The 67083-nt window shown below is 33.9% G+C and overlaps 8 protein-coding genes across 11 annotated transcripts in view; 5 read left to right on the plus strand and 3 right to left on the minus strand.

Moving 5' to 3' along the window:
* The first annotated feature begins 5298 nt into the window (after window positions 1-5298).
* LOC116007347 (abscisic acid receptor PYL2-like) lies at window positions 5299-6192 on the plus strand. The gene has a single exon (XM_031248006.1). The coding sequence runs from the start codon at window positions 5443-5445 to the stop codon at window positions 6073-6075; it is 633 nt and encodes a 210-aa protein (XP_031103866.1). The 5' UTR covers window positions 5299-5442; the 3' UTR covers window positions 6076-6192.
* Window positions 6193-22693: 16501 nt separating this feature from the next.
* Window positions 22694-23227, plus strand: LOC116005900 (uncharacterized mitochondrial protein AtMg00310-like). Its single transcript, XM_031246133.1, has one exon. It carries the CDS (start codon window positions 22694-22696, stop codon window positions 23225-23227), a length of 534 nt encoding a protein of 177 aa, XP_031101993.1.
* Window positions 23228-25573: 2346 nt separating this feature from the next.
* Window positions 25574-30751, plus strand: LOC116005569 (far upstream element-binding protein 2-like). Its single transcript, XM_031245799.1, has 6 exons — window positions 25574-25989; window positions 26443-26723; window positions 26881-26973; window positions 27053-27124; window positions 27226-27342; window positions 29379-30751. The coding sequence occupies exons 1-6, from the start codon at window positions 25683-25685 to the stop codon at window positions 30543-30545; spliced, it is 2037 nt and encodes a 678-aa protein (XP_031101659.1). The 5' UTR covers window positions 25574-25682; the 3' UTR covers window positions 30546-30751.
* A 4129-nt stretch (window positions 30752-34880) lies between these two features.
* LOC116007346 (transport inhibitor response 1-like protein) lies at window positions 34881-37287 on the plus strand. The gene is made up of 3 exons (XM_031248005.1): window positions 34881-35523; window positions 35942-36368; window positions 36458-37287. Exons 1-2 carry the CDS (start codon window positions 35396-35398, stop codon window positions 36363-36365), a joined length of 552 nt encoding a protein of 183 aa, XP_031103865.1. The 5' UTR covers window positions 34881-35395; the 3' UTR covers window positions 36366-36368; window positions 36458-37287.
* Window positions 37288-42500: 5213 nt separating this feature from the next.
* Window positions 42501-46447, minus strand: LOC116006760 (acetolactate synthase 2, chloroplastic-like). 3 transcript variants are annotated; one of them, XM_031247249.1, is made up of 2 exons: window positions 44621-46447; window positions 42501-42953 (listed from the first exon to the last, which is right to left on the minus strand). In XM_031247249.1, exons 1-2 carry the CDS (start codon window positions 46394-46396, stop codon window positions 42729-42731), a joined length of 2001 nt encoding a protein of 666 aa, XP_031103109.1. In that variant the 5' UTR covers window positions 46397-46447; the 3' UTR covers window positions 42501-42728. The 3 variants fall into 3 exon arrangements, with proteins under 3 accessions (XP_031103109.1, XP_031103108.1, XP_031103107.1); XM_031247248.1 differs by having other exon boundaries at window positions 42501-42941; window positions 44609-46447; XM_031247247.1 differs by lacking the exon at window positions 42501-42953 and having other exon boundaries at window positions 44178-46447.
* A 941-nt stretch (window positions 46448-47388) lies between these two features.
* LOC116007010 (ferrochelatase-2, chloroplastic) lies at window positions 47389-51905 on the minus strand. Its single transcript, XM_031247563.1, has 9 exons — window positions 51495-51905; window positions 50310-50649; window positions 50055-50198; window positions 49834-49935; window positions 49118-49221; window positions 48892-49018; window positions 48559-48711; window positions 48324-48424; window positions 47389-47953 (listed from the first exon to the last, which is right to left on the minus strand). The coding sequence occupies exons 1-9, from the start codon at window positions 51572-51574 to the stop codon at window positions 47629-47631; spliced, it is 1476 nt and encodes a 491-aa protein (XP_031103423.1). The 5' UTR covers window positions 51575-51905; the 3' UTR covers window positions 47389-47628.
* A 3347-nt stretch (window positions 51906-55252) lies between these two features.
* LOC116006961 (serine hydroxymethyltransferase 3, chloroplastic) lies at window positions 55253-60312 on the minus strand. 2 transcript variants are annotated; one of them, XM_031247502.1, is made up of 13 exons: window positions 60093-60312; window positions 59219-59271; window positions 58714-58957; window positions 58161-58356; window positions 57860-58034; window positions 57660-57777; window positions 57454-57566; window positions 57200-57322; window positions 56515-56619; window positions 56307-56393; window positions 56122-56229; window positions 55806-55878; window positions 55253-55718 (listed from the first exon to the last, which is right to left on the minus strand). In XM_031247502.1, exons 3-13 carry the CDS (start codon window positions 58922-58924, stop codon window positions 55444-55446), a joined length of 1584 nt encoding a protein of 527 aa, XP_031103362.1. In that variant the 5' UTR covers window positions 58925-58957; window positions 59219-59271; window positions 60093-60312; the 3' UTR covers window positions 55253-55443. The 2 variants fall into 2 exon arrangements, with proteins under 2 accessions (XP_031103362.1, XP_031103361.1); XM_031247501.1 differs by lacking the exon at window positions 59219-59271.
* A 5296-nt stretch (window positions 60313-65608) lies between these two features.
* The window catches only part of LOC116006008, a 4854-nt gene continuing 3379 nt past the window's right edge, over window positions 65609-67083 (plus strand). The window contains exons 1-2 of the mRNA XM_031246251.1: window positions 65609-65932; window positions 66213-66371. Of these exons, the coding sequence (XP_031102111.1) occupies window positions 65660-65932; window positions 66213-66371 (432 nt within the window). The 5' untranslated portion in view covers window positions 65609-65659. The remainder of the gene's footprint in view (window positions 65933-66212; window positions 66372-67083) is intronic.

The following is a 67083-nucleotide window of genomic DNA, read 5'->3' on the forward strand; positions in this document are numbered from 1 at the left end:
TGGTTAGGTTTTTTTTTTTTTTTTTTTTTTGGGGGGGGGGGGGGGGGGGGTCATGTACATTATAAATATAAAATTTGGGGAAAGAAATTTGAAATTTTGGATTCATAGATAATGAAAATTTGAAAAATACAAAAGTCAAAGTAAACACAATGTTCACAATATTTATTGATCAAATCATATTATTTATTCTTTGTTTATTTTCTTTAATATTTTCTTACAATTTTTAAATTCGATTTTCTATGTTTAATAGTATTTTTTTAATGTAATTTTCAAATATATATAAATTTGATTTACTTACAACAAAAATATAATAATAAGTTAAATCTTGTTAATTAAACTCCACATATAATATGGGACAAAAATTTCAAAAATAAAAGTATTCTTTTTTTTTTTTTTACTCTTTCTTTTTCTGTAGGCATTTTAAAATAATTTTTTAATTTATTAATTAAGAGAACTCTAGAATTAGAAGATCGTAGACTTAAATATAAAATTATCAAAAATGGAGGGACCATTCACTCAATATTTATACACGTATCCCTCTAACGATATTATTATATATTAATTGGGGGAAGATAATATTATATTAAAATTATAATGCACACTTATCAAGTATCTTTGTGTATATAATATAATTAAACTAATAATTTTTAAATTTGTTATTAAATTATCATATCTCCACCAAACAACTTGTGCTCAAATGACACATTTGTGTTCTTTTTTGAGACAAGGTCACAGGATCACACCCTGAATTGCAATAGGTAAAGAACATATATTACTTTGTAATAGAGACAATATTACTCAAAAAAATTATTATATCTCGCATAACATTTTTTTAAACTCAAAGCTCATATATTATTAATTATATTTAGTCTTTATTATTGTATTTAATTATTACGGAGTATAATTTAATTTTAGATGGGTAATATTATTTTATTTTAATGCATTTATTGAAGTTATAATAATTATTAATTTTAAATTCTCAAGAACTTATATAAGTGCTAAGAATAATGAGACTAAAATTGTTCTATTTTGAATTCAAAATCATCAAAAGTTATGTACAATAGTCCTTTGTAGAGCTATTGATCGCGTTTGTTTAGGGATTTTATAATTTAAATTATTATAAATGATATATATGTCAATCGTAACAACAATATTTATTGACTATTCGATTCCGTTGTGTAATATATTGCAATACTCATTTTTTTAAAAAAAAAAATTATTAGCATTAAGAAAATACAAAAAGAGTTAGGTTTGAATTTTATAATTTAAATTTTTCTTATATGTATTTAAATATACTCCCTATTAGAAAAAAATAATAATGAAAAAAATGGAAAATGGATGTAAGTGGGGCCCAGGCTGCAAGGTGATGTTTGGATCACGCAGCTAGTTTGTTAAGCCCCTCACATGATCCACGAATCTACCAGCTTGCCTCTTGTCAACGATAGCGACAACTTCTCATTTCCCGTTTTGCCCTTTTAGCTGCTTTATAAAACTCTTTTCATTCCCAAAACTTATTACTTTTACAAACAACAACAATATAACAACAACAATATCAACACCTTGTGTTCTAGTGGCACCAAGTTACACTCCCATATAGGAGGTTGTTGGTTTGAGTCTCAGTGGATGTGGTATTAACAAAACTCAACTGGATTAGTTTTTTTGTTGTGATGTGAATGCCAATGCAGTATTACTGTAAACATCTAAAAAATTATTATATATGTGTGCGTATGTATATATGTATGTATGTATTTTATAAATTGATAACAAAAAAAATGTATCAGTCGATAGAAATTCACAGTTAGTCTAAAGAAACAAAAAAAAAAATTGAAGGAAAAAAACATTATTACTGTAACAAAAAATGAAAAATACAAATTAAAATATTGAAGATTTTTAAAGTCTAAAAAAAACTCTAACGAACATATACGTTGTGATTATAGACTATATTATATAATGATACATTTAAAATGATTGGATGATTGTGATAAAATGATATAATATATCACAGTAGATAAAATCCTTTACTTGATATGGTAAGCGACGAAAGGCATCATTCTTACTTTTTAGATTGAGGTTACGTTGTGTATCATATGTATGTATGCTTTGTCATTTTTCAAGAATTAAGAAACCACCAAAAACTATATAATATAATTTAATGGAAAATTTATATTGTGTTTCTAATTATAGTACTCAAAAAAGTTATGACATGGCCCATGACTCATTTTTTAATCCCTTAATTAGAAAGTGGGCAGCCCTTGGTACTAACAAAAGTGAGTTTTTTAAAAAACGAAATCTACTGTCATGTATGTCCAATAATTTGCATGATTAAATAAAGAAACAAGCCCACCAAACATGATAATGTTCACTATGCCATCATGGACCAACCATTATTGTTTATCCACATTTTAAGGGAATATTATGTGCCAACATTTCACAATACTCAAAAGATACCATCTCTATTAAAAATGGGTTTATTCGGGGCAAAATGATGATCGAATGAATGAAACATGACTCTTGTATTTTTTTTACTGACTCTATTACAATGTAGTATTTGTTCATAGCTACTTTCTCAATCTACTGAAGCACAAAGAGTCAACAGTTGCATTCACTGAGGCTCGAACCCACTCCCATCATCCATGTGAGAGTGTTTTCTGGGACACCGGGTGACTTGTATTTAAATATAGCAAATTTAATTGTTATTAATATTTTTTTGGTCGAGTCGATCACACATGATCTTCCTAGTGCTATTTACCTATCACGTGTAGTTTGCGAGCTATTATATAATAGCAACGTTTACTCAATGCACACTTTCAATTAGTGATAATATGTTTCTCTCGATATCAAAAAGAATATATATGTGTGTGTGTTCATTCGAATGAAAGATACCTGAATCATTTAAATATATAAGATTGGTAATTGATTATGAAAGGGCAAATTAAAACACAAAAAAAGTTGATGACTTGTTGTAAATAATTTTTTTGAAACAATGATTATTTAAAAGGTAGTATTTGTTCTATACTTTTTCAATTTTTTTCTGCCCAAAAAATCAATGTCCCAACTCCCACCACAAGGGTAAAAAAGTTGATGACTTATTGTAAATAATATATTAATGAAATTTTATGACATTTTGTAAAGTATTTTGATCCTGTAAAATTTTATAAAATAATAACTATAAAATATCATTACTCATTTTTATTTGTAGTGAAAAGTACGCTATATTTTTGTTATTTTAATTTTTTATTATTATGCATTTATGCAGTATGGCATTAACTCAACTTAACAAAAAGAAAAAGAAGAAGAAGAAGATATTTTCGCTTTTACCATGTGAACATTTCTTAACATTGAAGAAATTTAATGATAACGTATTTAATATTAAATTTATTTTTAAATATTTTTAAGGCAGAATTTCAACGTCTAAAAGAGAAAATAAGAATGGTATATACTCAAAATATTCCACTCAAGTAGGCAAGGAAAATAATTATAAAGAAAAATTCATATTACAAATTTGTATTTTAATAATATTCTATATTTGGTGAAATTAGATTTTCTTTTATAATATTGTTGAAAAAAAAAAGAAATATATAATAATCTCGTTAAATATAAGATGTGATGTTGCAAAATATTATAAAAGTTAGGTCTCTAATCTTGTTTAATACTCTTATTTTTGCCTCTAATTTTGTTGTTTTTATCTCTAGTGGCCAAGTAATATGGAAGCTTTTTTTTTTTTTTGAATACTATTAGCTTTGTTACAATGTAGTACATGTTCATAATTATTTTTTCAATCTACAAAAACACAGATAGTCAATACTATCTTAATGGAACTCGAACCCATGACCTCCGAACGAAACATTTAGTTTAAATTATATTACATTCACCATAAATTTTAGAATTTAGATAATGAGATGTGACAATAAGAAAATACATTTCTTAAGACAAATGCAGCACCTCTAAACATATGCAATATGTCTGATTTGATGTTTAATTAATATCTATTGTAAATTGTTTTTCAAATTTTTATTATGATCAAAATATTTTTTATTTTTCTAACATAAATATCATAAATAATTTTACTTTATAATTTTTTTTTTTTTATCTAAAGGAGGGTCAAGTCCGTTGCCTTACAACAAACACCTTTCTGAAATAGTCATCACACACGATAAAGCTCTCAAGTCCACTAGCAATGCATCCTCGACGCGGGAAGGGGGCTCTTCTCAATGCACCCACATGATGTTGGAGTTTGTTTCGCGTTTGTTTTGCCTGCCACCGCATTTTGTTCGTGATAGATTAATTTACACACACCGAAAGAAAAAGTACAAAGTGAGGATTTAATCATTGGCAATTAATCAAAGGCATCTCTCTTTAATCAATTGACTATTGTTCATTGGCATTAGCCATATTCTATTAGTTTGGTAATATTGTAAATCATATTGACCACTATTTATCTTATGGCATGCACTCAAATCATTTGATTTGGTTGCAACATAAATTGTTTATGCCCATTGCTCACGTACAATCAATTTGTCCCATCTTACCTTCTAATGTCTACTCAGGTTTAGCTCCCCACACCAAATATGAATTGACACTCATTATTTCATTAATATATTGTCTAATTCAATATCTCTATATCATTAAAGAAAATAGAAATCAGTTATGTTTCCTTTTTGTTTAATCATCTAATATGATCAAAATATCTATATACCTGAAACACGTCACATAAGAGATATTTTAAAACTTTCTTATACGGCATCTCTACACAATATTGATTTGTATATGATATTTCACGATGTGTAAATTGATACGAAACTGATTAAACTTTAAAATTGTGTATGTCTATATATAGTTTAGTTGACATAATTTTATAAGTTTGAACCCCAAACTTAAAGGCCCCTCTTGTTTTTGCTTTAAAAAGGCGCGTGGATGAGAAAAATTACAAGATGTGCATCAACTAGCCTACATGACCCCAAATATTTGTACGTTAGTGATTATAACAACGTTAAATTCACATATACTTTTCACTTTTTTTTGTCTGAATTTGAACTAACCCTCACTGCCTACTACTAACAAGGTCACAACTAGTTCGAATCCTTGTCCCCTTAATTTGAGCCGGTCAATTATGAGTAACATAACTGATTTGTTTAGTTACTTGTGGTCCTTTGTCGATTAGATCATAGAATAAAGTTTACTTACACTGAAAAGGATGGTGGGTTTCCTCGTTTACTAAAAAAACAAAACTTATAAATTTATTTTGGATATGAGCTAAGCAATTAACAATAATTTTTGTACATATATGGGGATGGAGCCTATTCACACATATATATCCTCTAGTCTCTGTACTGTTCATATTATATACGGAGTAGTATAGATTGGATTCCTATAAGGCAATTAACACAAATTGTTGGATCCCCGGCCTGGGCTTCATCATATCAGAGCCCTCGCAAGAAAGCTATGGCGGAGAGAGCCCAAATCCCGCAGGGGCTAACGGAGGAGGAATTCTCGGAGCTAGAGCCGTTGATCCGGCGGTACCACACCTTCGATCACGTGCCCAACACATGCACGTCTCTGATCACGCAGCACATCGACGCGCCGGCGAGCGTGGTGTGGCCCATCGTCCGCCGCTTCGACAACCCGGAGAAGTACAAGCATTTCATCAAGAGCTGCCGGATGACCGGCGACGGCGGCGTGGGGAGCATCCGGGAAGTCACCGTCGTCTCCGGCATCCCCGCCGCCACCAGCACCGAGCGCCTCGAGATCCTCGACGACCACAACCACATCCTCAGCTTCCGCGTCGTCGGCGGCGAGCACCGCCTCAATAACTACCGGAGCGTCACCTCGGTCAACCAATTCCCCCGCCGCCGCGGGGCCCACAACAATAACAACAACAATAACAATAATAATAACGGCTTTTACACAGTCGTTTTGGAGTCTTATATTGTCGATATACCCGAAGGGAACACCGGAGCCGATACGCGTATGTTTACCGACACGGTGGTTAAGCTGAATCTGCAGAAGCTTGGGGTGGTGGCCATGGCGGCTTTGCATGGCGGAGGCGGAGGCGGAGGTAGTGGTGGTCACTCATGAATGGTATAGTTGGGCGGTGCTATTTTGTAACTTTATTTATTCTTACCCTTTTTTTTCTTTTTCTAAAATATTTTTATAATACTATTTCCTTAGAGCCTAGTGCATGGTTTTCTTCCAAAGTTGGAAAAAGAATTTAACTTGTTTAAATTAATTGTATATTTTTTTTTCTTCTATGACTATTTGACTATTATTATATTATTATATACAATTATACACCAACTCTCAAATTAAAAAAGCGCTAGATTCAAGTTACGGGGGATTTTTCATACTGCATTATTGAAATTCGTATATTGTGTGATAAGATCGATTAATTTAATTAAGTTATAATCAGGCGTCTAGTGGTACAAAGTAGATCTTTCAAATTTTCAAATAGAAGGTTATGAGTTTGGACAATATCGACTCTTTGTGCTTTAGTAAGTTGAAAAAATAGTTATTAACAGATGTTATATTATAATAGAGTTAGTAGTACTAAAAAACGTATAGTAACAGAGTTTTTTTTTTTTTTTTGAGTACTACTAACGCTGTTACAATGTAGTATCTGTTCATGGCTACTTTCTCAACCTACCCCATCATCCATGTGGGAGTGTTAACCGGGACACCGGGTGCCACTTGACCACAAGGTCTTTCATCCTATTAAAATAAAAAAGTTATATGCAGGCATTTCTTCAATTTAAAGGCAACATTTATTAAATTCAAGTTTATGCAATTTTTCATCCTATATGGATATTTTTGTATAGTATGACGAGACAAATTCAATAAAGTTATGAGTGGACACTAGCTTCAATTCCTCAAAGGCAATGCTATAGATTCAAGTTATGTGATTTTTTTAAATTGTATTGGTATTTGTATATTGTGTGATAAACAATTCATAAGTAGGTTCAAAGGCAATGCTAGATTCAAGTTATTATGCAATTTTTTCATACTATTTTCGCATTTGCATATTGTGTGACGAGAGTAATTCAATTAAGCGGTACTTCTTTAAAAGTAACTAACACTAGATTTAAGTTGTTTATTTTTTTATATTATATTAATATTTATATATTATATATGATAAAACTAATTCAGTTAAGAAATTTCTTCACATCAATTCAAAAATTTTGATTTAAAAAGAAAAAAAAAAAAAAAAACTAACCACTAGCAAAAATGAAAAGGCAAGCGGCTTATCATCACTTTTCGTGCAGTTTGAATGTAAAAGCTAAGGAAAGCTAAATTTGAATGTCAAACCTTGCTCCAATGTACATTAATTACATTTTCAACGAAGACAATGACAGACATAGAAATATATCCTGGGAAACTTGTGACTTCACTTGTGCAACTTGTGATGTGATTTTTGTATTTTTCTTTCTTTCTTTCTTTCCTTTTTTTTTTTTAATAACAAAAATAAGTGTTAAATAAGCTATTAAACTTACAAATTTTGTATAATTAAACGACTAAATTTAAAATGTGTTTAATTGAACCAGGGCCGCTTTTTAGATTTTTGTGGTTCCGTTCTTATAAATAAATGAGGTCCTACTAAAAGTATAATCGCAATCTTTAAAATCAATACTTAAAATATATGATTTTTACTTCAAGTTATCTCTGCAGATACACGGCTTTAGACATCATTTGTACCGTTGAGGAACCATAATGATCTTGCCATGCACAATTAATTAGGTACTAATTATTAGGAGAGAGAATTGATTTGAGATTAAACTGATGTGTTTTAGAATTAATTGTAGATTTTTATTTTTTTTTTTTGTATTTCTTAAGTAGCTAGGTCAAAAATAAATATTTGGTCCTCTAAAATTTGAGGCAATGTGCTATTGTTCATCTTGTACACCCTAAAATCCGACCATGAATTGAACTTTCTTATCAAAATATGTTGTGTGGGTGAAATCCTCATTGTGACCCTATGCTTTCCATAAAGAACCAATTTGGATTACAACCAGCTCAAAATGAGAAGATCAATTGATAGCTCTCGCATAAGGTCAAATTTGAGGTTACCAAGTCAATTACAAGACCAATTAGTCTAGGTTACCCCGGTCACATATATTCTACTTATTTGATAAGTTTGATTTCACATGTTTTAAGTTCATTGATTGATCTAATTGCGCAAAAATTGTAATTTTTGTGACTTATATGTATTTTTTTTTGTTTTCTTTTCTAACTTAATTATTGGGATTATTATTTATTCTTGAAATTTATAAGCATTTCAATAACTCTCCTATAAGTTGGTAGGAACATGAGTCTCGTATAAAGAACCTGAGACTCAGTATAATTCAACAAATGAACACTTAGTCACTTATTTTAGGCGTGTGAAGCACACTATTCTAAAAGTTTATGATTTTCCTTACTAAGCAAGAGTAATCAAATCATAACTTTTAAGATACAAAAATATGTCAAAATTTTTTTGTTGCTTTTATGAGAAATTGACCAAGCGAGAAATTTAGATTTTTCGTATATATATAGAACTCATAGACCAAATATGTCATTTTCACTTATTTATATGGGAAAATGTAATACTCCAACTTATTATAAAATAAAATGTGATATTTCTAAAAAAAATTGTAATATTTTAAAATTAAAATATAGTATTAAGAGATTGAAGAATCTATACTATTAATAAAAATAAAATCCTTCATTTTAAATTCTCGCCTAAAACACTCCTGGTTTGCAAAATATTGTAAAATATGATAATACAATTTCTATTCATACCACAACTAGTGTTTTCACCCATGCGATGCACGGAATTGATTTGTTATAATATATTAAGAATATTTGCCCCCTACGATATCTTAAGGTACACTTTTATTTTGATATCCAGTACGTATAATAATATTAGGGGAAGAATTCAAATGGGAGTAATGGAATAATTAAGCACTTGATGAGTTTGTTGGTTGACCGTAGAGCGTTTATATTCTCTGGACAAATAACAACACATCAACTGGAGTCTTAAAGAGTTTTTCCTTATCCTGGGGATAGGTCGGAGGCAGATACAAAAACAGATACCATTACTAAACAATAAGAAGAAATATGAGAAATTGCAGAAAAGAATATAAAATATTCAATAGTAAAATAGTATAGATTACGTTGTGGGAAATATATATATGTAATGTATTATTACGATTAGTAATTTTAATCTAGAATTGTATTACGAATAGGAAAGTAGGGAAGAATATATTTGATTAAAAATTGTATTACCATATTTTTAGAGCCGTCAAAACGGGTTTAGCCCGTCCCGCCCGAAAAGGGTGGGGTGGGCTTTGATATTTTAGACCCGTATTTTGCCGGGCCTTTTAGCCCGCCCTTGCCTAACTCGCAGGCTTTGGCGGGTCGGCAGGGGCCCGCCAAACCCACCAAATGTATAATAAAAAATTATTAAAATAAATAAATGCTGCAATAGTATATATATATTAAATCAAGTTCAAACAAATTTAGTATATTGCATAAATGATTTGTTATTTACTTATGGATTAATATATTGTGTATTTGATTATTTATTAGTTATTATTGTGTTTAAAAAATTACAAATGCAATAATATATGTTTAAACTATCCAAATTACTTTAGTATACACTTATTAGTTTTTTTAACATTAATTTTTTTATTTAAATTTAAAATTTGGCGGGCCCTCGCCAAGGCCCGCGGGCTTAAGGCGAGGCGGGTCGATCTCTACATATTTTAATGTACAATTGTAGTACGAAAAAGAGTTGTATTACAACATTATACATTATAACGCAAACCTTAATAGTATAAGAGTGTTTTGAATGCAAATTAAAATTGAGGATTTTGTTTTTATTAATAGTATAGATCACGTTGTAGGAAACATATGTACTGTATTATTAAGATTATAAATTTAATCTAGAATTGTAGGAAACATATGGTAATACAATTCCATCAATATACTACTAATAAAAATAAAGTCCTACGTTTACAACTTCCTACCCAAATTAAACTACCTCCCAAGCTATTACGTACTATATAAAATCTAATAATTATTATAGTAAATAATAGCTCAATAAATATGAAAACTTTAATATATAAATATATTTTATATACTTAAGGTATAATACTATGAGAACAAAATAAATTATCATTCATATTTTTCCATTTAATTACAATGGTAATTTTATGGTAATATATATATAAATATATATATATGTTTATATTGAAAGTATAAAAGTATAATTGTACAATATTAGTATAATTACCATAATAATTATTATGGTAACTAAGGAATTATATAATTTCATAGATATTAATATAATTGACGAATAATTATTATGTTAATCAAGCTAACAATTACACAAATATTAGTATAATCTATATATATATTAAAACAGAAGTGCTAGCTTTCCCGCTCATTTTAGTCCAAAAATTTTGAAATCGGTCAACATAATATTATATAATAATTCCTTCTCAGAAATTCTAGTCTTCCTTATCGTTCCTTATTTATGGCTAAAATTGACAAAATATTCAAAGTATGATTCCATTCCTTATTATACACGAAATTTATGAAATATTTTATTCAATTTTATTCCTGTATGGATTCCTTAAACAAAATAGTTTAACCTTGCGTATTTTTATAATATATATATATATATATATATATATATATATATATATTTTACTATATGATGTATATTATAGTATTCAAAAAAAAATTACTATATTATATTACTGTACGTAATCAAATTCCTCTCATGATAATATTCAAAAAAAAAATTCAACAATCAAATTACTATATGATGTATATTATAGTATTCCAAAAATACTACTATATTATGTTAATGTACGTAATTAAATTCCTCTCATGATAATATTCAAAAAAATTCCAACAATCAAATTACTATATGATGTATATTATTGTATTCAAAAAAATATTACTATATTATGTTACTGTACGTAATTAAAGTTCTCTCATTATAATATACCATGCAATTCAATTATGGTTCAAAATATTTTATTCTTCCGTATTTTTTTTTATTTTATATTTATAAACAATCAAATTACTATATGATGTATATTATAGTATTAAAAAAATTACTATATTATGTTAATGTACGTAATTAAATTCCTCTTATGATAATATTCCAAAAAAAATTTCAACAATCAAATTACTATATGATGTATATTATAGTATTCAAAAAAAATATTACTATGTTATGTTAATGTACGTAATTAAATTCCTCTCATGATAATATTCAAAAAAATAATAAAAATTCCAACAATCAAATTACTATATGATGTATATTATAGTATTAAAAAAATATTACTATATTATGTTAATGTACGTAATTAAATTCTTCTCATGATAATATACCATGCAATTCAATTATGGTTCAAAATATTTTAATCTTGCGTATTTTTTTATTTTATATTCATAAACAGTCAAATTACTATATGATATATATTATAGTATTCAAAAAAAAAATATTACTATATTATGTTAATGTACGTAATTTCTATATCTATATATATATATTAAAACATAAGTGCTATTTTCACGCTCATCCTAAAAAAAATACTCAATACTTATGTTTTAATATTTGAAATTACAATCATTTTTACCTAATTAAATAATTACAAAAAATGCTATATATGTTAATTTACTTTATAGTAGTGATTACCTAAAATATTTATTATACCATGAATCATGGAATACTTTTAAGGTACACTAAACTAATACTCAGTATATTCTTTTTCAACTTAAGTTCAGTTTTTTTTATATACAAATAAAATTAATATATAAAAAATATATTATTAAAAAGTTCTAATTAAAAACTTTTAAATAATACCTATATTAATATTTTATTTTAATGTATTAAATTAACATACAATTATATTAAATCACTATATTATATTCATTTTTAATATGATATTGGTTAATTTTTAAAATGTTTTAGATTGATTTTTTACAATACTATTGCAATATATAATTAAAATATATAAGGAAAACCACTGTAAAGGGTCGAGAAGATGACCAAAACATGAAAATACCAAAAATATCCCTGTTTTGGATAGCAATTTGACAAAAATTTCAACGGTGGACTAAAAGTGGCAAGAACTAAATAAGATTGGTCGCAATGTGACAAAAATTAATAATAACTTGATTAAAATTAAAATAATTTAATTTGATTCGAAGATATATATATATATATATATATATATTTTGCTAAAAAGAGAAAATAATAACTATAATACATATATACATATTGAATTATTGTTGCATGTCAAAAGTTCACCCAAAAAATTTGTTGCATGTCAATTTGTTTACTTCATCTAACTTTTAAAACTAACTACATTATTATTACTACTATATATAAATTTCTTCTTACATAAATGATGTTGGTTTTCAAAGTTTAAAAATGTGAAAGGTAAAAAATATATCATTATTATGATTTTAACATTCTATTTGCGGAGTTTTGAAAAAAAAAATGTTATTGGGTAAATGTCTCCATTTAAATATAATGTTATTAAATTAATTGAAATCCACATATTTAAGAATGATGCATCATCTCAAGATCTATCAATTTAAAATGAAGAATAATAAGAGATAATAGAACTAAAAGAAATAAATTTTCAATAAATTAGTTAAAAACATATCATAAATTATGGACCTATTATTTAAATGATGATCTAGAGATGTTTTGATTGTGCTACATTTATGGGTTGGAAAATATTTAGAAACAAAACTAAATGGTTTCTAGACATATATTACTATTTATGATAACAAACAAAAGTTTAAGGAAAAAACTTGTGTGTGACTGTCTCATGGTCTCAATCCGTGAGACGGGTTGGATCTTTAATTAATGAGGTCAAAGATCTAACCTATTAATCAAATATCTGACCCATGAGACGGTCTCACACAAGTGTTACTAAAAGTTTAAAATATCACCAAAGTAGATTTTGATACAAAACTCATATATCAATGTAAAATTTTAAAATAAGAATGGTTTTTCATGCAAGAAAAAAAATTATATAATATTTATCAATATCTATATAATAAAAAATTATCAATTTCTCTTTTTATCCATTTATGTAGACATGTTGTATTTATAGTATTTTGTACAATATAAAAATATATACACATTTTTTTTTTATAGAATTGTGATTATTGGCATAATTATACACTTTAATTACTACAATGAATATTTATTAAAAAAATTATTTTAAAATATGTCTAAACTCATATTCTTAATTAAAAATTCAAAAATATTTAAAAATTTGTCTAAGTATATAATATAGTTAGGGATCGGACTACATTAATCCATATAAATTTAAAAATTAAATTGTTTTAATTCGTAAATGTAATTTTCTTAATTATAATTAATAAAATATAAAATATAATTAAAAATAAAATTATAAAATTAACAGAATGTGTATTCATAAATATTTAAAATTTTAAAAATGCATACATACATATACTTATGCATTATATTAATCATACGAAATTAAAATACTATTTTTTAATTTATAAATTTAATTATATTAATTATAATATATCAATATAAATTATAATTACAGAAATTGTTTTATAGAATTTGCATATATACATATTAATAAATATTATTTGTATATACACTGTATTACACAATCATATTAGAAAATGCGTCTGAGTAGAATTTAAAATCACATATGCAATATTTAAATTTTACATTTTTTTAAATTTCTAAGTATAATTTCTTAGTTATTATTCATATTGTTAAAATTATAATATATATGAAATAAGATTATGAATAATTCAATTTAATAATGTAAAATTTTCTCTATAAATTTATATAAATATGTATATGATTAGAGATTATATTGATTATACAAAATTTTAATTGTGTATACTATGATAATGGATATTTGACCAAATATATGAAAATTCAACTATATTATTATACTGAACATTTTAATATATTTGTATTTTTAAATTTTATTATTTAAATTTTTAATAATAAAATTTTTTCCGTGCACCGCACGGGTAAAAACACTAGTTAAAATTAAACATGGGTTGTTAGTTTTTTTTTTAATAATAATTACAATTAATTCATTTAGATGTGGAGGAGGAGGAAAAAAGTAAAGGCGATATGGAGAAAAGTAATATACTTAAGGTATAAAACTATAATTGCACAAATATTAATATAATTTTCTAATAAAAATTATGATAATTAAGCTAAACATGGGTCGTTAGATTTATTTTTATAATAATTACAATTAAATTATTTTTCCTCTTTTCTGATATTTATTGTAGTAATAATATAATTACATAAATCATATTATATATTAATTTTTTAAGATAATTGCAACCAAACAGGTCATATATTATTCAATTAATTGAGAGATAATTTTTCACTAATCTTATAATCAAATAAATGTACACTTTCAAATATTACAATTGTTTATAATTTCATCTGTAATTTTATTATCTAAAATATATATTAAAAAATTTTATCCATGCATCGCATAGATAATTGGGCATTTATTTGTTCGAATTCAAGCAAGAATAACATCAAAAAACATAATCGATCCAACCCATTTCATTAATTTCACTATATAATATTTGTTGTTATAATTTATATAATTGTATATCGATCCAAATATTATTAAAATATTATTACAATTAATTTTGCTACACGATACATATAGTTAATTACAAAATTGTTAATTTCATTATATATAGTCAATGGATCATTTCGGTAATTAACTTTTATTACAAAATTAATATACATATTGAGAAATGGTATTGAAAAATTTTATCATCTCCATTGGATTTGAGTGAAATTACCATCCCAAATAAATGAGAGATAAAACTATATATAAGAAGTAAGAAACTATTCAAATTTTATCACTCAATAACATATTATAATTCGTTCGAAGAAGGTTTTTATTTAGTTAAAGATGTAATGCCTGAATAATTGTAACAATTGTTGTCGTGTTGGAGTGGTTATCGGGCATGACTATAAATCAGTGGGCTTTGCCCGCGCAAGTTTGAATCCTACCAACCACGTTTTACAACATTTGTGTTGCTTTGTATTTTTATTGATAAAAGATAGTACTCAATATTAAAATCTTAAATTTATTTAGATTTTAGATATTTATATTATTGTAAATAATAATAATAATAATAATAATGTAAACCACGTTTATAGATTTGATATTTATATTTTAAGAAATAACTTATATATTATTCTAATATATATAATGTCTATATATTATTGCCATCGAAGAATATAAGAAAATATATGGTGTATATGATGCATGTGCATGGCAACAATAGTTGAAAAAGATAATAGAAGTTATAATGGTGGGGATATTTTTGACCAAAATATCGTATAGTACAATTCTTATATTATAATGTATAAAAATAATTAATGAAAAATATAACTTTCATTCACACTTATTAGTTTTTAGATACAATCGTTTAAGTTAGCTTGGAGTCTAAAGCAAAGCAACCAGATATATTGCGATGATAATTCAATATATGATATATCAAACATTTATTTCTCATAATAATGGCTTTTTTTTTCTTCAATACAATGACATATTGTTTTAAAAAAATTATAAATATGTAAATATAATTATGCATTTCAGACCTTTTTTTTGTGCAGTGGTAGTCTACAAACTACACATGAAATGTAAATTGATTTGACTGAAAGAATAATGTTAACAAGAGAATCGAACTTGTTACTATTGGTATGAAAGTTTTACTTTTAATACTCCATAATACTCAAGTCCATGAAGTGACCTCTCCTAAATGTGAGGTCATGGGTTCGAACCTCAGTGGAGGCGATATTGACTTGTTGGGTTTCAGTAGATTGAGAGAGTATATGAACAGATACTACATGTAACATGGTCAATAATATTAAAAAAAAAATCCATAAGTGTTCTGACGTTGGTTATATGATGCTACACGTATTCACAATATTAAGTGCTAACTGAAAAGCGTCAATGACAAGCATGCATTCCTCTTTTAATTACAATAACAAATTTAAACTTTAAACAACAGCACAAGATAAACAAGTACGGATCGATAATATGTATTTTAATTTTCTTCTTTTTCATTATTATATTATTATTATTGTTGTTGTTGTTGTTTACATCAAAAGTTTCAAATAGAAAAGAAAAGAGCAACTCAATAAATGAAAATCACACTAAATTAAAGCTGTAGTTTTCTGGACTAAGCCCCCAATGGTATCACATTAACATTCGGGCACTCCCTTCCCCCTCCCCCATTGTTATATCATGCATCAGGGTCCACCTTATATTGTGAATCTTGATCCAAAATGACATTTAGATTATGTATTTGCAGTTAATAACATATTTATGACTACAAGATTGAATTTCAAAAAAGATGACTCCGCCACACGCACATCTTGCTATTTGCCAAAAGGATTAATAGGGAAAATTCTGCGAACGAAATTGACGCTCCGATCTTAGATGAAATACCAGACACATATGCTGATGCGGAATACCATGACATTAAAGGTTGGTGCACCTGTGATGTTATTGTGGAACATAGACCACTTTCTTGGTCTTTGCAACGGTACGCTCTCATCGTCACAAGATTGGTAGATCACATTGTCGAAGCAATAATAGTTAATGGGACACATGAATGAACCAAAGTTTATATCCCCTGAATGTCTCTCACTCCTTCTGCTATGAGATTGCCGTTCAAGTTCCAGCGTAAACAATTCTCATTGATGCTCAAATATGCCATGACTATCAACAAAAGCCAAGACCAAACACTAACTCATGTTGGGTTATTGCTGAAAAAATCGGTGTTTAATCACAGTCAATTGTATGTGACTTTTTCCCGAATCACCCATTCTGATGGCCTGAATGGCTGAATGTATTAGCTCTAGACGAGCATGGACAATATTCTGTTACTACTACCAATATCGTCTACAAAAAGGTTTTCAATAATGTGTAATTTGAACCAGTGATATTATGTTTTTTTTTAATCAAAGAACACATTTGCCCAAGTTATACAAATCCTAAACACTGATATATAAAATCTCAAAATTTTAGCACTGGATGCTTACATCTACACATTAACTATTAATTCAACATTTATTTGGTTGAATTCAAGCAATGATAACATTAGAAAACATAATCGATCCAAACCATCTTTTCAATTGCACTATATAATATTTGATGTTATAATTTATATAATTATATATCGATTCAAATATTCTTAAAATTTATAACAAATCCATTCCGTGCATCGCACGGGTGAAAATACTAGTTATTTATAATGAAAAGTTGAAAACTACAATACTTATGATAGATTTTGCCTTTAGGTTGTGTTTGGAAACCCGGAAAATGATTTTTGGAAACGAAATCATTTCCAGGATTTCCCATGTTTTGCTACACTTGGAAAACCCAGTCAACGGAAAATGATTTCCGTTGACGGGGGAAAATGAGCCTTAAATGGCGGAAAATGATGCAGACAGTCACGGGCTTTGCTTTCCGGCGGAAACCATACGGAAACCAGAGGGGGAGGTTTTTTTTTAAAAATATTTTTTTTATTTACTTAAAATATTATTTTTATATTATTATAAATTTTTTAATATTTAAATAAAATAATAAAAATATATAATTATACAATTCTACTCATTTTCCAAAAAACAAACCAAACACACAAAGACAGTTTTTCAAAATACATCCAAACAGAGAAAATGAATCCATTTTTTAAAAAATGACTCATTTTTCTGAAAGTCATTTTTCTAGTTTTCAAACACACCCTTAATCCATTTCCAAAATCGGATTTCACGAGGGATTATGCTCAGTATGATGCCCCATATAATAGTCTCCAATACCAGTCTCCAATCTCCTGTAAGTAATGGGGACAACGAGCTTTATAAATCCTATTCTATCCTCAATTGAAAATGTGTGCTGTGTTTTACGAAAGTTATATATAAGCAAAGAGAAGTGAAGGGGCCTCCTTCTCGTTTCATGTGAATAACCCCCTAGAGGTTGAACTGAAAGCCTTAGAGATGGCCCTGAAGTGGACGGCGACCAAAGCTATCACAAGCATGGAGATTCAGAGTGATTGTAAAGAGATGGTTTCGGCACTTTCGGATGTCAACAGAGGAAGCAATCAGATGGGGCGTTTGGAAAGTCAGTGCAGGGAGATGATTCAAAGGGATGGGAGCAGTACTTTGGTACATGTCTTTCGCGAGCAAAATTCTGTTGCGGATTTCTTGGCCTCTATTGCTGTTTTCAATAGAGAAGAGAAGATGTTTTTTGACTCCCCGCCCCCTAGATGTGACACTCTTGTTCGAAATGACCAGTTTGGGGCTATGAGATGGCGTCTCGCTCTTGAGACAGAGTAGGCTGAGTTTTTTGTTGTTCTTTGTTCCTCAGCCTGGGGTTCCCCCCTTCCCTCTTGTATTCAAAGAAAAGAGAAGTGAAGGATGAAATCGTCCATAAAATATCATGGTCCTTACAAGTTACAACAAAAAATCCACAAGGTCCCACTGCTATTCCTGGTCCACTATAAAATATTTCAATTATTATACCATGGGCTAAAACTTACAATTAATTATGGGGGAATGACCATATAAAACTCTCACCAGCCAAATTCTAATAACTCTCACCAGCCAACTTCTAATACTTTTGGGCAGCCATTGTAGTTTCTCTCTAGAGGCTTCTCTCTAGTTCCTCCCTCTTGTTCATGTTAACAAGTTCTCTTCCTGTTCATGCTTTCCATCTCGTTACTCTTTCTCTTGGATTTGGTTGCTCCCAGTATCATCTTCTTGTTCTGCATTTATGACAGCTTCTCCATATTGTACCTAACCTCTGTTACCCATCCTTTCACTGGTCTTGTTTGCATTTATCCTCTCCTGCAGGTTGGTGGCATTCATTCCCGTACCTACACATCTCAGAAACCTTTAACTCCATCCCTGTTAATCCGAGGTTGGTGTCTCTCATTCATCATTCATGTACCTACACACCCCAGGATACATTAATTTCACCCTGCTTTTGAGGTTGGTGGCATTCAATCATGTATCTTCACACCCCACAAAACATTAACTTCACCCCTGTTAATCCGAGGTTGGTGGCATTCATTCTTGTACCTACACTCCGACAAAACATTAACCCCTCCCCTGATATGCCGAGCTTATATTATGTCATTCCAATCTCAGAAGGCTCCACACAACTCTCTACCAACTCAGAATCTACACACCAAGTATCTTCTCCATACTCTCAAATGGCCTCCTCTAACCGTGGAAAAGAACCCCTTGAAACCCATTATGAAGGACTCAGTATTCACTGCGACGATGACGTCGAGGTCCCCATTAATGTGGAGGATCTTCCATCTCTAACGGACGACGGTGCTTTTGCTCTAGTTGGCACTCTCCTAACGGAAAAATCTGTCAAGTTCGCTTACGTGAGGGATACTCTCGGAACAATATGGAGACCGCTTCGCAGCATGATGGTCAAGGAGATCCAGACCAACCTATACCTGTTCATCTTCTTCCATGAGAAGGATATGGCAAGAGTTTTGGAGGATGGCCCCTGGTCATTTGAACAAAGCCTTCTCATCCTTCGTAAACTTGAAAGAGACGAGTCACCGTTCGAAGTGGACCTAACGAAGGCAGAATTCTGGATCCAAATTCACAAAATCCCAAAGCAGCTCACCAACATCCAAATGGCGGAAAAGTTAGCAAACAGTCTAGGGGAATTTGTGAAAGCTGACATCTCACACTTTGACGGGACCTGGTGCGCCTTCATCAGGATAGGAGTAAGGATCGACGTCACTAAACCCCTGAGGAAAGGCCTCAAAATCAAACTATCCTCCGGGGTTGATCACAGGTTGGAATGCAAGTACGAGCGCCTACCAACCTTCTATTTTATATGCGGCAAGCTAGGCCATGGGGAAAAGCTTTGCCCCATACAACTGGAAGTCGATAAGTGCATCAGATCCTTTGGCCCAGAACTCAGGGCGTCAGGGAGACGCTCCCAACCTACTGGCTGTAAATGGATCTTCTCAGAAAGGCCGGAAAATAGTGAAACCAACCCGCTTGTTTCCGATTCCCAGTCCGGCGAAAGCCAACACAATCATGGTGCTTTGGGAATCCCAAGGTACGAGGTACCTAGTGGACAAAAAGATGCAGAACCTATGCTTTACCCAACAGTCTTCCACCAACCTGAACATTCCCCAGGAATCTTTAACGTGACCAGCACGCCTGCTGAAGATGCATTTATTGCGTTACCAGAGAAGTTTGATCCCTCCTCAGAAAGTCAAACTGGTATCTCTGCTCTGGGTCTCCTAATCCAGGACCACAAATGGAGGAGAAGATCTCATGAAGATTGTGGGCTTTTTGTTAATGGTCCCAACATGGCCAGTGACATGGCTCCGGACTCCGACCTTGCTGTTACCGATCCAAAAAACATCCCAGAGGCGGGTCCTGGTTGCTAGGCCCGCCTAGACTAATGAGCATCCTAGCATGGAACTGTCGTGGGCTCGGCAATCCCACGTCAGTTCAGGTCCTTGTGGATTTAATCCACATGAAGAAGCCAGATATTTTTTTTCTTATCGAAACTTTTGTAGGCAGAAACAAGCTTGAGCCAATAAAGCGCCGTCTGGGTCATAGTGGTGGCTTACTGGTTGTTGAGAACGTGGGTCATAGTGGTGGCTTTGCCTGCTTATGGAGGCATGATAATACCCTCAGTATCAAAAGCTACTCCAACAGACATATTGACACAATAGTCTCCTATAATGACAGCGAGAAATACTGGCGCCTCACTGGGTTTTATGGATAAGCAGACGCCATCTGGGCTGGAACCTCCTGAAAACACTATCATCACAAAACAATCTCCCTTGGGCAGTTATAGGCGACTTTAACGACATTCTCAGTCCTACTGAGAAATCTGGTGGCCTCCCTCAACCGAGATGGCTTATGGAAGGCTTTGGCGAAGCTGTGGAATCAAGCGGGCTATTTGACTTTCCTTTCTCAGGACACCAATTCACTTGGGAGAAGTCAAGAGGCAAGTCGGATTGGATCCAAGCAAAGCTCGACCGCATCCTAGTCTCGGATTCGTGGAAGGATATGTTTGGTGGGGCAAAAGCTTTCTCCCTCATCTCATCTAGAAGCGACCACTTACCGCTGTTGTTGTATGTTGAACCGACCAAACCACATCACCGAGTGCCTACTTTCAAATTTGAAAACCTCTGGCTAAACGAAGCAAGGTGCCGCGAAGTGGTAATTGAAAGTTGGAGTTCTTCTCATGGGCATGACATGCTGAATCGAATCGAGTTATGCGGAAAAGCTGTATGGCACTAGGGCAGGTTGTTCACAAAGCAGTTCCATAAACGTATCAGCTTTTGGGCAAGGCGCATGGAGTCTTTAAAGCAGCGGTCAGACCCCCTTGGCTGTAATCTCTTCAGAGAAGCACAATATCAGCACATGAAAGCCCTCGATCAGCAGCACTTATACTGGAAGCAAAGAGCAAAAATCTTCTGGCTTAAGGATGGGGACCAAAACACTAAGTTCTACCACAATGCGGTGAGGAAGCGAAGACAGCAAAACTCTATTTGCAGGCTGAAAAAAGATGATGGTCACTGGACTGAGAACGGTACTGAGCTAAATGCCCTTATCCTTAATTATTTTAATTCTTTGTTCTCTGCGTCCAATTGTGAATTATCCCCTATCTTGAGATGTCTGGAAAAGAAAGTCACTTCTGTCCAAAACCAAGTTCTAACCAGAAGCTTTGGAAAAGAAGAAATCCGTAAAGCCCTGTTTGATATGAACCAAGATAAATCCCCGGGACCTGATGGTCTAACTCCCGGATTCTTCCAACAATACTGGGATATTCTCGGCAATGATGTGATCTTATTCTGTGAGAATGTTAGACTGTCTAACCATCTTCCTAGAGGTAGCAATGCCACACATATTGTTCGTATCCCAAAAACCTCAAAGCCCAATTCCATGGCAGACCTCAGACCTATTTCCTTGTGCAATGTCCTCTACAAAATCCTTGCCAAAACCATCGCAAATAGAATCAAACCTCTGCTCCCCTCCATCATTTCTAGCCCCCAAAGTGCTTTTGTTCCTGGTAGATTAATCACTGACAACCTTCTCCTTGCCTACGAAGCCCATCACTATTTGAATAGGAAAACTCAAGGAAAGGAGGGAGTGGTTAGTATGAAGATTGACATGAGCAAGGCTTTTGATAGAGTGAACTGGGATCTTGTGAAGGGTATTTTAAGTTCCCTGGGTTTCTGTTATAATTTTGTCAACCTTATATTCACTTGTATCAGTACTGTGGAGTTCTCTATCCTTCAGGAAGGTGTGCCCATTGGATCTATTAAACCTCAACGAGGCCTCAGACAAGGAGATCCGCTATCTCCTTACCTTTTCATCCTCTCCATGGAAGGTCTTAGCGCTCTTATTCATAATGAGGAACTGAACGGGGGAATCCACGGTTTAGTAATTGCCAAAGGTGCTCCCCCCTTAACACACCTTTTCTTCGCAGACTATTGCTTGATGTTTTGCAGGGCAAACTCTCTGGAAGTAAATATTCTCAAAGCTACTCTTGCAGAATTTTCTCTGGCTTCTGGACAAGTTATCAACTTCAGTAAATCCAGCCTCTAGTTTAGTAAAACTGTGGATTCCATCACCAGGGAAGTTGTCGGCGAGATCATGGGAATCCAAGAAGGCAATCAAAAGGGTTCTTACCTTGGCCTCCCTTCTCTCATTGGAAGGAGAAAATCTGAGATCCTAGGCTTCATCAAAGGAAAGATTATGGGAAGAATAAAGAGCTGGAACAACAAATTTCTTTCACGGGCGGGCAGAGAGGTTCTTATCAAGAATGTTCTTCAAGCTATTCCAACATACGCCATGAGTATCTTCCATCTACCAAAGACACTTTGCAGAAGCATTGAAATTGCCCTTAATGATTTTTGGTGGCGTGGACAAGAGGTCAACAGAAAAGGCATCAAATGGAGAACTTGGAGCGACCTATGTAAACCAAAGTCGGCAGGTGGTATGGGTTTTTGCAGCATTAGCAAATTTAATGTGTCTCTTCTTGGAAAGCAAGCATGGAGAATCCTTAACCACCCAAATTCTCTGGTCTCAAAGGTCTTTAAGGCCAAGTATTTCAAACACAATTCCTTCCTAGAAGCAAAACTGGGCAGCAACCCTTCATATGTGTGGCGTAGCATTCTGGAGGCCTAAGCTATCATAAAAGCCAACAGCCATTGGAGAGTCGGTAATGGTTCCATGATCAACATTTGGAAGGACCCTTGGCTACCGGACCCAAACCAACCTTTTATCAAATCCCCCATGCTTCCCCATCTCAGCGAAGGTATGGTTTCTGGTCTCATGCACTTGGACAGATCAGGATGGGACTTAGATATTTTGAATGATATATTCTCAGAGGAGGACAAGTTCAAAATCCTCCGCATTCCTCTCCCCATTGCGGATCAAGCTGATAGAATTATATGGAGTAGAGAAGAGAATGGATCCTACTCAGTCCGAAGCTGCTACAAAGCTCTAGTCGGCCACCTCCCTCATTCTACCAATCTGAAATGGTCAAAGATTTGGAACCTCCATATCCCACCAAAGGTTAAACTACTAGCCTGGCAGGCCTGCACCAATGCTCTCCCAACAGCAGACAACCTGATTGCAAATAGAGTTAATTGCTCAGACCGGTGCATGCTATGTAAGGATGCTATGGAATCTACTCCCCACTTATTTATCCATTGCGATGTTGCTAAGTCCTGCTGGAGTAAAATCAACTTGTCTCCCTCAGCACCGAATTGCCGGTTTCCGGAATGGTTAGAGCTCAACATGGAATTACTACAGGTCAAGGATCTCTGTCTCTTCCTAACAACATGCTGGAAGATCTGGCAAGTAAGGAACTGCAAGGTCTGGAACAATGGAACGGCCCAAACAGGAAAGATTCTCGAAGACGCAGCATGCTACCTTGAAGCCTGGACGTCAATCCATACAAAAGAAGCGATTTTGCATGAGCCAAACCCTTGTGTCAAATGGCAGCGACCTCCCTCCGGTTTTCTAAAACTAAATGTGGACGCAGCTAATGATCAACATACACATGCTACCGGCCTGGGGATGATTCTAAGGGACTCAACTGGCTCATTTGTTGGCGCTCTGCAGGTCAAGATTAATGGCTCTTATCAACCGAAAGTGGCGGAGGCAATGGGTGTCCGAGAAGCTCTAAAATGGATCAAGTCTATTAATGCTGACTTTGTTCAGATTGAAAGTGATGCCTTACTGGTGGTCGAAGGGATAAAAAATAGCTTCTCTTGTTCATCTTTCGACCTGATCTTGGATGATATTAGGGTCCTAGCTAATGTTCTTAGCTGATCTTCTTTAATATATTCTCGTGTTTCTTTTCAAAAAAAATAAAATTATGGGGGAAATGTTAAATAGGCTCTCGAACATTTCATAAAAAGTCAATTAAGCCTACAAACTTTTAAAAAGTACAATTAAACTCTCAAACATGTCATTTCCAAAAAAAAAAAAAAACTCTCAAACATGTCAAATCGAAGCAATGAAGTCTAAAAACCAGTAATTGACTTGTTATCACCGATCATTTGCATTTTCCAGCGACCAACGACGACCGAATCGTCGTCGGTTGCCATTTTCGGCGAAAAGGTCGTCTTCCCGGGAGAAGGCGACCACCCTGAAAGAAGGCGACCTGATCTGGTCGACCATTTATGGTCACCTTCGCCGGAAATGGCCATTAGCGACGATTCGGTCGGCGCTGGTTACCGGAAATTGACGCAGGTGGTCAAAAATGCAAATGACCGGTAATAACAGGTCAATTACCAGTTTTTGGTTTCATTGCCTCGATTTGACATGTTTGAGAATTTAGTTACACTTTTTAAAAGTTCGTGGACCTAATTGACTTTTTATGAAATGTTCGAGGGCCTATTTGACACTTTTTCCATTAATTATTTGTCAATAAATAAATTGAAAATACATAACATGTTAATTATAAACACATAAAATAATAACTAAATATACATTTGTTAATTACAGGTACAGAATATGTTGTCATATTATGTATTTGAAGTTAACAGTTTATGTGTATATAATTATTATTTTATGTGTTTGTAACATGTTATGAACCTTCAATTTATTTACAAGCTCATAAATAATTACATGTATAAAATAAGAGAAAATTGCACTTTTGTCCTTAAGTTATATGGTAATAATATAATTCGTCCTTAAGTGTTGATTGTGCTCAGTTTTTGCCCTAAGTTATTACTGCGTTGCATTTTTCATCTTTTTATTAATTTTTCGTGCTCACTTTTCGTCCTGAGCTATACTAAAATTGTAAATTTAGTCTCATGTTTTATTAGTAAATGGACGAAAAATACAACAACAATGATAACTTAGGAACGAAAAGTGAAATGATGAACACTTAAGACAAATTCTATAATTATTATACTTAGAGACAAAAAATATAAGTACATAAAGTTATTTTGGACCAAATTCAAAATGAAAAGGCAAGGTCCATTGTATAATTTGCCAAAATATTGTAGACCGCTATTTTCATTCTTCATTCCATCGCTCCTATCTGTCGGGTTCTCTCCCAATCTAGGTTAGGGTTTCCACTTTCGGACCCCTCTACGCACTTCCTTCTCCCTCTTTCGGACCAAAAATGGCCGAAGACGCACAGTACGCATCGGAAGCGGGGTCGAATAAGAGGAAGTACGAGGAGCCAACGTCTCCTTCTCCGGTTTCGCGCAGGCCTACTGGATTCTCCGCACCAATCTCTTCACTGTCTCCACCCGACGGCGCCGCGGCTGCTCCTCCTTCGTACGCCAATGTTCCGCCTCCCATGGATGACTTCCAGCTGGCGAAGCAGAGGGCTCAGGAGATCGCTGCTCGGCTAATCAACAACTCGGATCCAAAAAAGCCCAGGGTTGACAACGGTGGCGGCGCTGGGGGATTTGAAACTAGAGAACGTAAGGGATTCGGGGTTCTGCTTCGTCCGTATACTTGTTGGACCTCTTATTTTCTCTATGAATTATGTTGTTTTGCTATAATTCTTTGGTTAATCGTACTTTTTTTTTTGCTAATTCTTTGCTAGTTGTAGTGGTTATTCTATAAATTTGTTTGATTGGAGTTTCATGTTGGTTTTGTGGTCTAATCGTAGTCTCTTTATGTTTCTGTGTATCAATCAAATACTTGTATCAGTTGTATGTGTTCAACAGGAATTAGGGAGATAGAGTGTAGTTCACAAGGAAGTGTTATATTTTTGTCCTTGAATTGATTGTTTTCTAATTGGTCCGTCTCCTTTATGCATATATTTATGTCCATCACATATGTTGCATTTCCTGATTATATCCTGTCACCATAGATAATATGTTTTTCCTGGTACATACCCTGTGTAAGATTTGGCCTTTTATGTACTGCAGCTCAGAAGCCAGTTGGGTCTACTTTACTTCCATCAGTAACTGGTTCATATGGTTACCCTGGTCCAAGCAAGAAGATTGAGATTCCAAATGGCAGGGTTGGTGTAATCATAGGCAAGGGTGGGGAAACCATTCGGTATCTTCAACTCCAATCTGGAGCAAAGATACAAGTTACCAGAGACATGGATTCTGACCCTAATTCTCAAACTAGAGGGGTTGAACTAATGGGCACTCCAGAGCAGATAGCCAAGGCTGAGCAGTTGATTCAAGATGTTCTTTCTGAGGTAAAATTTATACATTATTTATGCCATTCTATTCATATTATGGTTTCTTCTTTTAGACAATCAGTCCTGTCCTTTGATCAGGGCTTTCCATTTAAGATAAGTTATGCTTTGTGTGTATAGTGGTTTGCCCCTTACTAATACACTGTAATTGAAATAGGCTGATTCAGGTGGTTCTGGCATAGTATCACGAAGGGTAACTGGACAGCAAGCTGGAGCTGAACAATTTGTTATGCAAGTCCCAAACAACAAGGTATACTGCCAGTAAAGTTAGTATGCTGTTTGGTGAAATACTTCTATCCTTTTTCTATTGTCAACTGGTGTGTGTATAGGTTGGCCTTGTTATTGGCAAAGGCGGAGAAACCATAAAAAACATGCAAGCAAGATCAGGAGCACGTATTCAGGTACACTTCATCCTTTTTATTTGCCTGTGAGCACAACGTTCATTGCTTATTATGTAGTGTCAACAGTTTAGATTTTGTTTGATTTCTTTCGACTTTTACAGGTGATACCTTTGCACTTACCACCTGGTGACACTTCAACTGAGAGAACTGTACAAATTGATGGATCAAGTGATCAGATTGAGTATGCAAAACAGCTTGTTAATGAAGTTATCAGTGAGGTATATTGGTCATGCATAACGTTGTGGATTTATTCTTGTCATTCTGTGCATGAAATACAATTTAAGTACTGTGTTTAGTTTTTGTGTTCATTTTTTCACTATCCTTTGCTGCCTGTCAAGATAATAGCCTACACAAATATGCTCAAGTGTTACATACTCATTGCTGGACATCAGTGGTTACATACTCATGTCAAGGGTTACATACTCAAGTCACTAGAGTGGTCTTATTTAACTATACTTTCTGAATATGTATATTGGTATTTAGAGTCTACACTTTGACATCAGTGGCATAACCCTTGACTCCAATGCAGAGTTATCATTTGTAGATCCTGGCAGAGCAGTGTGAGGTCCAGTAGTTTGCATTCCTTATTTATTGTGGTGAAGGTCTAAATATTTCGGTATTCTTAATTTGGTGATCGGATGGGTATCTTTACTAGGATCCTTCTAGCCTAAGAATATAATATTTTATAAGTAGACTAACTGCCATAGAATTTTGATATCATTACCTGTGACTTACGCTGATGAATAATTGTCTCCTATATCGAACCAATATCTATACATGCAAATACAGGATGTATGCATATATACTTTGCCATTCCTCTTTGGATGTACAGCCAGGTCGATTGAGATTCTGTAGTTCGTGTTGAATGTCCCTGGATGAAGGTAATGCAGCCTTATGCAGTGCCCTTAGTTGCAAACTAGGACCTTGATAGCCGATGGTATTCTACTGATAGTGCACCATGATACACTGCTATCCATTCTTGATAAGGGTGTATTATAAATGAAATGCTAGTGAATTAATATTTGTGCAGACTTTTCTCTTGTTTTTCTTGGGTATTGGTTGAACCTGCAGACACGAGTTAATTTATAAAGATTTTAAGTCAATTCTAACTTACAAGTTCATAATGCGTTTTGAGGTGTTAAGAGATGTCAGTTCCTATGTTAAATTGTTGGATATTTTATTGGACATTGGATATCTGATTTCATGTGAGGCAGGTCTTGCCAACCCCATTTCACTGAGGTACGAAGGCAGTTTATAAGTTTCCTTAATATAGTGGATGTATTTTACTCAAGATTTCCAACAACTTTTAGATGATTTTTCTAGTAAATAGTTTTTGGGGTTTCTCACATCAATTTTCTGGTTAGTTTCATGCCTGATTTTTATTGTCATTTGGGCCTATTCTAGAGTTAGTTGGTTAATGGAAAGTTGGTGACAGTGTGGCACCAAATATGGAACCATATAATGTTGGGTCTTCATCAGGACCGTTCGGGTATGTTTTCAAACTAAATAGTAGATAATTGTCCTAACATAATGGATTAATGAATGTCTACCAAGTATGAAAATGTGGAGCATTCATTATTATTGGACTGCAAGGTACAAAGTATCGTTTAAAATTTGCAAGCTATGGTGATGTTATTTACGGCTGGCATAAACAGCAGACTGTAAGTAATATATGAATAATATATTTTTGTGTATATGGAATGCATTTATTAATGCTACTACTATTGGCTTTATGTTAAGTTCATGACCCTTTAGTGAGTAGTGACTACACAGTTGTATTATGCGATGAAAATTTAGGATGTGGAGATTTATTTGTGTTGAAGGCTCTACTTAGACCCACTAATCACTTGGTGGTTAGTACTGTATTTGTGTTGACATGCAAGAATGGGTCTCCATAAATATACATTTTATAAGTATATTGCCGATATTTTGGAACTTGTTTAGTATGCTTTTGCCATCTGCTATTGCACTTATCACTTCAATTAGGGTGAGGATGGGCCTCCGCAGAAGTTTGTGTCCCAATCAAAGAGTACGGTATGTTGGTGTCTAATCTTTGCCTTAACGAGACTGTGATTTGCATATCTAGAATAACAGTGGTTTATTTTAGATTATTGTGTTGATTGTTGCATTTACATCTTGCTGGCTATTTTGTTCTATTTTATTTATGTATACCGATCCTATTTTACTTCAGTGTCTGCCCAATGTGCTATGGATTAGTTATTCGCGGTTCATTTTAGATAACAACTTTGTGCAGAATCGTGTTAGAAATCCAGCAATGACTGGAGCATATCCTCAGCAAGGATATCAGGCACGGCCACCAACTAGCTGGGCCCCGCCCGGTGGACAAATGCAGCAACCTGGGTATGGATATATGCAGCCTGGATCATACCCTACTCCATCACCCCAATATAGCATGCCTCAACCACCATACCCTGGTTACCCCCCTCAACCAACATCTGCTGGATATGGCTCTGGCTGGGATCAATCAAATCCAAATCAACAAACAGCTCCCGGAGGTGGTTATGATTATTATAGCCAGGGCCCACCACAGCAGCAGCAGCAGCAAACTCCTGGAAGCTCTGGTGCTCCCGCTGATAGTAGTGCTTATGGCTACAATCAACAACCATCCTCTGGTTACAATCAAGGACAAAGCTATTCCCAAGATGGCTATGGTGGATACCATGCACCTGCTCCTCAATCTGGCTATCCAGGTCAGCCAAATCCTGTTCCTGGATATGATCAGCAACAGGGTTATAATTCAACAACTGGGTATAGTAATACTTCCAACACAGCAGCAGGAGATGGCCACACACCTTCATATGGGACCCAGAGTGATACAAGTCAAGCACCCCCAAATCAGTCAGCAGCCAGCCAACCTGGGTACCATACTTCCCAGCATCCTAGCCCTAATGCCAATTACCAGCATCCAGGAACGACTCAGCCAGGGTATGGCATACCAACTTCACAAGGTGGATATGGGACTCAGCCACCTGCTTATGGCACCACCTATGGGCAGCCCCCGTCTCAAAAGCCTCCGACTAGTCAACCAACTTACGGGCAGCAGCCGCAACAGTCACCTAGTGCCCAGGGAGGTTATGCACAGCCCCCTCAGGTATATCCTCACTCTCAGCCTTCACCTGCTGTAACTGGTTATTCTCAGCCTGATTCTGGTTCCCAACGTCCTACCTCTACTGGATATGGTGCAACCCAACCGGGTTATGGCCCCCCAGCCTATGGAGCTCCACCAATGACTCAATCGGGAGTGTCATACAATAGTGGGTATGGTGGTAATAATTATTCTCAGCCTTCAGCATACTCCACTGATGGAAGTGGTGGTGGTGCACGATTGACATATGATACAGCACCAACTTCTCAGTCTTCCCAGCCCACAGGGTCGGCTAAAACCTCTCCAGAGAGTTGATTTGTGTTTGCTTAAGTGTAGTGATAAAGAATTTTCAGTGTATCTTCTTTTTGCTAAGCATGTGGTTTAGTTTCTTGATGTTTTGTTGAAGCAGGATTAATTTGCTGTGGTTATCTGTTTATCTTTTAACTCTAGTTGCAGTGATTGTATGTGTTGGCATTTTAATACCAGTTCAGTCCTATTAATGTTTCATAATTAAGGGTTCATATCATGTTTTAGGGCTCAATCAATGATTTGTTTGATGGAGGCACTCATTTTGGGTCTTTATATTGTAAATGCTGGCCAGATTTTTTAAAAAAGAATATAGGAAAATGCATTAAGTTATATTTATATCATATTATTATTTTAATTAAAGCTGTAATTTTTTTATAGAACATAAATACAAAAAATTTGATAGCCAATTCTGCCAAGAAACAATATTTTTTAGGTCATTACAGACGTGACCACAGGAGCACAAATCCACTTTGAGTTGCTGCTACTACACGAGCATTTTGATCTTTTTATCTTTACATTACTTATTCCCTTTCTGTTCTCATATATACTAAATATTATAGTTGAAATTTCTTTTAATATATACTAAATATTATAATTGAAATTTTCATTAATTATATTCTTGTCTACCTAACATTATTCTTTTTACACGGAATTAATCCTTTTTCCCCGTTATTACCTTCTTACTATTGAATGGCCTTAGAGGTTATATTATTTCTAGTTTCTAGTATTAAAATGATTTAAATTTTTACATTTTAAGTGATCATTGAACTAATCAAACTAACAAAAAAATTACTTTACCACAGTGCAAACCATTACAGAAACAACTCTCTCAATCTCCTTGCAGATTTCGATTTTAAGGTTATTCTTATATTTAGTGGAAAAAAAAGTGAATAGTACAACTTTGCCCTCCAATTTCACTGTCATTTTTACTAAAATAAAAAATAAAAAATCGACGAAGGACTATTAGTGGTAGGTTTTTAGAAGTTGGAGGATTAAAGTTGGTAGGGCCTCAAACTTAGAAGATTTTTAGTGAAATTTGGACTAATAGTGGTAGTTTTAGAGAAATTGAAGGAATTATTGTGGTAGGCTTGTAAGTTGAGGAGCAAAGTTGGTAATGCCTCAAACTCGAAGGACCTTTTAGTTCAATTTACTCTTATATTTACTATTCATTGGTCAAAGTAACTATTTTTCTTTGCTTATTTTATTTATTAGTTTTTATTTATTTTTAAATGTAAACTTTTGTGTTTTATATTACTTTTAATATAGTCTATAAATATATAAATTTTATATACTATTACTAAACCTTTTAATGCTATGAAAAATTGAATTCAAAATAACTTCAGTATGTCAAGGCTCGTTAATTGAATCAAACGCATAAAATAAGACGGTGAAAGTATATATTACACAAGAGCGATTTATCTAGTGCATACCATTGAGTAGTATAATATTTAATCAAATTTAATATTTAAAAGAAGAGAGTTATAAATTTTGATTATATACCGAGCATTTCCATTTGAAGTGTGTTATCTTTTTTTGTTTGTTTGCTTTTTTTTCTTTTTACTTTCTTTCGTATAAAAAACAAAAGTCACATGCATCAAATTAAAACAAAAGTCACATGCATCAAAGGCTGCTGGATGTGGTGGTGTCTTACGGGACCCTTTGGTCAATGGAAATGTGGTTATACCCACCTCTTCCATATGAGAGTGCAACCCGGTGCCACTAGACCACAAGGTCTTGACAGTATATTGAATGTTTGAATGTTCATTTTTAATATACTAAAAGTTCACTTTTAGGTACTACTAGTATATCGAATAATGAACCTTTAGTAAATAAAAATTGAATATTCAATGTATTAAAAATGAATTTTCAATATAATAACAATGAACGTTATGTCAATAGTTCACCTTACCAAGTGAACCATAGTCCATGGTATAATGATTGATTTTTTAAATGATTTGACATCAAATTTTGTTAAGAATAATTTGGAGTTTGATATATATTTAAATTTTTTATTCAATTGGAATTTAATCTTTATTATTGAATTTGGTTGTTTTTTATGATTACTATTTACTACTATATGTAACACAAAAATAAGTAGGCTCTATTTGGTAGATTAGCTTTAAACAATTTTTTCCTTTATTATTATTATTATTATTATTATTATTTTACAAAAATAACACAATTTATTATTATTTAATTAAAACTATAAAATATAAATATTTTCTAAACATTTTTTTGTACTCCAATTCTTTAAACATTTTACCGTTAATTAGTTGTGTTATATCTTATATGTGTGGTATTAGAAGGCTTAAGTGTTATATTTGTGTTAATTCACATGGCATTGGCCTAGATGATTAAAGGGTAAAATGATGGCCAAATTCGAACTTTCGATCTCTTCTTTGCTTTCTTTCTTTCTTTCTTTCTTTTTTTTTTTTTTTTTTTTTGAAATAAAGAAATAAAATTTCATTATTCAAGTTAAAATTCAAACTATTCAAAATAATAGTGGGTGTAGGGCGGATTTTTTAATTTGCTTGGCCTTGTGCTGGTAAATAAGTGAGGCCCTATCAAAGTATAATTAAACTGCAAATTAAAAAAATATTGCAAAGAGAAAAATGTAAAAAAGCCAATTTTTTTAATTTGCTTGGCGCTGTGCTGTAAATAAGTGAGGCCCTATCAAAGTATAAATAAACTGCAAATTTAAAAAATATTGCAAAGAGAAAAATGTAAAAAAGCTGAAAAAATTCAAACTTTATTTATTATGAACAAAATTCTAAACATAATGCAAACTACAAATATTTTATTTAAAAAGAGCTGTCCTTCTAGCATTCTTTCACGCAAATACATATACTAACTATTAGACTAAAGGCTGGACTAGGGGCCCCCAAAATTTTGGGGCCCTGTGCTGTTGTTCATCTTGAACGCCCTAAAATCCGGCCTAATTGAGCGGAACATCAAACTAATCAATACATTCAATCATTAAGAGATGAGGGTGTAGTTTGTAGTCTAGTGGCACCCGGTTGCACTCCACATGAAAGGGAGTGGGTTTGAGTCTCAGTGGATGCGATATTGAGTAGCTAAAAAGGACTCTAGTTTAGATGATTATGATCAAACCCCAAATTCACATGGCATTGGCCTAGATGATTATAACCCTTTAGGCGTATTCACTCCGTATCTATTTAAACGTGTTGTGTTTTACTTTAATTTACTTAAACTGTGCTGATATATACTAAAGCCCTATATACTGTCCAATTTCGGTACTCCATGGACTATTAACAATTTTTTTTTAATGGTAAAAAGAAGTAATAAAGTTAAGTAGTCCTATAACATTGGGTCTCATTCAAGAAGGCAAATTATTATGTGGACCATGGTTCACATAGTGTTGTGTAAATTATCACAAAAAATATATTTTTAATATATTAAATGTACATTATTTGTGTACTGAATGTACATTGTACAATATAATGTACATTCAGTACACAAATAATGTGCATCTCCTGAATACAATGTACATTTTTAATATATTAAAAGTAAATTATTTTTATACTGAATATCCACACAATAATGATTGATTCAAGAACACACCATCCAATTCTTATGGTCCGTCGCTGAATATTAGTATGTCTTCTTGAAGTACCGTAGAGGCTTTAACTGTTAGCTAGAGCATGTAAAAGTCGTCAAACCAGTGAGAGTGAGACTAGTTCATCATCTCCAGCTATTTTTAGATAATGATAATATTCTTGATGTTTTGCACGGGTGGAAAGACCACAAATTTTTTTTCTTATTTTATCCATTATTGCGAAACAAAATTTTGAAACTCATACTTCTACTGTAGCAACAGTTGAACAAGAGTTTAGTGCAGGTGAAAACATGTTGAACAAGACTCGTTCAAAAATAACCCACATTCAATTGAAATTCAAGTTTGCACATCCGATTGGAGATTGACATCATCAACGATTTCTTTTCTGATGATGCAACCACTATTGCAACTGAAGGGGAACAAACCGACTCTTAAAAAAAAAAAAAAGGTATGTTCCGATTTGTGTAACCAAGTAACCGGGAATCCGCAGTTCGAAATCGGAACCAAAGTGTGTTCACACCTAGCTACTAGGAATAGATATTTGTGAAGGGACCACATGCGTCTTTTATCCCTTTTGGTTGTAACCATTTTTACCAGTGAGCTTCACGGTACTCTTATATATTGTTATCCATGAAAGGTGACAAGTGAAAAGGACATTAGAAGTTTCATCACCGTCCATACTTTAGCTTCGTTATATACTGGTAGTCAGAGAACACACTTCATTCTTCCTTCTTCTTCTTCTTCATTCTGTAACAAACATCTTCCCATTCAATAATATTCAATTCTGTTTTTTTTTTTTTTTTTTTTTTTCCTTTTCATCCTCCAACATCCATTTTCTTCATCCTCTTGAGTTGTAAGCTTCAGTTCTCACTGCAATCAATACAACAACACTTCATACTTCTCTTTTCCTCCTCTTGCTATACGTCTGAACAATTCCAACAACCTTCGGTTTTCTCTCTCTGTCTCTTCCTATATCTCCGAAGCTACTCCCTCCCTAGGTTTACTTTCCGTCTTCCTCAAAACTCCGGCGAAACCACCGTACCACTCCTCCTCTCGCCGCCGTTCTCTCATCTCCAGTGTTGTGTCGTCGTCCACTTCCTCCGCCGTTCCTAAGGCTCCTCCAAAGGAGAAATTTGTCTCCCGATTTGCGCCTGATGTGCCGCGAAAGGGATGTGATGTCCTCGTAGAAGCTGAAGCTCTGCAGCTGTTCGCTTATCCGATCCGAGAGGAGCCTCCCTGGAGATTCATCAACCACTCACTCGCTCTAAGATCATCCGAAATGTCCTCCCCTGTCACGAGCAATACGGGCGCGCTACCGGCTTTCCCCAATTTGAAGGAGCTGGTTCTGGTCTGTTGCGAAGAATTTGGGAGCAGTGGACTTGCTACCGTTGCCTGTGAGTGCAGCAGGTCAGTGCTATTTCTTTCGTTGAAATTCCTAATTGATCTCCTTTTCTTTAGGTGAAGAATTTCATTTTATTTTTTGAAAATTTAATTCTCTGTTATTTTTTTTAATATTAAATTAAATGATTTTCTGCAAAATATCCGTTTTTTTTTTACTTTGGGTGGAACCTCATATTAATAGCGTGTATTCTTATTTGTGATGATAATTAACTACGGGTTAGCTTCAAATCAATTATGAGATTTAATTAATCAAATGCTACGCTTCAAATATCAGCTATTCATTGATGAGTCAGAGTATAATGTTGTGAACTACTGAAAAGAAAGGTTGAATTAAGTTTTCAAATGTGTTGAGAAATTAGAATGTATAAAATTGCAGTGTGTGGGGGTTATCTGGTGTATAATGAAAGGCTTTTATATATCTCAGGAAATTAAGGGTGGTTGAGTGTGATGTTAAAGATGATGAAATGGATTGGATTTCATGTTTCCCAGAGACTAAAACATGTGTTGAGTCTTTGATGTTTGATTGCGAAGTGAATTTTCAAGCATTGGAGCAGCTGGTGATGAGGTCACCTTGTTTGAAGAAACTTAGGTTGAATGGGCATGTTTCCATTGTGCAGTTGATGGTTGGAGCTCCACAGCTTACCAATCTGGGTACAGGTGCCTCAGAAGAGGAGGCTGAACTAGAACTCGATTATACTTGTGCTTTTGCAGCATGCAAATCATTAGTAGTTTGTCTTTCTGAATTCAGGGAAATTCTTGCACATTATCTGCCTGCTATATATCCAGTTTGTACCAACCTGACCTCTCTTAATTTCATCAGTGCTGAACAACTCAAACTGCAGATTTGATGGGTATGCAACTGGAAATTTTCAAGGCTCTTTATATATACAGAAGTTGAGGTCTGAATTTTGTTTTATTAAGCTCAAAATTTTCCATGCAGGTGCTTGAGTAGCTGCAACATGTAAGGATCTCTCTCCGAGAGCTTCGAGTTTTCCCTGTTTCTGAGCTAGGGTTGCAGGAATGGAAACTTCAATCCATATTATATTTGTCAAAGAAGTGCCCGGATCTTGAGGTGTGCATAATGGGGCGACACAGGCCTGACCACCTTACTGGTGAACCAATGGATGAAGGATTTGGTGCAATTGTTAAGAACTGTTGGGGTTTTGCTGGAGATAGTGAGTTGGGGCTAAAGTATAGTATGTGGTTGAGGGTTGCCCTAACTTGAGATCAGAGACTGTCCATTTGGAGATTCAGCTTTGCGTTCTGGCATACAATATGAGATTTAATTTGTTTGGCGCGTATCCCTCAGCAGCGAAGATGTGACGGGGGAGGACATTTCGGAGGATCTTAGAGCGAGTGAGTGGTTGATGAATCTCCAGAGCTTCTACGAGGACATCACATCCCTTCCCTTTCGCGCCTCATCAGCCGCAAATCGGGAGATGAATTTCTCATTTGAACGGCTGAGGAAGTGGACGAAGACACAACACGGGAGATGAGAGGAAGGAAGAAGAGGAGTGGTGGTTTCGCCGGAGTTTTGAGGAAGACGGAAAGTAAACCTAGGGATGGAGGAGAGAGAAGTACGACCGGAGACGGCGGCGGAGAAGGAAGGCTTAGGAGTAGCAGCAGCGGAACGGCCATATTTCCGCCCGTTGCCTGCAACGGCATCTTTGTATTTTTTTTTTAAATATATTTTGCTTATATATATATATATATATGTTAGCATGAAATACTTTTATTAATTATAATTATTTTTTTATTAATTAATTTCAACTTTGTAGCAAGTCAGTATGTATCCAACTTATCCGGTAGGTATGTTTTTTTTTTTTTTTTTAAATTAGAAATAAATTTATAAATCAAATAATTAAAATGATAGAAATAAACATGCAGGGCAACAATGAAAATTAATTTAAAAGTTTGTAATTATCATTTTTCAATTCCAGTATATATGTTAATACACTCAATGTTCCAGTATGTATGTTTCATTATTTTTAATACAATTATAAATTTATAAACAAAATAGATAAAGATATAATTAAAATATAGTGGGGTAAAATGGTGGGTCAACAGAAAACTGAGGAAAAAAAAATCCAAACTAATGTGGAGAAGACTTTTTGTGATTGAGTGGGATAGTGGATGATGAGGTCCAACTGATAAGGATGCTCTAATACTCCCTGGGCCACAGATAAATTTACTTTGTGTCCTAAAAGTTTGAATCTCCAACTCCAAGGGCCCCTACGTCCCGACAAGACCTGACAGTGACTAAGCATTTAGAAGAATGTAAATTACGGTAATTCAACTAAACACAAAGGTTAGACCTTTGTTTATTGCACACAAGGAGTTCCCTCTCACTTTGAGAGGTTACTCTCACACTGTCGTGTCGAGACTCAATCCAAAGTCATTTTTCTAAATTTCACCTTTGTGACTAATTGAATTGCTCATATGGACCGCCGATAAATTTATTGAAAGTTTGAAACAAGGAAGAAAAATAAACAAGAAAATGGTAGTTGGGCTTTGTACTAAAAAAATTTGGATGATGTGTATTCAGTAGATATACATTATTTGTGTATTAAATGTACATAATATAAATACTAATAATATTACAACTAAAAATAATATCACTAAATTGTAATAAAATAATAATAATAATAATAGTTTTGTATTAAATTTGTACTAATAATTATCATAATCATACCAAATTTTGTGAATAATATCTTAATAAGAATAATAATAATATTATTAATATTAATATTTAATATTCTAAAAAGTATAGAATAAGCCCCTCTGTCGTGTACTTTGGGCATAAATGAGGAGAGAGAAGAAGGTGTAAGAATAACCTCTTCTCTCTCCTCTGGAACATGTCAGTTTTTTTTTTTTTTTTTAAAAAGAGGGTAGACTGATTACCTTCTTCTCAAAAACCTTAATGAGAAGAAGGTAAACAGCTTAGTACTTTACACATGTTAGTCCTTATCTTTTTATTCTTACACATTTTTGTCGTATCCTTGTCAAATCTACACAACAATGTCAACAGCCTCTTAAAAACTTTGCTGCTGCCTCCACTGATAGCTGGAGATCTTTCTCGGTGTGACTGTCTACGTTGTTGCACAGCATAAGGTTCCTCTTGCAAACGAATTGCAGCTTGGGAGTCGAGTTATGAAGGTAGGGTTTCCATAACTCCATTCCCGAGCTGCAATTCGTATGCAGGAGGAACCTTCTGTTGCATCAACTCAGACAATCGCACCGAGAAGAATCTCAGGTTATTGGTGGAGGTAGCAGCGAAGATCTTAGCCGATTCGAAGCTGGAAGTGCTAGACTTCAGAAGCCACACTAATACATCCACATATCCATGGAACAATGTCATCTTAGTGAGTGGGGAAGCAAGCAATGATGTCCTCAAGGAATGCTAGTTGCAACTGCTTGGACCGTTCGTTCTTGGACGAATACTACGTGAGCTCCCAGAAGGTATTTGTTGGAGCAAATAACACCGCACTTCTCACCATATACTATGCAACAATATGTGGTCAACACCTTCTTTAGCACTGTTTTTAGCCTTAGCTTGTCTGTGTTTCTTAATAATACTTTCTAATCCTCTATTATAATAAAGTAAGACCTTTTAGGCAAATAATATTAGGAAAAGTTTACTATAGCTGCCTTTGGGCTGTAACATCTGGTGAACTTAATTCTTTCCCATTGTAAATTGTCAGGGGTATGCCCTGGTGGATATTTTGCGGCAAAGTATTGTGTAAACCATGGTCTACAAAATTGTGTGGATCATGGTCCAAAACGACGTCGTCTTGATGTTAAAAAGAAAAATTTTCTTGCTCTGCGCACATGTTATAATAATGAACATTCTGGGGTAAGATAATGTATTTTATGAGTTAGAATAATGTAATTTATGTGTAAAAATAATGTACTTTTTTTAAAAGGAAATAATGTACTTTATATGTATTAGAATAATGAAATTTATGGAATAAGATAATGTATTTTATGAGTTAGAATAATGTATCGTATGTGTTTGATTTTTATGTGAATTGAAAGTTTGTTTTACCACTTAGAAAAACTTGGAGATTCTTCATCTCCTGAGGAATTTTCACATGAAAAATTTATTATCAAAATTATCATGATGGACACAACAACGAAATCCACCATGACCAATCAACTTAAATCGCTCCCCGAATTATATTAGTGTAAAATCTTGGTGTTAGTTGTTGTTAACCTCACAAACTAACAAGAATCTGGCTAGCTAGGATTTTGAGAAGAAGATTATTTAAAATTTAATTGTGAGGTTCTACAAGAGGATTATACATTTATACATTAATAATGGTTAGGAATTTATTTTATTGTATGAAATTAATTAAAGGTTGATGTTGGTTGCCCTCTGATCAATAATTGGGACATGCAATGTGTTCTTCAGAGTTTTAACATAGACATAGTAACCACCACGTACATATAAATCTGATATATATATAGAAAATACTGCTTATGTTACACTCTCAAGTTACATTCTCTACTTTTATTTTATCACACAAAAGTTTAATATTGACACTTAGGGCCCGTTTGGTTCGCGGAAAATATTTGAAGGGAAGTGGAAGTGAAATTCCGTCAAAAAGTAGTTACTAAGAAGATATATTCTATTGTTTGGTTGGTGGAAAAGAAGTTACTGGGAATAGAGATTCCACTGTTTGGTTGGATTTAGAATTATAAGGAATAATATGTAAAAAGACATGTATACCCTTATTATTATTATTATTATTATTATTAATGTTGTTGATGAGCTTCTTTTTTTTTTTTTTTTCTTAACCCATTTCTAAATTTTAACCCATTAGCCCACAACCCATTAGGGCATTTGATATAAGGCAACAGTCAGGAGATCCTCCTTCTCACTGGCGAATCCATTCTCTGCTGCTTCTGCGAATCTGCTGCAACATATCAATGGCATCGAAGAAGGCAACAGAGGAGGATCGAAGATGACGAGCTCGTGGTCGGTAGTTTTTTCTTTTTTTGTTGTTTTTTTTTTCCTCTTTTAATTTGTGAATTAAAAATTTTAAGTTTGTTGTGTGTTTTGAGGATGAAGATGAGTTTCTTGTTTGATTAACTTGGATTGATAGCTTTTTTATTGTTTTTTTTTTTGTTTACTGTTTTTTGTTAATAAAAATCTGGGTTTGGGGATGAAGATGAACTGGTTGCTATCAGCTTGAAGTAGTTGAAATCAGGTGGGGTAGAAACACAGATCTTGGTAGTGTAATTATGAGAGAATTGAAAGGGTAAAATAGTCCAGCCAATCCAATTTTTCTTCCCACCTGTTACGGAAAACAAAATACCAGGTCCAAGCACAGAATTTGTTTTCCTCAAATATGAGGAATTAGTTTTCCATTGGAAAATAATTTCCATGAACCAAACATCATAAAATGAACTTTTCTGATGTTTTTAGGAAAACATTTTCCTTGGAAAATCTTTTCCTGCCAACCAAACATGCCCTTAGTGAAGGAATAGAAAATGAGAGCACGTAGAACTCTCTCTCTCTCACTCTATATATATATATATATATATATATATATATATAGAATATTAATCAAATGCGGTCTTGTTATTAGGTGCGGTCATGTGGCCTAGCGTTGGATTGTGTTGATCTGACGGTGGAGGTTATATATTAGGATTCAGGAAGTTTAATTCGCGTAACATAAGTGGGGGCTTTATGGTAATTGTAAGTGGAAAGGTAATGTTAGAGTACAGAATGCACCAACAAACGTATTATTAAAACACACCATTCAACGTACTAAAATGCACCAGTTCTTAGATTAAAACACACCANATTAAAACACACCATTCCCCACCATACCAAAATACACCACTCAATTCAAATGCACCAACAAAATTAAAACACACCATTCAACGTACGAAAATGCACTAGTTCTCAAATTAAAACACATCACTTAACCACCACACACCAAATGAAACTACTCTTGTAAATTCACCACCATGTGTAAACACACCATTCTACGTTATAAAATGCACCACTGGACAAATTAAAACACACCATTCCCCACCATACAGAAATACACCACTCAAATTCAAATGCATCAACAAAATTAAAACACACCATTATACGTTATAAAATGCACCAGTTCTCAGATTAAAACACACCACTTAACCACCACACACCAAATACACATACTATTGCGAATTTCACCAATATTATCTCAAATATGAACCAGATTAATGTTGATAATGCACAGATTATTGCGAATTACTCCATTCTCGTTTCTCTGTTGGAGTCGACCTATGCGTTTTGTTCAGAACGGAGCGCTCGTTGCTGGTGATGGAGTCCCTTCTACGCTCGTCAGGTGTTTGTTGCTCAGTGCTCGTCGACTTCAAGTCTGATCTCCATCGTCGTCTGATCTGATTTTGAAATCGTAGTGATTGTCAACATTATCCTTCTCGTTCGCGTAGCTAAAGATGAAGCGTCTGTATTGTTTGGGTTAATATGAAGCCTTAGATCATGGGATCTAATGGTGTAGATCAGGCCACACAGCCGCACGGGGAGACAGGCCGCATCTGATGGGGCCTCTATATATATATATATATATATATATATATTCCCAAATGGTACTATGTACACATAATGTATGTAAGCAACCCAAATAAAGACAAAAAACATTAACTATAGTGAATCTCAGTACACGTTCAAGTGTTCAACCCACGTGAATTCAGAATGCAAATCTTGTCTCGAGTAATCCGCGGCGCAACACAAAACAAGACAGCGACAGCTTCTACAGGTCCATTACACCAAATACATGAGACTTGCCAGCTTCAAAACCTAGACCCTTTTCGTTAGAAAGGATTAATGAGTGAAAGAAGGTAGGAATTTAAATTTTATTATTTGGTAAATAGAAATAAAATTATTAAAAATTTTAATTATAGTGTTTGGTATATATAATAATTGATAAAAGGTAATATAAATATCAAAATGTTTAAACGCAGGATTATTAAAGACAATTTGATCTTCACACTCCAAACTTTGTCCCATATATATATTATGAAATTGCAATTTTAAAGTAGACTTGAGATTTGCAATATCAAAGCCATAACATTCACAACCTGCTAGAGCTGGGGGCAGGCAGTACAATTATTGGAATAATCACAACTGCAGTATATAACAAAATATTATTACTCCGTATATCATCATACAAGTCTAGAAGTACTACCTCTTCTCTTCAATATGTGGATCTCCCATCCCCTTCTGTGATCACATCCTTGAATGCACCACCACTGGGAATCATGGGTAGCACATGTTCTTGATGAGGCACAATCACATCCAACAAGTATGGCCCAGGGGTGTCAAGCATCTTCTGAATCGCGTCCCTAAGATCGCTCTTCTTTGTCACACGAGCACCCGGTATATCACAAGCTTCGGCAAACTTCAACATGTCCGGGAATATTTCAGTCTCTTTAGCAGGATNAAAATGCACCACTGGACAAATTAAAACACACCATTCCCCACCATACCAAAATACACCACTCAATTCAAATGCACCAACAAAATTAAAACACACCATTCAACGTACGAAAATGCACTAGTTCTCAAATTAAAACACATCACTTAACCACCACACACCAAATGAAACTACTCTTGTAAATTCACCACCATGTGTAAACACACCATTCTACGTTATAAAATGCACCACTGGACAAATTAAAACACACCATTCCCCACCATACAGAAATACACCACTCAAATTCAAATGCATCAACAAAATTAAAACACACCATTATACGTTATAAAATGCACCAGTTCTCAGATTAAAACACACCACTTAACCACCACACACCAAATACACATACTATTGCGAATTTCACCAATATTATCTCAAATATGAACCAGATTAATGTTGATAATGCACAGATTATTGCGAATTACTCCATTCTCGTTTCTCTGTTGGAGTCGACCTATGCGTTTTGTTCAGAACGGAGCGCTCGTTGCTGGTGATGGAGTCCCTTCTACGCTCGTCAGGTGTTTGTTGCTCAGTGCTCGTCGACTTCAAGTCTGATCTCCATCGTCGTCTGATCTGATTTTGAAATCGTAGTGATTGTCAACATTATCCTTCTCGTTCGCGTAGCTAAAGATGAAGCGTCTGTATTGTTTGGGTTAATATGAAGCCTTAGATCATGGGATCTAATGGTGTAGATCAGGCCACACAGCCGCACGGGGAGACAGGCCGCATCTGATGGGGCCTCTATATATATATATATATATATATATATATTCCCAAATGGTACTATGTACACATAATGTATGTAAGCAACCCAAATAAAGACAAAAAACATTAACTATAGTGAATCTCAGTACACGTTCAAGTGTTCAACCCACGTGAATTCAGAATGCAAATCTTGTCTCGAGTAATCCGCGGCGCAACACAAAACAAGACAGCGACAGCTTCTACAGGTCCATTACACCAAATACATGAGACTTGCCAGCTTCAAAACCTAGACCCTTTTCGTTAGAAAGGATTAATGAGTGAAAGAAGGTAGGAATTTAAATTTTATTATTTGGTAAATAGAAATAAAATTATTAAAAATTTTAATTATAGTGTTTGGTATATATAATAATTGATAAAAGGTAATATAAATATCAAAATGTTTAAACGCAGGATTATTAAAGACAATTTGATCTTCACACTCCAAACTTTGTCCCATATATATATTATGAAATTGCAATTTTAAAGTAGACTTGAGATTTGCAATATCAAAGCCATAACATTCACAACCTGCTAGAGCTGGGGGCAGGCAGTACAATTATTGGAATAATCACAACTGCAGTATATAACAAAATATTATTACTCCGTATATCATCATACAAGTCTAGAAGTACTACCTCTTCTCTTCAATATGTGGATCTCCCATCCCCTTCTGTGATCACATCCTTGAATGCACCACCACTGGGAATCATGGGTAGCACATGTTCTTGATGAGGCACAATCACATCCAACAAGTATGGCCCAGGGGTGTCAAGCATCTTCTGAATCGCGTCCCTAAGATCGCTCTTCTTTGTCACACGAGCACCCGGTATATCACAAGCTTCGGCAAACTTCAACATGTCCGGGAATATTTCAGTCTCTTTAGCAGGATTTCCCAGGTATGTATGGGCTCTGTTTGCCTTGTAGAACCGATCCTCCCACTGAACTACCATACCCAAGTGCTGGTTATTCAACAGCATAATCTTAACTGGAAGATTCTCCACCCGAATCGTAGCCAACTCCTGCACATTCATCGTGAAACTACCATCGCCATCAATATCCACAACCACTGCATCAGGTCTTCCAACGGCTGCTCCAATTGCTGCGGGTAGTCCAAACCCCATCGCTCCTAACCCACCGGAGGTCAGCCATTGACGAGGCCTCTGGTACTTATAGAACTGAGCAGCCCACATCTGGTGCTGCCCAACGCCAGTACTAATTATAGCATTTCCATTAGTCAACTCATCAAGAACCTGAATGGCATACTGAGGAGGAATGGCATCCCCAAACGTCTTGTAACTCAAGGGGAACCTTGCCTTTTGCTCCAACACCTCCTGTATCCAACCCGAGAAATCCAGTTTAAGCTTACCGCTCATCCTCTCCTCCAACACTGAATTTATCCCCTGTAGAGCCAACTTTAAATCCCCACAAACAGATACATGGGGCTGCTTATTCTTCCCAATCTCAGCAGAATCAATATCAATGTGAACAATCTTTGCTCGACTAGCAAAAGCCTCTAATTTACCAGTCACACGGTCATCAAACCTAACTCCAAACGCAAGCAAAAGATCACTTTTATCAACAGCATAATTAGCGTGCACAGTCCCGTGCATTCCCAGCATTTGAAGTGAGAGCTCATCTGAGCAAGGATAAGATCCAAGCCCCATTAAGGTACTGGCCACGGGAATCCCTGTAAGCTCTACGAAACGCCTCAACTCCTCACTTGAATGTAAACTCCCTCCCCCAACATACAGAACTGGTTTTTTGGACTCAGAAATCAGCCTAATTATTTGCTCCAAGAGCATTTCGTTTGGTGGTTTAGGCAAGCGAGACAAATATCCAGGCAATCTCATAGGCTGATCCCATTCGGGGACAACCAGCTGTTGCTGTATATCTTTCGGAACGTCAATCAAAACCGGGCCAGGACGACCCGATTTCGCGAGGAAAAACGCCTCACGGACAATGCGAGGGATATCCTCTACATTCAGAACCAGATAATTATGCTTTGTGATCGAACGCGTTACCTCAACGATAGGAGTTTCCTGGAAGGCATCGGTACCGATCATCCGCCGCGGCACTTGTCCGGTAATGGCGACAATCGGACAGCTATCGAGAAGCGCATCGGCAAGGCCACTGACGAGGTTGGTGGCGCCGGGGCCGGAGGTGGCGATGCAGACGCCGGGAAAGCCGGTAGCGCGCGCGTATCCCTCAGCGGCGAAGACGCCGCCCTGCTCGTGACGGGGGAGGACATTTCGGATGATCTTAGAGCGAGTGAGCGCTTGATGAATCTCCAGGGAGGCTCCTCCCGGATAAGCGAACACGTCGGTAACGCCTTCCCGCTCCAGAGCTTCTACGAGGACATCGCATCCCTTTCGCGGCTCATCAGGCGCAAATCGGGAGACGAATTTCTCCTTTGGAGGAGCCTTAGGAATGGCGGAGGAAGAGGACGATGGTAGAACACTGGAGATCAGAGAACGGCGGCGGCGGCGGCTGGAGGAAGGAAGAAGAGGAGTGGTGGTTTCGCCGGAGTTTTGAGGAAGACGGAAAGTAAACCTAGGAAGGATCTTCGGAGATTTGGAGGAGAGAGAAGTCCGATCGGAGACGGCGGCGGAGAAGGAAGGCTTAGGAGTAGCAACGGCAGCCGCCATTGTTCGACGCCACGGTATGCTTCAAACTTTCAAAGAGAGAGAAAAAACTGGCTAAAACTGAAGCCCGAAGGAGACGGGATTTTAATTTGCCGCAATTCATAAGTCGTTGAATGAAAAGTCTATAATACCCTTTGGGCCACAGATAAATTTACTTTGTTCCCAAAAGTATGAATCCCACTCCAAGGGTCCCGAAAGGATGTAAATCACGGTAATATAATTGAACATAAAGGTTAAAGTTTTGACATATTATGCACAATAAACTCTCTCTCATTTTGAGAAATTATTTTTACTGTGTTGCTGACGAGACTCGATCAAAGTCATTAGTTTTAAACTTCACCTTCGTGACTCGTGTAATCATGCGGGCCATGGATAAATTTATTGAAACTCTGAAACGATGAGGAAAAATAAACAAGAAAATGGTAGTTGGGCTTTGTACTAAAAAAATTGGATGGTGTCTTCTTGAATGACACCCAATGTTATAATACTACTCAACTTTATTACTTTATTTACCATTAAAAAAACAATACCTGTATTATGTATTGTTGTAATGGTCCATGGAGTACGGAATTTAGACAGTATTATATTAATAATATTTTTTATACGTAATGTGTAAAAATATATACTTAATATTAATACTCTATATTAAAATTTTAAATTTGTTTAGATTTTAGATATTTATATTATCAAATAATAATAATAATAATAATAATAATAATAATAATGTAAACTATTTTTATTATATTTATATTTTAGAAAATAAATTATATATTACTCTAATATATAATGTCCATATACTATTTCTATTAAAGATGATATATTTTCCTTTTATATTAAATACTATTTCTATTGAAGAAGATATATTTTCCTTTTATATTAAATAAAAAAGGTAAGGAAGACAAAAAATATTTAGAAAATATTTAGATATTAAAGTTTTAATTAAGATAGATTGTGCCACTTTCTAAATTAATTAAAAAAAATATTAAAAACCAATCTACCAAACAGAGCCTACTTGTTATTGTGTAGCAACAAATATTGTAATACATAGATTCAAAAAACATGTTCAATGACTGTTTCTCTACAAAAAGATGTTACAAAATGTATGTGAATTATTTATATATCCTTTTTACTGCTAGGACCAAAAAAATACAAGAAAACGAATACTCATGCCCAAGCACTTTACTTGTTGTATCCTAAACTAATTAAGTAATTAATATGCCTTGCAATCCACCTCTTTAAAGGATTTGATTCTTGAATGCTGACAGCATCTTTGGTGAGAAGAGCAAAAGAAATGCCAAAATAGAGCCAAACACCACTTTAATAAGATATCGCATGGGATCCATGTCAGTTTCTTCGGTTGTAGTTGTGTTGGATGTAGACGACGACATTGCCATTGCTGATGGAAGCGCTTCGATCACTGCATCTGCGAGATCAGTGATGAAAGAGGAGGTGCAATTCAAAGCGGGTACCCGCCCCCAATTTACAACTCCAGATTCAAGTGCCAACTCTTTGTACTCCATATCGATCTCTTCAAGAGTCTCTATGTGCTCACTCACGAAGCTGCAATCAGAAGCACTGTGTTATCTACAACACACACACAAGGGGAGACTCGAAATGGAAGATGGAAATGACTAAATGAGACCAATCAACAATTTGGGGTGGGTATAAAACGCAGGAAAAGAAAACTATGTCACATAAAAATTAAGATTTAATTTTTGTTACATGGTTTACTCAAGTCTGTTTTTATGAAATATCTGCCATACAATTGAAGTATAATAGTCAAACACAAAGTTCACCCATATATATATATATATATATATATCATATCATATCATATCATATCATATCATATCATATCATATCATATCATATCCAATAGAAGTGTAGTAAGTCTAAACAAGACAAACTGCAAAGTACAATAGATTCATACCTCACTGGAACAGCCAACAGAGATTTCACACCTTTCTGACCAAGTTCAACAAGAACTTCATCAGTGTAAGGTTTCAGCCACTGTACAGGTCCAACCCGGCTCTGAAATCAGTAGGAAAGAACCAAATTTAGTTCAAGGGATAAAAATAGTTGAAACCCCACCTTGCCCATGACAGTAACTACTACAGTAAATTTCTAATAATTTCCACCACCCATTAAAAAAAAAAAAAACCAACCTGGTACGCCAAAGTATGATCATTATTAATTTCCCTTGCTTTCAGTTCTTGCATGATCAGGGAAATGCACTCTTCCATCTGATCCCTGTATGGATCACCTGCCTCCTCAACATAACTGACAGGTACTCCATGGGCACTGAAGAAAATTCTTGCCTAGATATACAAGAAACAATGTGTTATAATTATAATGAAAAACATCTACAATTCTACAGTAATCACAAATACCCTCTTTGAGACGGAAAAGGGAAAAACCTACAATAATAGATAACACTGTAGCAACCACAAGTTCATAATAATCATATGGAGAAAACAGAGGATAAGAAAGTAATGCACCTCATCGGGCTCTGGAAATTTTTGCAACTCCTCCTCAATCAAGTTGGCCATGGACTTGATGTAACCTTGGCGTTGATACCAGGACTGTATGATTGCCACAGGTAGTCTAGCCAAATATGGATCACTCCTGAAAGCACACAGGTTTATTATATCATATTACCAATCTAACCAAATGTAGATGCATGCATAATTTATTAACCTGACAAAAGCTTGAACGAGGAATTACCCGAAAATATTCTGAAGAACACGGATGCTAGATCCAGTTGTAGAGATAGAATACTGAGGATACAGTGGCAATACAACAAGCCTTGTAATTCCATCCCGTTTTATCTGTCATATAGGCTTACAAGTTAATAAAAATCAAGATAAAAATACTTGACAAGAAGTATAAATTTTAAGCTACTATAAAAGAACTGGTGAAAAGGAAAAATAGATGCAAAGAAAACTAAATATCCTACTAGGTTACAAATAAATAAAACATGTATGTCTTTCGAATCTACAAACCAAATGTTTCATGCAAAACCAGAAAAATCTAATCATATTTGTTTGACAAAGGTAACATGTGTACAAACACTGCCAAGTACCCATAATTTCAACATACATGGGACACATATTGGCTATGTGCCTATGTTTCTCAAAAGGATGCAGTAAGCAAAAGAAAACTTTGAATACACAAGGAAAATGAATGTAAATGCTAAAAAACACAGTAACATCATTTTTTTTCATGACTCTTAAAACATTTCATTAAAACATGCAATAAGTGGTATGGAGTATAACTTGTTATACAGTAGTATTAATTCATAATAAGACTATATTGGAGCACTCGCTTTGATGAATTGGCCATATTTCTTTATAATTTTGGTATTACATACAGAAAACTAGTATCACATATACAACACTTGAGCTGTGAAAAGAATATCTACTGCATTTCCTTAAACTTGCCTGTTGAACAGCTTCCTCAGTGAATGGGTGCCAGTATCTCATTGCAACATAGACATTAGCAGGGACTTCCTTCTCTTTCAGTGCCAATTTTAATGCATTTGCCTGCAAGGATAAAATTTTGGAAGTTGAAATACTAAAAGCATGCTTTGTATCATAGAAAGAGACAGCTTTCTTCTCTTTCTTCGCAGAGACACAACTACAGGTTAGCAGAGAATGCATACCTGCTCGTCTGTAATCCTACGCAAAGGTGAACCACCTCCAATGGCAGCATAACCTTCCTTACTTTTGGGAGCTCGGAGAGTGGAGATTAGTTGTGCCAATGGGCGCTGAAGGAATTGAAATAACCTGGGGAGACGTATGATATCCTGTACCACAAAAGCTGAATTATCAGCATAATACAACACTATGCAATCTTCATTTTTCAAATTCACCCAATAAATATTAAATGAAATGGACAAAAATGACTATTATCATACAGGATCAGCAAATAAATTGAACAGGAATGGTTGAACATCATGAAGTGTATCCGGCCCTCCAAGATTCAAAAGAAGCACTCCAATCTTTTCCTCTGCTGTATGTGAAGGAGCTTCAATTACACTTCCAGGATATGTGCAGACCCCAACAGAGCAAAATGTCTTGCCAATGGGTTCTCTCTTTTGCAGTTGGCAGTGTAGAGACAATCCTCCAAATACACGGCTTTTGTTTGCAGCTGACTTGGAACAAATGCTTACAGATGCCTCATGAGAACTACAATTCATTTGGCATTCTCCATATGAGAGGTTTAAGGTAGGAGTCAATCTAGTCTGGGGGCAAGAGCTGCAAAGGCAACAAGAAGGACTTGGAAGTTGGAACATTTAGGTCTATAAGAAAGAAAACTAAATCAGCAAAAAACATTGGGAAAGGATCATTACATCACATTGCTTGCCTTTATGGTTGTACACCCACAAATAGTTGCAAAACTCTAAACACCTAATGACCATAATTGTTAATTAAAAAAAAAATTGTTCCATTTTGGAGTAAGATTTGCACAATAATTTAAATTGCATAACTATCTTCAGTCAGACAGTTACAATTGTCAAGAATACAACAAGAAGCAACTCCAAAGAACCTATATCTTATTCTCTTTATTTTTTGTGCTGCTGCTTACTGATATCACAAAAATGTCAACTTACTTAAACCCGTACTAACAATATGCAATATGTACGCATTCATAGCTGAGAAATTGAGAATAAAAAAATTGATCTGGTAACATGGAATAAACTCTCTACAAATCCTACTACTACAAATTTATCCTTCTAATCATAACAGGTTTAAAAGCTTGTCCTTTTTGACCATCAATTTGATTACTGTTACTGAAAAAACAGTCAATTTTCAAAATTTTAAACATTAAAAAAAAATCCACCAACTTAAACACCATAAATAGCTTTCATATGGAGGCTTGAAGCTTTCATTCCAGGTGAGCATCAAAGCAGAAGAGTTCCTTTTTTTCAGATATTAAAACAAATCTCCAATATAACACTTACGATCAGCTTCATATTAACCAGGAATTTAAAATTGATCCACGAATAAATAATCAGAGCATTCCAAAACTCCAGGAAATCACAAACTAAAAATTATGCACACAGAACAAACGATAGAATCGCGCTGAGATTGAAGCTTACAAGGAAGAAGACGAAACGTTGGTTCTGAAACTGCGGAGATTCATCCTGGAAACGACGGAAGAGCTCGCGACTGCGTCCATTTTACGATCTTCTACACACAGCGATCGAATGCACTCTCTTATACACAGAGAAAAAAGAAGAGGAAAAAAATGAGTACTCGATATAATAATAGGGTTTAGAGTTTTAGGTGAAGTTGCTGAGTCAAAGAAAGGAGAAAACGGAGAAGACGTATTCAAGAATGGAGGCTTAAGCGTGTAGAGTGTTCCAAACGCGCCACCGCTTTTCTTGGAAAGTGGTTGCGTCGGGGCCCTCTTAAACTTCAACGAATTGATTATAGAAATTCGGTACACGATTAAAGTCAATTTTAGTTAATTCATTAATTAAAGGCTTCAGTAGTCAGTATCCATCCCTGTCCTATTATATATAAAATAAAATTTTTAGCATGTTAAGTGTTTTTTTTAAAACAAATCTGTTAAAATATTCTCACAAAAAATTTATATAAAATTTTTTCTTTTAAAATTAGCTTACTAATATATAAAATATTACTTTATAAAGTACATATAAATAAAAACCTCGAAAAGAATATAAAGAAATCCACTTTTGGTAAAAAAAAAAAATAAATAAAATTATAAACAAATTCATACATATGAATCGCATGCATGTTCAAGAGAAAATAAATTTATAAAAAATATTTAAGTAGAGGATTTTTACACCTTTTCGTAGATCTGAGGCCGGTTGATCTTTTCGATTTCCCCTCAAACTTCCGTTTATTTTGGGAGAGAATCACCAATGTGTATTGAGGCAAATTATTGCATGGACCATGGTCCACACAGCTGTGTGGACCAAAAATAAAAAGTACATCATTTTTGTACTGAAAGTACATTATTTTTGTACTGTAGGTACATTATTTGATAGTATATATCAAATAATGTATCTTCAGTACAAAAATAATGTACACTAAAATAATGTACTTACAGTACAAAAATAATGTACCTTCAATACAAAAATAATGTACTTTTTATTTTTGGTCCACACAGATATGTGGATCATGATCCATGCAATAATGATTGGTGTATTGAAATGTGGGTTAGTTTTTGTTTTTATATGGTCGGGTTTGGGCTTGGGTTTTAGGCTGTGTGTAGGGTTATATATATTAGAGTAGATTAGAATGGATTGGGCTGCTGATTTTAGTATAACAACTTTTATTGTGTATTTTTTTTAAGCAATATTTTCTATTAATATTTCAATTTTCTTTAATTTTTGTTTTAAGGAACTAATTTTAAACAATTATATTTGGGAAGTTTAATTTCTGTTATTAGAATTTAATATATTATATAAATGAATTGAATTATATTGTTATATTGTTATTGCTATTTAGAATTGAGTAATGATGTTTTTCTTTTGTTTATAGATAATATAATTTATTCATAAATGAATTTATGAATAAATAAATTAAATTTTTAATAAATAGAGATATTAAATAGTTTTAAACATATACTATGTAGTTTAAGCATATACTATGTATTAGTGGAAAAGGCATAGTATATAACCCTACACACAGCATAATATTACTATATTAGTATATAACCCTTCACATAGTATATAACCCTACACTAAGTATTAGTTTAAGCATATGCTATGTAGTTTAAGTATATAACCCTACACTATGTATTAGTTTAAGTATATAACCCCACACTATGTATTAGTTTAAGTATATAACCCTACACTATGTATTAGTTTAAGTATATAACCCTACACTATGTATTAGTTTAAGCATATACTATGTAGTTTAAGCATATACTACTAATCGTAGAAAATGCAGTCGTATTGTCCGGGAATAAAATCTCTACTGAACGAATTCAAACTGCTACAATACATGCACGGAATTTCAATTTGTTTAGAGTGTGTAACAAATTGATATGATTTAACAGATGTTTTCTTATAGCCAAGGGACAATTTCAGTGAAAACTAATTACCAATTTGGTCCCTTGACTATAGCAGAATTACCAATTTGGTCCTGATTTAACAGATGTTTAACGGAAAAATAAACGGAGGACCAAATTCGTTAAATTTTTCAAAGTCGGGGGACTTAATTGGTCACGAAAAATTGTTGATGACCTAATTAGTAATTTCACAATAGTTGGGGACCATTTTGGTAATAAACTCAATTGATATCTACTCCGTTTACTGTGTTGACAAATTGTAAATATTACAATAAGTTGTATATATCAAATTTACTGTTCTTTGCCATAACGTTAATAGTTTTAACAACATAACATAATTTTCATATTTTAAATATTTAGTCTGTGCATCGCACGGATAACATACTAGTTATATATAAAATAAAATATTATATTTAATCTAGTTCATTTACAATTAAATTGATAGAATTTTATTTTTGGCACTATTAAATTTGAACAATTATTTAAAAATTTATATATTTGATAAAATTACTCTGCCAATTAAGGGTCCATTTGGAAAAAAAAAAAAAAACAAAACTTTTATAAGTTATTTTCAAAATTTTTCCTTGTTTGGATATTCAAGGAAAATAAAGTCAAAAGTAAATATTCATTTTAGTCAATGAAAAAAAAACTCAATTTGGTGAAAATATCTTCTTAAATTTTTAATTGGAAGATATTTTTTGAATTCTTTATTTTCTCATATTTATCTCCCTCCTCTCTCATATCTTTTTAAACTAGTTTTTAAACTAAACTAGTTTTCAGATTATTATTATTACCACCAACACCACACAACCACAATTATCACCTCCACCACTAACACCGCCAACACCATGAATATTTTTGTAAATTTCTAAACGGACCATAAATTTATACATAATTGACCTCATATAGCATTATAAATTTATAACATAGGTAATATTAAAGGAATGTTTAGTGCTTTTTCAATAATTAAAATTATAAAAAGTAAATTTAATGAATGTAATTTTCGGAAAAACAAATTTAAGAATTACATTTTTTACTTTCACATGTCACAACATTTACCAAATATTGATAATAAGTATTACTTTTCTTATCCGCATACGCAACTCAGTTAATCAAAACTCACAAGGATAAAATTTGAAAGAAGCGTAAAATCTTGAAAAATAAATTCAGAGATTGAGTTTCACCAACAATAGTGTAAGAGCAACCTCTCAAATAGTCAAAGTGAAGGGCTCTTTGTGCACTTCGTAATAACTTTCTTACCTTATAGTTAATTTCTTTACTGAGTTCAGAGACTGGCTTCTGTAGAGGTCATTGGGCTGGATTAAGAATAATTTAGCCCAGAAAACAGAGCCCAACTAGCCCAATCTTCTGCCCTGTTCAAGCAATAAAACCTATATATTTTTAGTATATTAAATTTTTATTCTTAATATATTAAAAGTTCATTTTTAGAGTATTCAATATATAAAAAATAAGTCTTCAAAAAATGAATATTCAATTGAATGAACTTTGTCTATGATATATTTTATAAAGTTAACCATGGTATAATGATTTTCATCAAATTATATTGTAGAATATGATCCACATTGTATATACTACAAATAAATGTTCATTATTAATATACTAAATATTCATTTTTAAAGTATTGAAAAAATTCATTTTATTTAATATATCTAAAAATGAATATTCAATATACTAAAAATGAATATTCAGTAGTTTTCAAAAAAAGAAATGAGTATCCAGTATATTAAAAATTCACCTTATATCGACTTGCAAGGTGAAATATAGTACTCCGTATAATGATTGAAGCAAAAGGTATAAAGCACAGAACTTGGTTTCTGAAGCTTATTATATATGATGAAGTTCCAAATCCAGAAATCAGAATGTTTCGAAAACTGTGCATCTTCTCAACTCAGTTTTGACGATTTAAAAGAGATGCTGCTTTCATATCACATTTTCACTCACTAATTTGTCTTGCAAACCCTAGCATTATATTTGGTCAGTGTTGCTTACAGCCCAGGCAATGGGTACTGTGTTGTCACAGCTTCAACTCTTCTGCGCAGACCTGCAACTTGATCCGCCAACGGGAAGTCTGGGGACGTAACGAATGTCATGAAATCTTGGAGCTTGGAACCCGACGCTAATTTCTTGGATTCGAGAGTGATTTGCACGCCCTCGTGAATGAAGTCTGCAACTGCCGTGAATTCATTCTCGGTGAAACCTCGGGTGGTCATGGCTGGTGCCCCAATACGGATGCCACCGGGGACTAGCGCACTTTTATCACCTAGATAATCAAATTTGAGGTTGTGAGTACAAGGACATAAGAGAATGACAAATGTCAAATGTCTCAATCTAATTACACCCCACCCACCGGGTACGGAATTCTTATTGAGTGTGATCGATGCCATGTCGAGGATTTTCTCCACTCTAGCACCATCAATACCCTACATTGACATTACAGTTAATTTAAGATTTCTAGCAATAAAGACAAATTAAGTATGATAGTCGAGGATGGTAGTATGCAAACAACAATAATATATAATCCACATGATTTTCCGAAAGCTAGTACGATATATATATTTATGGCAAGTCAGCAAGCAAACAAATTGTTGAAAGAAATGCGTGTGCACACATACAAAATGGTCTCGGCTGAAAGAAAAATGCGATAGAGCAAGCAAGGAACTTACCATGGGTCTCAGATCCACAAGAACCAAATGATTGTCACTTCCGCCTGATACCAGTTTGTATCCCAACTCCGTTAAACGGTGTGCAAGAGCTCTACAATTGGAAACTACCTGCACAACATATAAATGCTTTAAACTTCTCTGGAATGCGGGGCACAACACAATCAAAGGGAAAAAAGATGCAGTACCTTATTCTGGTAGGCCTTAAATTCAGGAGACTTTGCATACTTCAGGCAGACGGCTAAACCCCCAATAGTGTGATTATGTGGACCACCCTGCCAGGATAGACATGAATTGGTTTCTAAGATAATACTACCGAGAAGAGAGAATATACAGTCAAAGATAATTTATAGTGAATTAGTAGGCGATGACTATCATAGAGAAAATCTAACTGACCTGTAAACCAGGAAAAACAGCATTATTAATGGCAGTTTCTAGATCAACTCCGAGAACAGGATCCTTCTTGAAAAAGATCATACCGCCTCTAGGTCCTCTCAAAGACTGAACAAACTTGTTTAGGTTAGATAATTGGATGACAATATTATTTGGAGTGCACGGTAAAAATATCATACATTCTGCCGCTAGTACAAAAAAAATTCATTAACAAGAACATGAAATTCAATGGCAATTCATACATGAAAGTAAAAGAACTGGAGAAAACAGGTTTTCTAATTTAATTATGTTAATTAGACTGTAGAAGGGTTCAAACATTGCCTTATGTTTTATATGCATAAATCAACAAGGAAGAAATAAATAGACTTTGACATCAGATTGACCACATGCCAACATGGTAAACCCTAATAAGGAACATTAATTGGTGCAAAAAACCTAGGATAAACTGAGAAAGATTAATATATAAATCAACTTCACATAGCGATCAATATAGTTTTGCAAAACTTCATGTCCATTAAACAAAAAGCATAGCAGAGTTACTGTCATGTTGTAATGCACTTTTCCACTTAACAAACATATCTCAAATTCATCCTGGACCAAAAGCAGCTTTTCCAAATCAAGAACAAGTTCAAAAAATCATAGCTTGAGACTAGTAGGCTACTCTATTGCAAGAAAGTTGAAACTTCACCTTGTGGGTAGTTGTTGTAACAATGTCACAGTACTCAAAAGGGTTAGCAACCACAGAGGCAGCAACAAGCCCACTGATATGAGCCATATCCATCATTAGAAAAGCACCAACACCATCTGCTATCTAAGGATTTATAGGAAGCCAAGTAATTAGACCCAATCGAACAGAAAAGGAACAGAGGAAAAAATATGATACCACCTTTAAAAGATACAGAAGTAAAATAATTTTTTTAAAAAAATACCATATGACTATACCTTTCTCATTCGAGGATAATCAAAATCTCTAGGATAAGCACTAGCACCAGCAATAATAAGTTTAGGCCTAAAGAGTGTAGCAGTTTTCTCAAGCATGTCATAGTCAACAATGCCTGTATAGTATTCAGGAAAATATGAAATTAACTAACATTCAAGTTCATTCCAGAATAAGTTTTTGGTGAACAAATATAAAGAAGAATCCACACCTGTTGATTCATCCAGTCGATAAGGCATAGATTCAAAATAAATAGATGTTCCAGAAACCCGTCTCTTGGGAGTCATGAATCCATGGGACAAGTGCCCCCCATGAGGCAAGTCCAATCCCTAGGGCATGATAATGTCAGAAGATTTTCAATCAACTGAAGGGAGAAAAAGGAAGGTATAAGTATATAACAGTAACATTTACCATTATTCGATCATGTGGATTAAGAATGGCAGTATAAACTTCAAAATTTGCTGGAGAACCAGACAATGGCTGAACATTTACGCCCCATTTGCTTCCATCTAAGTTAAATGCTGCCAATGCCCTTTGTTGACAAAGAATCTCTAGCTCATCAATGTATTCATTCCCACCATAGTACCTAAAACAAAAGAGAATAAAAGAAAAAAGGAAAAAAAAAAAAAAGGGATGTTCGTGAGAAAAGGTCTAACACAAGCGACATACAAAAGTATGTAATTGCACAGTTCTCTTTAACAGGGAATTTCACCTTTTGCCAGGAAGTCCTTCAGAATATTTGTTTGTGAGGCAAGAGCCAACTGCTTCCATCACTGCTCGTGATGTGAAATTCTCTGAGGCAATGAGCTCTAAGCTTCTAAATTGACGATCTTTCTCTTTGTTGATAATAGACCGGACTTCAGGATCAGCTTCACTTAAATCATAGTCCAGGAAGCTGCTACCAGCACCTAGAAATTGGAATTTTCAGCTCCATAAGTATTTTATTCCTTATGTAAGCTCCAGTAACAGGTATGTAAGAATTTATATACTTCAGTTTCAATCAATAAAGGCACTGTAATTAAAGGGAGCACCTTTCATCAACTACAGAAAGTCAAGAAACAAGGTTTGCAACAAGAGTATTCGTGCAGAATAAGGATGAACCGAGCACCAAAATATGCAATACCAGAGAAGATATGCCCTATAGTAACTAACCTTGCCAAACCATTCTTACACTACAATTTGTCATGGATAAACTATAAACCGGATAAATTACAACTAATTTATTTCATCCTTCAGGGTACATAAACTAAAATTTGAGTACTTGCCTCCAATTTCCTGCACTGAAACGGAAGAGCTCGACCTCCCAGTGGCCAAACTTCCTTCAAGTTGGGTCGCTCTACAGGCCCACACAGAATAAACCCTAACTCTATCAGGATTCAAACACATTCCAGAGCCTTTCAGAGGAAAAGCAGACCCTTTTTTCCAAGCAGGTTGCTGAACAGAACCCATAACCGCGGCACCACAGCAAGCTTTCATATTGCCTTAATGATACAGCAACCAATAACTCCCCTAAATTCACAAAAAAAAAAAAAAAAAAAAAAAATCATAATCAGATATGCATAACATGTAATTCATTTGTTGAAAACAAATGTTTGAACACTCAAATCATCGTAACAATTCATGTCTTTCATTTCCAGCTTTTGACTCTTAAACATATACCAATACAAACCGTTCCTAGAACGATGATATGTAAAAGAACAGCTCCAATTCGGATAAAAAAGAACTGAATGAATAATATTCATATAATTTGAATTAAGCAAACGAGATTACCGGTCAGAGTTGGTTTTGCTTTGCTTCCCAGTACTACTGTGCTGTCCAGAACCCTAAAGTATATAATATGGGTAAGTGAAGAAAGGGAACCCTAGCTGAGCTGTACAAAATACAGCGTGACTGATGGGAAATTTTTTCAGATATCTTTTTGGCATCGGAAATTACAAATATTTCCAAATATATAATTATTTTTTGATTTATGTAATACAAAATTATTTAAAATCTAATTATTTTTTTATATAAAATTTATTAGTTATTAATAATTTGTAACTTACCTCATTAGTGACATGTTTGGTTCATAAAATAAGTTGGGAATAGAATAATATTGAAATAAATATGTTTCATTGTTGCATTGCAAGAATAGCCATTTCTGATTTCTATTGGTATTAGCTATTTCCGAGTTTTCAAGAATAAGTTTTTTTTTTATTGTAATACCAAATCAACCCTTTATACTTTAGTATATATACATATCTTTATTTATTTATATTAATGACGGTAAATATGGTACTAGAGAATATAATTTACAAGCAAGTAAATTGAGACAAATAGAATAGCATGTATTAGGGATGGAAAAGGGGCGGGGTGACGGGTCCGTCCCCGGGGAAAAGTTCCCCATCCCCGTCCCCGCGGGGAATTTGACCATCCCCGGTCACAGTACACAGTATGTATTCCACAAATTCACAGTATTCACAAACTATTATAATTGTTATACAGTATATACACAAACACAATACACAGTATGTATTCCACAAATTCATAGGACACAGTATGTATCTATGTATTCACAAATTCACAGTACACACTACACAATATGTATTCCACAGTATGTATTCAATAATATATTCCAATATATACAAAGTATATAGACACTTACTTGTGAAGACCGAGTAGACTGCGAGTCTGTGACCAGAAGTCTGCGACTACTGCCTGTGAGGCTGCGATTGGAGGCCTGGAGCGTGAACGGCGATGGTGATGGAGGAGGCTGCCGGCTGGAGCGTGACCGGCGAGGGCGGCGATGGAGGATTGGAGGGCGGAGGCAACAACCCTGCGTGAGAGACGAGAGTGGCAGTGAGCGACAGAGTTGAAGAGGCTAGGGTTATTAAAATTTATTAAAACAGAACTGTTGTTTTTTTTTTAAATAAACGAACTGTTGTTTTTTGGCTAGAAAACACTTCTATTTTGAAATTTAAAATTACAATTATTTTTGCCTACTTAAGTAATAACAAAAATGCTATATATATTAATCTAAAAACATAATAAATGTGAATGAAGGTTATACCCCTCATTTATGTCCGTTTTTCCGTTAAGGTTTTTTGTACATTATGCTATAAAAGTTGTACTACATAATATGTTAGACAAATATACCCCTACCGTTATAACTTCCGTTATCTTTTTCACTATTGTTATTATGCACATGCATCCACCATATATTTTCTTATCTTCTTCAATAATAATAATAATAATAATAATATACACATTAAATATTATAGTTATATATTAGTTATTTTTTAAAATATAAATATCCAATTTATAAAAATATTTTACATTATTATTTACTATATTAAAATTTAAATAAATTTAAAATTTTAATACAAAATACTAATACTGGGCAACTATATTTTGCGCATCACGCATAAGAAAAACTAGTTTAATTTATAACAGTGATTACTTAAGATATTTATTATACCATGAATCATAGTCTCCTTTTAAAAGTAAACTAGATTAATACTCATTATATTCTTTTTCAATTTAAGTTCAATTTTTTTATATACAAATAAAATTAATATATAAAAAAATATATCATTAAAAACTTGTAAATAACACCAATATTGATATTTTTATTTTAATGTATTAAATTAATATACAATTATATTAAATCATTATATTATATTCATTTTCAATATAATATTGGTTATTTTCAAAATATTGTAGATTAATTTTTTACAATACTATTGCAATATATAATTAGAATTAACATGGAATTACATAAGTCAAGTAGGTTTGAGAAAATTAATTAATGAGAAAAGGGTAATTAGAGAACCAAAAGGAGAAAACAACAAACTAATTTCAATACACAATCTTTTTGTACAGCAATTCAAAATTATATATGGGTGATAGTGTAAATACGTTGTGAAGCTCCAAATATGTTCGAATTGATGGTGGGTCGTATTCAGGGTTGTAGTGTAAATACGTTGTGAAGCTCCAAATTGTCATATCTAGGTCCTGTTACAGTCTGCTTGTTGGTTTAAGTCCCCTTCTAGTATTGAGCTGACACGTGTCGTATGATATTTTTTGAAGTATGAATGTTGGAAACAATGTGAAAGATTGTGAATCTTGAATGCAGGTGATAACCTATCTGGTTCCTACTTTGTTTTAAAACAAATTAACCATTTGTATTTATTACTGTATTAGAAACATAATAAATAACAAAAACAGTGCAGGAAATATAAATGGAACCAGGATATGTTTACGCAGTTCGGAGTACTTCTCCTACGTCTGTGGGGCCACACAAAGGTGAAACCCAACTCCACTAGATGATCAAAGATGTTACAAGGTTCACCAAATATCCATCCACAATGATGACCTAATCTTTTACACCTACAAACATCACCATCTCCTGAGTTGGTAGTGTGTCAACTTCTTCAGCTTTCCCGGGCCAATCAATAAGCCTTTCACTTGATGTAGTAAACATGACCACAGTACAAAACTAGTCTAAGAAACCATATTACAATGATCTTGAGTCTGTATTAGTGTAACAGACTATACATAGTAAAACAGTAGGCTAAGGCTATAACATTAGAGCTTAATATTAAAACAGCAGGGAACTTGGCGATCGTTTGTACGAAATCAGCAATTGAAATTCTGAAGCTTCAGCTCTATTTGTACTTGAATTCCTGAGCTCCTTTCCTGTATTTAATCTCCTCAATTCAAGGTAACTCACTCAATTACATCTCCCCTTGATATTCTCATCTCAAACATTTTTGTTTGAATAAATATAAACCACTAATCCATGCAAATAAACAACACTAATAAAAACTATACCTTATTCATAATTAATTAGGCCACTTAATTAACAAATAAATTGCCAATTAAAAACTATACATTAATTTCTCTAACATAATGTAATTTTTTTAGCAACTTGGTGTCACTAGACCACAAGGTCATTGGCATTTTAGTAAATGTTTAATCCATATTAATAGAATTTTTTTTACAAGATTTTAGTTTCATTAACACAACTAAAAAGGTGAGAGAAAAAGGCGGAGAAGTTTTTTTAAACATAAAAGAAATAAACAACACACAACATCAAATTTCATATCTTTGTTAAAATTTTCTCAATTTATTAAGCATGTTATTTTCTTCCTCTCATAAAATCTCGAATTTCACATGATTTCCCTATATTTATTATCCAAAACTATTTTTCAAACTTATAAGGGCACACTCATGTGAGAACATGCCCTCAAAAAAATATAAATCAATCAAAGGCATTCATCTGAGAAGATCTAATAGCTCTAAAGTAAGGAGAAAGAAAAAAAATACAATGTCATTTATATAAATAATTCAAATTTTAAAATGCATTAAGCAACACTATAAAGTGCACTTTAACAAAACTACAAAGTGTATTTGTTGATAAATCTTGAAAACTAAACCCAAAGCTAGATAATAAATATTAAAATTTTAAATAGTAATTAAAAAATGAAATCCTAAACCCTAAGCTAAAAAAAATAAATTAAACCATAAACTCTAAAATGTGAAGTCTAAGTGCGCTGCTTCACGTTCACATTGAATGCACTTCATACTATTGGAGAGTGTCCTTTATAGTATTGCTAGGTGCACTCTAAAGATAAACTATAAATACTAAACTCTAAAGTCTAAACTATTAAAATAAAAACACTAACCCATAAATTTTAAAATGTGAACCATTTCACTGCACTTTCACATATTACGAGATGCACTCTGTAGTGTTGCTAAGTGCACTTAAAGTTTGAGTCGTTTATAAAATGTCACATAATTTTTTCCTTCTCTCCCTTTAAAGTCGTTATATCTTCCAAAATGGACAACTCTAATTGGTTCGATGTTTTCTCCTCAATATAGGTTCTTATTTGATAACCATACACACACTATTTGCATCTCATATATAATTATTTCATCAAGTTGTTGAAGGCATACTCTTCTCCAATGAGTCATTTTTCAAAAAAAAAAAATGATGCTAAAACTTAAGTTGAATGAGCACTTTGACATTTTGGTGAAGAAATGTGTTTAGTAAATGTAGTTGTATGAATTAAAATCAAAATCATTAGTTTAGAGTATTTGTAGTTGGTTGTAATTTCACAAGTATTGTGATGGGAGAACAAGACAAGATACATCATGGACTCATATTTATTAAGGGATAATCTACAAATAAGTCACCCTATTATTTGGGAACAAGCAATTAGGCCATCGAATTCAAACAACCCTCAAATAAGCCACTGAACTCAGAATAATAAAGCAATTAAGCCATTAAAACCAGAAAAAAGTGCAATTAACCCATTTTCAAACTTTCTGGCAAAAATTTCCGACGTCCGGTAAGAATTTTCGACGACTGGCGAGGGCGACCAGAAATGGTCACCCTCGCCGAAAATTCTTGCTGGACGTCGGAAATGGTCACCGGTGCCGAAAAGTTTAAAAATAGATTATTGCACTTTTTTTTTTAGTTTTAATGACTTAATTGTTTTGTTTTTCCGAGTTCAGTGGTTTATTTGAGAGTTATTTGAGTTCGATAGCCTAATTGCTTGTTCCCAAATAGTAGGGTGGCTTATCAAATATAAGTTTAGGTTCATTGTAACAATGTTGCATATCCATTAAAATGGCACCAATTGGTTAATATTTTACTTAAATATGCTTCATGCACTTTTACAACTCATTTAAATTGCTTGTTGTTACTAAAAATCATGCCTGCTTTGTACTTGAAATCATGATTTTTCTCATCCCTTCCCTAATAAATTACTTGATCCATCAATATCTAAGCTTGATCCAATGCTTCTAAGCTTATCTTTTGATTCTACCGTCTATTTCCCCCTCTCCATCAATTTCATTCAATCCAACACTAAGAATATTATGAGTGGATGAATGACCAACATCAAGAGTTTGATCAGCATCACTACTTTCATACACAAAGTCAATAATCTCTTACCCTACAAAAGTTGATCTCTCAACCCCTGGCCCCAAATGGTTCATTTACATTTTTAGTAGTAACATAAACTTCATCACTGTCAAATTCAACATCCTCATCATTGTTGTCGTTACCCTAATTAGTTTCGGCATCCCTATTTGGCTTCATATCACCATCTTCATCATTGTTGTTAACCCTAACCTCAAAATCATTTAGCCAATCAAAGTCTTCACCCACATTAAAATTTTCAATTGCTACCGTACTCTTAACAACATTAACTTCCTCTTTATTTGGCAAGATATCAATTAACTACTACTTTTTCGATATGCTGCTCAGTTTCTATATGTTCAACCACTATTTCTACTTCACTATTTTTGGCATTCCATAAACATCTTTCTAAGCTTATTAACTTTAACTACATTCGATTGTTCATATTTATACAAAAAATTGATTAATTCATTTAAGTTTGGACATCCATGGCGTTACCAATAAAATAATAGACATTTCCTCTCACATGAACCGCACTTTCACATAAACAACAAACCACCATGTGCCACATCACATTCACACATCTATCCAAATTTAGTACTAGGGGTTTTACTACAACACATATAGGTGAGAGGTCGATTTATGCCCAATAATGTTCTTGAAGTTATTGTTTTCTTCTCCAAACGAGTCACGGACTTGGAAGTGTTTGCCTAATTAGACATTGAAAGCTTAGGGATTTTAGCAATCTTTGATTTGAAGGGAAATGTTTTCGATTTACTATGGAATAAAGGGGAATTGAGTTAGAATGCAGCGTAGTACTTTAGATTGTATCTTTGTCTCTGAGATTTAATTATGTCAAGGTAACACCAACTTTTGTCACTTCGTTGATAATTGAATGGTTAAAAATAGATACAATCATTACTAAGAGAGTGAGTGAGCACTAGGAGAAAAACTCATGAACCAAATATATCATTTTCTCAACATTTATTTAAAAATAATTTTTTGAGTACTACTAACTCTGTTATAATGCAGTATATGTTCATAACTACTTTCTCAATCTACTGAAGTACAAAGAGTCAATACCGCCTCCAATCAATTACTTAAATCATCTTGTTTTGCTATCATTACAACGAACACAATCCGTTAACCGCTAACCGCTAATTTTAAAAAAAAAAATTGTCTGCAAAATAACCACCATGAAGTACCTAAATAGCTGTTGTAGGGGTGATTCGAACTCTTACTATGATTTACACCCTAAAAAAACTGCATTTTTTCATCCAAACCAGTCCCGGGGGGAGAGAGAGATGGAGGCTGCAGAAGCGCAGAACTCATCTCCGGCGGCAGCCGGAGGTCGTTACGCTTTGCACCCGACCCGATTAGCGGGCGAAGACATACTATTCTGCATTGATGTTGATACGGAATCCCTGGTCGAAATGAAAACCCACACTACGGCTGGTCGACCCTGCATCCGATTGGACGCGATCAAACAAGCTATTCTCCTCTTCATCAATGCCAAGCTCACCATAAACCCCGATCACCGCTTCGCCTTTGCCGGGCTTGGAAAATCGGCTTTCTGGGTATCGTTTTTGGCTCCCCTAGAAATGCTTGAATGTTCTGTGTTTGTTTGATTTAAGGTTTACTAAATCTCCTCTGTGTTTCTGCAAACTAAGAAATGGAAAAATGATAGAGAGGAATTTCCCCTAGGTTTTATTTTTGCAGTGGCAGTAATCAGATTTGTTGAAACTTGTGGTCACAAACTTCGAGCTTTTTAATCTGTTGCTCGAGGGTTTAATTAAGGACGTTTTATCAAATCAACTGATCTTCTTGATGTTTATGTATGGTTTTATGATTTTGAAGCTCCGGAAAGAGTTCAGTAACGATGTTGATTCTGCAATTTCTGCATTCCGGGCTATCTCAGTAGATTCATCTTTTGGTCAGGCTGACCTAACTCAACTGTTTAGAGTGGCTGCTCATGAAGCTAAAAAGTCTCGTGCTCAGAATAGGATACTTAGGGTGGTGAGTCTTCTCTTAATTGTGTATCATCTTAATTCTTTAGCAGTTTTCATTTTTGCTTATTTTTAAGTGTTCAATAAGTAAAATGTTTGCTATTCTTGAAATCACTAGTGATGCTTCCTTTCAAGTGACAAGTTTCATGGAGTATATTGGTTAACTGTGAATTGCAATTTTCTCACATCCTGGTTATTTCATTTTCAAGTTGGAAATGCACATCTTTTACTTTTTTTCAATAAAGTTGCTCGATCCCTTCTTTGCTTACTATGTTATCATTGTTTACCCTTTTGCTTGCTTCTCAATATCTCAGAAGTTTATCTATTTGTCAAAAATGTTCTCCCTCTAGTTTGAAGTTTGTCTAACTTTACTGCACTGACCATGGAGCTAATGGGTGATTACTTTATTAAACCGAGTCTTGCTAACTTCTTAGTCACCCTCAAAAACGCAAGGCATGAAAAAGGAATGTAACTTATGCTTTAGAGGTGTATGACCTTATCCATAAGAAAACTATCTTCCAGAAATGAGAAAGATAAAAAGAAACTTCCGACTTTCACTCGTAACCAGGATTCAATTCTAAGTAGTTGCATATGGTATCTGCTTTATGCATCAGAAATGCCTATCGAATAATGCCCAAAATGATGCATGGTTCAATGATGTGGTGCCAGAAAACATACACAAGAAGAGTTTTTTTTTTTTTTTTTTTTTTTTTTTTTTTTTT

The sequence above is a fragment of the Ipomoea triloba genome, chromosome 15, assembly GCF_003576645.1.
Source record: "Ipomoea triloba cultivar NCNSP0323 chromosome 15, ASM357664v1".
Lineage (NCBI taxonomy): Eukaryota > Viridiplantae > Streptophyta > Magnoliopsida > Solanales > Convolvulaceae > Ipomoea > Ipomoea triloba.

Coding starts and splice junctions, on each gene's coding strand:
- LOC116005900 (XM_031246133.1), top strand. CDS start 22,694: ATGGGAATCCAAGAAGGCAATCAAAAGGGTTCTTACCTTGGCCTCCCT.
- LOC116006760 (XM_031247249.1), bottom strand. CDS start 46,396: ATGGCGGCTGCCGTTGCTACTCCTAAGCCTTCCTTCTCCGCCGCCGTC. Junction 42,954..44,620: donor ATCCTGCTAAAGAGACTGAA/ATATTCCCGGAC, acceptor AAAGAGACTGAA/ATATTCCCGGACATGTTGAA.
- LOC116007010 (XM_031247563.1), bottom strand. CDS start 51,574: ATGGACGCAGTCGCGAGCTCTTCCGTCGTTTCCAGGATGAATCTCCGC. Junction 50,650..51,494: donor AACGTTTCGTCTTCTTCCTT/GTAAGCTTCAAT, acceptor TTGCCTTTGCAG/CTCTTGCCCCCAGACTAGAT. Junction 48,712..48,891: donor AATTTCCAGAGCCCGATGAG/GTGCATTACTTT, acceptor TTGTATATCTAG/GCAAGAATTTTCTTCAGTGC.
- LOC116005569 (XM_031245799.1), top strand. CDS start 25,683: ATGGCCGAAGACGCACAGTACGCATCGGAAGCGGGGTCGAATAAGAGG. Junction 26,974..27,052: donor TGCAAGTCCCAAACAACAAG/GTATACTGCCAG, acceptor GTGTGTGTATAG/GTTGGCCTTGTTATTGGCAA. Junction 27,343..29,378: donor TTAATGAAGTTATCAGTGAG/GTATATTGGTCA, acceptor AACTTTGTGCAG/AATCGTGTTAGAAATCCAGC.
- LOC116006961 (XM_031247501.1), bottom strand. CDS start 58,924: ATGAAAGCTTGCTGTGGTGCCGCGGTTATGGGTTCTGTTCAGCAACCT. Junction 56,230..56,306: donor TTAAGGCCTACCAGAATAAG/GTACTGCATCTT, acceptor TATGTTGTGCAG/GTAGTTTCCAATTGTAGAGC. Junction 55,879..56,121: donor TTGTGGATCTGAGACCCATG/GTAAGTTCCTTG, acceptor ATGTCAATGTAG/GGTATTGATGGTGCTAGAGT.
- LOC116007346 (XM_031248005.1), top strand. CDS start 35,396: ATGTCCTCCCCTGTCACGAGCAATACGGGCGCGCTACCGGCTTTCCCC. Junction 35,524..35,941: donor GTTGCCTGTGAGTGCAGCAG/GTCAGTGCTATT, acceptor TATATATCTCAG/GAAATTAAGGGTGGTTGAGT.
- LOC116007347 (XM_031248006.1), top strand. CDS start 5,443: ATGGCGGAGAGAGCCCAAATCCCGCAGGGGCTAACGGAGGAGGAATTC.